Below are 72,089 nucleotides of genomic sequence, written 5' to 3'. Positions count from 1 at the left end.
CTTTCAATAAACATTTATTGAGCCCCTTTTACATGTATTGCCCAATATAAAAATGCTACTTAAATAATATGTATATATTCTGGAACTATTCAAAGCAATAAAAAAAAGAAACCAAGCAATTAATTATTACAACTTATATTTGCATATATTATCAGTCATCAAAGTTTATCAAAACATTCATTAATTATGGATTGTTCTTAGAAAGCAATTCAATTAAATAAATATAAATTAAACACTTACTAAATGCAAAGTAGTATATCTTAAGATACAAAGACACTGAGATACAAAGACAAAATATTAGAAAGTTTCTACTCTCAAGGAGTTTACATTCTATTAATGCATTAATGCTCTGAAATTGTTAGACTTTTTTAAATCTCAGGAAAATGAGGGGCAGAAGAGTAAGCCCCAGATAAACCAAACCATTCAAGACACAACTGTTACATGCATCAAGGTAAAAAAAAAAAATAGGGTCTAAAAGTATAGTATAAAAACAAACAAACAGATTAAAATTAATAATCTTTAAAGACAATTCAAAATACTTTATCCATAGTGGCTCTCTTCAACAATGAGATGAACCAAATCAGTTCCAATTGTTAAGTAATGAAGAGAACCAGCTACAGCCAGCGAAAGAACTATAGGAAATGAGTGTGGACCACAACATAGCATTTCCACTCTATCTATTATTGTTTACTTGCATTTTTATTTTCCTTCCCAGATTATTTTTACATTCTTTCTAAATATGATTTTTCTTGTGCAGCAAGATAACTGAATAAATATGTATAAATATATTGTATTTAACATATACTTTAACATATTTAACATGTATCGGACTGCCTGCCATTTAAGGGAGAGGGTAGGGAGAAGAAGGGGAAAAGTTGGAACAGAAGGTTTTGCAAGGGTTAATGATGAAAAATTACCCATGTATATGTTTTGTAAATAAAAAGCTATAATAAAAAAAAAAAACTTTATCCACATAAAACTCTATATTATGAGCTAAGTAGGATGTGGGCAATAATAGTTTATTTTTTCTTTCTTTTTTTTTTTTTAAGATGGTGAAAAAAAGTTAAAATGCACAGGAAATAATAGACTCCAAAATCACATCAAAAGAGAGTAGTGTTAGAACTGAAAAGAACAAATAAAAATAGAGCTCAAAATACTTATTTGGCTATCCATTCTTATATCCATTCAAGGCTGTTTTCTAAGTTTAATTTTTCTTAAATTTTATCTGGACTAATTTTATGAAAGGAACAGTGGTTTACATGATTAAAGAGTTAGGATGGCAGTCAGGAAAACTTGAGTTCAACTAGCCTTAGATACTTACCCCCTATGTGACCTTTTTAGTTCAGTTTCATAAACTGCAAAATGGGAATAATACTATCACAATATTTTTTCTTTTTTATTATTAAAGCTTTTCATTTTCAAAACATATGCATAGATAATTTTCAACATTTATCCTTGCAAAACCTTGTGTTTCAAAATTTTTTCCTTTCCTTCCCTCCACCCCCTTCCTTAGACAACAAGTAATCCAATATGTTAAATATGTGCAATTCTTCTATACATATTACCACAATTATCTTGCTGGACAAGAAAAATCAAATCAAAAATGGAAAAATGAGAGCGAAAACAAAATGCAAGCAAACAACAACAAAAAGATTGAAAATATTATGTTGTGATCCACACTGGATCCCCACAGCCCTCTCTGGATACAGATAGCTCTCTCCATCACAAGACCAGTTGAATTACTTTGCAGTTGAAAAGAGCCACATCCATCATAATTGATCATTAATCAATTAATTGAACATTAATCTTGTTGTTGCTGTGTACAATGATCTCCTGTTCTACTCCACTTAGCATCAGTTCATGTAAGTTTCTCCAGGCTTCTGTGAAATCATCCTGCAGGATCGATGAAATAATATTTCTAAATTACATAATATAGTACTTATTTATATAGTACATAGTAGGTACTTAATAAGTGCAGGTTTTGTTTGTACTTTACTTCCTTCTCTTTCTCTCTCTCCCTCCCTCCTTATAAGGGAAGGCCTTTTCTCCTTTCCTCTTTCTTGCCATTTTCTTTTTCTTACTAAGATAAATTCATGGCATTAAGTTTCCTTTTAGATTATATTTTCACATGTGTATCATTGATCTGAGAGTACTTTTTTAGTCTCTTTATATCCATATTCAGAATAGAAATTGAACCTATGATTTCATTTGGTACGGTAAGTTTCTGGGGGAGGAAACTCACCTCTACCAATGTAGGTCTAAACTTTTTCTGCAACTTTTGCCTAGAGCAGAGGTGTCAAACTCAAACAGAAACAAGCCCATTATATCAGACATAAGGATCCCTTCAGGATGCATATTGATTTAGTTTTACATTTTAATATAATCTGTGTTCTAGTGTATTTTTACTTATTAAAAAAACAAAAAACAAAACTATCTCCCCAATACAAGTGTATATGTAATCTGGCTTGGGCAGCACTTGAGTCTGGACTTCAATGAATTCCTAGGTTGGGTAATTGATATCTCTGATCTAGAGTAATACAGTCACTTGACCAGAACATGTCAGAGATGAGTCCTTAAACATAGGTATTCCTGGTTTCAAGGCTAGCACTCAGTCCACTACATCTTTCACGTTCAAATTCTTCTTTATTTCTTAAAAAAAAAATCAATCTCAGTTATTACAATCATCTCTTCTTTCTTAACCTTCTGACGCTTTCATCTGAGCACTGAGATGTGTCTAATTATCCTCATGAATCAGTTTAACAATTTCAATGAACACACATTAGAAACATTTTTCAACTTCTTACTAAATGCCCAAATACCAAAAATTGCTGGTTTCAGCTACCTCTGCTTCTTCTCCGAGTCACTTGGTGATGTGACTATGGGAAGATATTAGAGAACGTATCTGAAGTAAATTCGCTCAATGTCAGGAAAAACAAGCTAATGATTCTGTGGCAATGGTTTCTCAAATGATATGAACACCATCGACCTAAAGAAATAGACTGTGGTATTCAGAGTTGAGTGTTCATTGAAATTCTTATATGCCCTCTGTTTCATGCCTTAGACTCTGATACCTAGGCTGATTTGCATTGACCTAAAGAGAGAGAATTTAGAAAGATGCATATATGTTTTTCTATGAAAAGAGCTTCTTTTACAAAGAAGGAAACTGAGGAGAAGAGTGTTTCAATTCACATAGCTATTCAATAGACTCAAACCCCTAGCTGGAGGAGATCTCAAAGGTCATATAGCCCAATTTCCTCATTTTATGTTTGAGGAAACAGCATTTAGTAACATTATTTTCTGAAGGTCACACAAAGAGGCAGAGATAGGGTTGAAACCTGCATCTTCTAATTTCTCAGCCAGTATTCTTACCACTGTACTGCTATCTTCCTCTTTCCTTGTAAGCAATTGGCTTATCAAAAAATAAAAAACAAAAAAAAGTACAGAAAAGGGAACACAGAACATTCTTTTAAAATTAAATTAAAAAATTAAAGTTAAATTTTATTTTTTAATTAATAAAAATCTGCTTCCTCTTCTTCTCCTCCACCCTCACTGAAAACAACAACAAAAACCTGTTCCTCTATAGAAAAGTAAAACAAATTCTCACATTGTTCAAGTCCAAAAAAATAACTCTGCACTCCAAGTCCATCACCTTTCTTTCAGGAGGTGGGTAGTGTGTGTCAACATGAGACTTCAAAGTTATTTCTCTTTACAATGTTGTTATTATTGCATATCTTGTTTTATCCTCACAAAAGACGCTAGGAGATAGGTGCTATTATCATGCTCATTTTATAGAAGAGAAAAATAAAACAGATTAAGGGACTTGCTCAAGGTCACACAGTAAATATCCAGGGCTGATTTTGAATTCAGGTCTTCCAGCATTCTATCTACTGTGCTACCTAGCTAGCTGCCTATGACATACTACTTCACACAAATCTTCCCAAGATACATTGAAACCATATTCACCATTTCTTATAATAAAAATATCCATCATATTCATATGCCACAATTTGTCTAGCCATTTCCCAATTGACGGACATTTCTCTCAATTTCAAAATCTTTGCCACTGAATATAAATATTTTTTGGACCTTTTCTTCTTTCTTCCATTTCTTTGGGGAATAGACCTTGTATCCCTAGATTATGCACCATTTAGTAACTTTTGGGGTATAGTTCCAAGTTGTTTTTCAGAATGTCTAAATCATTTCACAGCTTCATCAACATTCTCTTAGTGCAAAACTATTGAACTCACAGCTGCAAAACTCCCCAATGCACTAGAACCAGATTAAAATGTACTTGGGAAATATTTAAGAAAACACTCCCTGTGTAAAATAAAATGGAACAAATATTCTCTAAGCTCTCTTTCAGTTAAAAATCCCATCAAACGTGGACCTGGCTCTTCAATAGCAAGGTGATTCAGGCCAGTTCCAATGGTTTTGTGTGAAGAGAGCCATCTACACCCAGAGAGAAGATTGTAGGGGACCAAATGCAGATTACAACATGAGTATTTTCATTCTTTTTGTTGTTGTTGGCTTGCATTTTGTTTTCTTTCTGATTTTTTTCTCTTTTTGATCTGATTTTTCTTGTGCAGCATGGAAATATGTATAGAATTGTATATGTTTAACATATAGTGGATAACTTGTTAGGGGAGGGAGTGAGAGGAAGGGAGGGAAAAAATTTGGAACATAAGGTTTTGCAAGGGTGAATGTTGAAAATTATGCATGTGTTTTGTGCCTTGAAAATAAAAATGAAAATTAACAGGTATCAAATTCTAAGAGAAGAAGCAGAAGGCATATAATAAATAAAAATATAATAAAACATAATGTTAATTTGTGGTTTTCTAACTCAATATGGAGCCTATAAACATTCACTTCGCTTTGTACTTTAACAATTTGATGTATATGGGGTAGAATTTCAGAATTATTTTAATGTGCATTTTTCTAGTTTTTAGCGATTTAGAGTATTTTTTCCAGATAGCCATTGGATTTCTTTTTCTGAAAACTTTCTGTTCATATCCTTTGACATTTTGTCAATTGGGGAATGACTCTTATTCTTTCAAATCTGAATCATTTTCTTTTATGTCTTAGAAACAAGACCTTTATCAGAGAAACTAGATATAATAATAATTATTATTTAACTTTTACTTACTTCTCTTCTAATCTTAGCTACATTTTTTATACATTTACAATTGTGATAATTGTGTATTTGCTCCTATCTTATTCTCTTATAATTTTTCCTTCTTTTTGTTTTCTGCTCTTTATAAAGAAGGAGAGATTTCTGAGAGAGGACTTTGTTCAGCACTAGTACTTTGGTGAAATCTATTTCTGCTCCCCTATTCTCCCTTTTCTTTCCTCATTCAGAGCCAAATCACAGGTTCCTATTTTTTTTCTTCCTTTTCTTTGAGATCCACCCTCCATGCTTTATGAGCATGTTTTACTTGGGACTAATTTTTTCCTTAATCTACCTTCCCTCTTATTACTTCATTGAGTGTCTCTCTTTTTCCTCTGTTTTCCTTTTGAATGAAATGTATTCTGTGTTCAATTCTATATATGTATTCTTTTCTCTAACTAGTTCAGATAAGAATGAGGTTCAAATGTCCCACAGTTCCTTTATACCTTCCTCTTTGTTTGATCTTCTACTTATGTATTCCTCATTATATGAGATAATTAACCCCATTATGCTTCTTCCTTTCCCCCACTAGTGCATTTTTCTTTTTCTTACTTTCTATTCTTCTTTTAATATTATTAAAATGTTACAAAATTATTCTCAGGCTCTCTTTTTTATTATGCTCCTTATGTGACTTCTGATGATGATAGGATTTTGAGGAGATACAAGTGTCATCTTGTTAGTTGACTAACTATTAGAATTATATTAAAATATATTACAATTAGAATATAATTTTAGAATTATTAAAATATAAACAGTGTATAATTGTTTAGCTCTTTATGATTACTTACTCATGTTTATCTTTTTATGTTTCTCTTGATCCCTTTGTTTTTTTTTTCAAAGTTTCTGTGTAGCTGGGTTGTGGGGTTTTTTTCCTCCCAATCAGGAATGCTTGGAAGTTCTCTGTTTCATAAAAAGTTTTTTTCCCTCTATAAATTTTATATTCAATTTTGTTTTTTAGTTATTTTTGGTTGTAAGCCTATATATTTGGCCTCTTGTCCAAAGCTATTCCAAGTCCTTTGCTTCTTTACAATGGTGGTAGCTAAATCTTTGTGATCCTGACTTTAACTCTTTGGTATTTTAATTCCTCCTTTTCTAACTGATTGCAATATCTTTTGTTTGAATTGCACGTTCTGGGTTTTGGCTATAATATTATGAGGGATTTTTCATTTTGGAGTTTCTTTTAGTAGATGACTGGTGAATTCTTTCTTGTCTTGCTTTGCCCTCTGGTTCTAAGATATCTAATTAGTCTTATGATTTATTGACATATAACACTATGGTTCTTTTTTTTTTTGGTGTGATTTTCAGATAATTCAGTGATTTTTAAAATATCCCTTTTAGACAAAAGTTAAGAATAAAGAACGAGTACTACTTCCTTAGAGCTTGGATCTGTTTTCCAGATCAGTTTTGCCTAAGATACCTTTCATTTTCTTTCAATTTTTTTCAGTCTCTGACTTGTTGCAGTATTTCTTGTTTCATGGAATCATTATATTCTATTTTGTTCATTTTACTTTTTAGGGAAGCTATCTCTTTGTCAAGACTTTGTATTCTCTGTGCCAAGCTATTAATTCTTTCTAATTCTTTCATTCAGAGATTTTATTTCTTTTCTAAGTTTTTCTTCTAGCACTCTCATTTCATTTATAAAAGCATTTTAGCTCTTTAAAATAAAATTTTTCTTCATCATTTCTAGGAATTTTAATTGAATTTATGTTCAAAATTTGCTGTACTTTGAGGCTTTGCTTGTAAATGTTTTGAGTTCATCTCTCTCTCTTTTTTTGTAATTGTGTTTGAGTACTCATTCTTCTAGCCTATTTCTTGATTTCAGAATTTATGTTCAAGTTGACCTCTGTACAATTCTGCAGGGAATGTCTGGGCTGAGCTTTTGTTCTCTTGGGTCCTGTGGCTACTTTCTTGGGGTAATGAGGTTGTATTATAGCATGATCTCAGAGATAATTCAGGCTGAGGTTTGGCAATCTTTCAATGCTCTCAAAGTGATCCAGGGTAAATTACTCCCCTCCTTGTCTGGGTCCTTCAAGTTCTGTACCTGGGTTTGGGTCTGAGCAACACATCAGTGGGTTTTCCCCATGTTGGAATTCCAGTAGACTGCTACTGGACTCAATAACTATCATCTAACTATCAAGCTCCATAGATAACTTTGTAATCTGGTATTTTTACCCTGCATTTCAGTCAGGTTGCAGTTGGAAGTGATTCTACAGAGTCAGAGCTACAAGTATTGCTTGCTCTTAGTTTAGTACGCAGTCTACATATCTTCTCACCCTGGATTGCTAGGTCCCATCCTCATTGTGTCTTGGATCTGTGACCAGAACTGGATAGTGATCGATAGAGCTGTCAGTTGATACCTTTTTTTTTGTTTCTTGCACAAAACTGGACATATAAGTGTGGATCTGGGATTTTTTTTTCCTCCTCTGATTTTTCAGTTTCTAAGCAGGAATATTCTGTGAGACCATACATCTATTAAGGGAGGGGATTAAAAAGTAAGAGATTGGAAAGGTAGGAAGGGCCCAGTTGTGAAGGGGCTTAAAAGCCAAATAGAGGATTTTTATATTTGATCCTTAATTAGCCTGATCCTCTGTGGTCCAGATTTGAAGCCTTTCCAGCATGGTAGAAATTATGAAAGTTTTGCCAAAAATTTTGAGAGCTCCAGGTCAGCATCACATCAAGATAAGGCATCAGAGTCTGTATAGATGAAGGAACTTAACTATTATTGTAAGTAAAAGTCCTTAAGTGGATAAGTGCATATCGTTTACCCACTTGAAATTATCTCTGATAATAGTGTACAGGAATAACCTTGATAGGTGAAATCTACTGTGAATAGAAAACTTCATTTTATCAGGATTGTTATGACAGCTTCTTCCTCTTTTCCCATTAAAATTTTATAAGATCTATTAACCAGTAAGTTTTGAATGATTTGAGTTTCACAACTCTTCATTCCTTTACCACCCCCTTTGTGGAGGTGCTAATGAATCGTAAATTGGTCAAAATGTGGACAGCACAGCCCCAAGCAATCAAGATTTACCTGTGTTACATAAAAGGGAATATACACTAACAGTGAGTTGATTAACTGATGAAAAAAAGAAAAAAAAAAAAGAAGCTGAAGAAGGATCAGGTCCTTGGTTCATCCCCTTCTGATAACTCTTGTATCTCTTTCCCTCTGATGTGGAAAATTGTCACCTTCTGCATTTACCTAGCTACCCTTGTAAAGACTCTACTCTTCCAAGACCACTTCACCACAGTCCAGGATAAAGCTGCACTCTCTTCCCCAAATAAGTTTTGTTTGATTTTTAAAACCCTGTATAATCTGGGCTTTTTTTCTGGGATCCGTGATACTAGCCATTTTGCTGTTCCTTAGGGGGAAAAACTCAATCCAAAAAAACCCAAAAACCTTTATCTTCCAGTTCCATGCATTTTTCACTAGCTGTTGCTCAGACCTGGAATCCTTTCCTTACTTTCTGGCTTTCCTGGCTTTCTTCAAATCTCAGGTAAAATTCTACAGTCTGCAAGAAGATCTTTAATGATCTGAGAGCACCACCTTCAAATTGTACATATGGCTTGCATGTTCTCTCCCCCTTTAGATTGGGAGTTCCTGTCCGGCACATCTCTTTTTGCCCTTTTTGGTACTTTGGAGCTTAGCACTGTACCTGACACAAGTAGGTGCTTAGTAAGTATTTGTTGATTTGACTGAGTATTGAGAAGTTTATCACTAATAAGCAGGTCCCAAGATGATGTGTTCTTTGGCCATGGCAACCCATGAAACAAAGACACATATAAAATGGACCTCAATCCTGTAATCTACCTTCTATTTCTTCCATATTGGTGACAGAGTGATGGAAATGGGGGCAGAGGATGCTACGAATCACACAGTTTTTAGATCATCTATAAATATCAACTTAGCTCTTGATATTGTGACTTGAGATCTTTGTCATGTTGTTGGTCAGTTGTTTACAGTCATGTCTGACTCCTCATGACCCCATCTGGGGTTTTCTTGGCCAAGATACTTGAGTGGTTTGCCATTTCCTGCTTCAGCTCATCTCATAGATGAGGAGATTGAGGGAAAAGAGCTTATTGACTGGTCTAAGGTTACATGGCTAGTATCTGAGGCAAGAGCCTGGTATTCTACTATTCCACTGACCTCCCCACAAATTTGTCATAACTCCTTCAAAACGAATCCTTGAATAACCACATTCATTAGGTAGTAGAGATGTATCAATCTATCTTTGCTCAAAGCAGATTGAAGAATATTTTTCATTAATTTAAATTTTACAAAGTCTCTTTCACATGAAGAAACAGAGATAGAAATAGTTAGGAAACGCTTTAAACATAAGGGTAAATTTGGCAGAGATTCATAAAAATCCCAATTTACAAGTGAATTTTAATAAAACTGAAACATATGCAAAGGTTATCATTTAGGAAGCTCTTGGTACACTTCATCACATGTTATAATGTTTTATTTTCATGATTTATTCTTTAGTTTTAAAACAAACAATTAACAACTTGAAAAAACAAATTTCCATTTTGAAGCTATCACTCAAATTTAGTAAAATATTTCACATATAAACTAAAATTTGCATTTATTAGACAAAAATATTATGCCTTACAGTTGGCCATCAGTTTTACTGTTTTAAATTTTAAACAGAAATAAAAATTCCAAGAGGTCACAGTGAAGGACAGAATTGCAGTAACTCATGTTCTGTTTCTTCATCCTTATAATTACTGTGCTGTCCTTGTTTATTTCAACTTTGCTTTTTAAAATGCAAGAATATGTGGGGCCACAGGGGATAGAGAAACATATTGAGGCTGGAATGAGCCTGAACATTCAGAACCCAAACCAAGTTACTCTCTATCTAAATGAACACAGGGAGCTTAGTCCCAGATAACTACTATCTCACAGCAGTTGTTGAAAACTTAGATCAACAAAACCTGTTAAGTTCAAATCCAGCCGCAGACACTAACTGGCTGTGTGATCTTGATGGGCAAGACTGCCTCAATTTCTTCATCTGTAAAATGGGGATAATAATAGCACCTACCTTTTAGGATTGGTGTGAGAATCAAATAAGATAATATTTGTAAAGCACTTGGTTCTGTGTCTTGCATATTGCATTCAGTAAATGTTTACTCCCTTTTTCCCCTTATTTTATTTTATTTTATTTTTCCTGAGGCAATTGGAGTTAAGTTACTTGTCCAGAGTCACATTTGAAATCAGGTCCTCCTGACTTCAGATTTGGTGCTCTATCCACTGCACCACCTAGCTACTCCCCTCTTTCCCCTTCTTTTACAGAGGCTCAGAGAGATTAAATAACTTGTCTAAAATCTTATAGGTGATAAGTGTCAGTGGTAAGATTTAAAACCAGATTTTTCCTGTCCAGCATCCCAGGCCTGGGAGAAAGCCAATACAAGGGCACACAGAAGGGGAGCCACAAGGGTTCTGAGTGTGGAACAGCAGATAGGCCAGTGGGCTTGGTTCACAGAGTGCACTTCAGGCTGTGCAAAGGTGTGGAGATGGAAGATCACAGAAGCCCAGTTCTGGGAGCTGGCTGGCCTGTCTAGTGGAAAAAAGGGGAGTAATCTAGGAGTAGCCTAGAAAAGTAGAACTCTTGGGCCCAGACTATAAAATGCTAGTTTGTATATTATTGTAGATGCAATAGAAAGCCATTGAAACTTCTTGAGTCGGGGGAGAGGAAGAGAGTGACTGTAGGAAGAGTATTTTGACATCTGTTGAGGACAGACTGAACAAAAGAGAGACTGAAAGCAGGAAGACCCATTAGGAAGCTATTATAATAGTCCAGGAGAGAGAGAGGAAGAGAGAGAGGGAGAAAACGAGGGCCTGAACTAAGAGTGACTCTGTGAGTAGAGAGAAGGGGAAGGATGCAAAAGTTGTTAAGAAAGTAAAGGAGACAAAAGTATCAAGGGAAACTAAAAAATGTGCACCTCAGTGAGTACCTTTGAGGGAAACAGGGTTGCTTCCTCTTAGAAACAAGTAAGCTTGAAGGCAGAGCAGCTTTCAGGAGAAAGAGAATGAGTTTTAATTTGTTGTTCAGTGGTTTCAATCACGCTCAACTCCTTGTGACCTCCTTTGGGTCTTTTGGCAAAAATACTGGGATGATTTGCTATTTCCTTTTCCAGCTCATTTTATAGGTGAGGAAACTGAGGCAAAAGGGTTAAGTGACTTGACCAGGTCATACGGCTTGTCTGAAGCCAGATTTTAATTTAGGGAGATGAGTCTTCCTGACTCCAGATCCTGTATTCTATCTATGTGCTACCCAGCTGCCCTTGAGATTTAATGTAGACATGGTGAATTTGAGAATCCTGGGGGGCATCCTGGTAGTGATGCCCAGTTGGCAGTATTGGTGACAATGAGATGGGAGCTCACGAGAGAGATGGTGATACTGTGGCTCACATCTGAAATCCCTGATACTGGGGAAGCTAGTCGGGTGTTCTAAGCTGGAGCAGTCCAAACAAACTGTTGGGATGTCTGTGCCAAGTGATACCAAAATGGCCAGCCCCTAGGAGTGGGGCAGCACCAGGTTGTCCAAGGAAGGGTGGACCGGCCCAAGTGTAAAACAGAAAGGGTCGAAGGTCTGTGCTGCTTGAGCAAAACTGAGTGGTTCATACATTTCCTGCTGAGAACAGAAAAGATTAGAGAGACAAAGAGAGAGAGGGACACAGACAGAGAGAGAGAGACAGAATCAGAGAGAGACAGAGCGAGACAGAGACAGAAACAGAAACAGAGAGAGACAAAGAGAGACAGAGAGAGACAGAAACAGAAGACAGAGGGAGAGGGAGAACAGAGAGAAAGAGACAGAGACAGAAACAGAAAGAAAGAGACAGAGAGATATATATATATATATAGAGAGAGAGAGAAACAGAGAGATAGAGACAGAGACAGACAGAGATAGAGGGAGAGAGAGACAGAGACAAAGACAGACAGAAAGAGACAGAGAGACAGACAGAGAGAGATATTGAGATTTGGGAAGGAAGCGAAGACCAAGGAATGAGCCTTGGGAGAGACAACGGGAGGAAAATGGGTGCTGATATAGCAGAGAAAACTGAGAAGGGGGCAGTTGTATTTATTAATAAGGGAGAACAAGAAAAAAGCAGTATTCCCAAAGCAGAAGAATCAGAGTGTATCCTGGGAGGAGGGGCTGGTTGGCAAAGTCAAAAGAAGCACAAAGATCCTGGAGGCCGAGGACTGAGACAAAGTCCTGAGTTTTGACAATTGTGAGATCACTGCTGTAACCTTGAAGCAGATTTGACTTTTCTTGTTTTGCCCGGGGGAGGAGAGGAAGTAAAGGCCGGAGGATAGATAAATTTTTCTAGGAATTTGTATTAGGAAAGGAGGAGAGATAGAGGGAGATAGCTTGAGGGGAGGGCGATAGTGGGGTCAACTGAAGGTTCTAAGGTGGGAGAAATCTAGTTGGTTTTAGGGCAGAGGCCGGTATATAAGGAGAGTTTGAAGATGAGAAGGAGGAAGAAGAAATAGAAGAGACCAAATGGAGAAGAAATAGATCAGAAGTAGAGGAGTTAGCACTGGTAAGGAGAAGAGTTAATTGTTCCAAGGAGGATAGATTTCCATTTCCTTATTGATATTATCCTTTGGAAATTGAGGCAGTTAGGTGGTGCAGTGGAACCTGAATTAAAATCCTGCCTGTCACTTACTAGCTGTGTTATCCTAGATAAGTCATTTAACCTCTGACTGCCTTAATTTCCTTGCCTGTACGATGAGGATAGTAGTAACACCTACTTTCCAATATTTTTGTGAGGACAAAATAAGGTTTGTACAGTGCTTTGCAAACTTCAAAATGTCATATAAATACTAGCTATTAAAAATAAATTAATGCTAGCTATCATTATCCTTCATTTCTGTCTGAAATATCCTAATCACTTAAACCCCACCAGACTTTTTTTGTTTTGGTCACCAAGTAATTCATTTTTGGGGTCATATCTAATCTAATGAGGTCTGGAAGGGCTATGATCTATGTGAGTGGAGAAAGTAAATGAAATAAAGGGCCCTGGAAGTGATTATTTATTTTTAACAAACTCTGCCACAACCTACCAATTTGGATGCTCCTTGAGGTCTGTCCTATGGCCACATCACAATTAGTGTGAATAATGATTTCCCTAAAGTGGCTGCATGTATTTGAATTTGCACTATTTGAAGTTATAATTATATAAAATATGGTAATTGGTTCCAGTACAGTGAAAATGTGCACTGTGATTTAGAATACGGCAACCACTTCAGAGGATTCATTATTTGAAAGGATTTTACTGGTGTTAAGAAGCCCATTTATGCATGACTTTCCTGGGTGCTGTCCCAAGTTGGTAAAGCAGAGATAATGCATATTGGACCCCATTCCCTCTTCAAGCACATGTTGTCACAGGCCTAACTGAGAAGGAAAGGGAGTGAAGGGGAAATTTAAGGTCACTTGCAACTGCTCTACCATTTAATGATTTAAATGTTTCTAAAAATTTTCTTTTACTGCTCATGAGTAGATCTTGTTAGAGTAGAAGGATGAAATATATGGGTACAAGATATTCTCTAATCTCTAATACCAGAGTTGGCTACACAGCTGGTCAGAGCAAGGGAGGGCAGAGAAGTCTATTAGAGTTACATTCTTCAACTCTGCATCTTTGTTAAAAAACATTTTTCCCAATGCTATCTACATCCAGAGAAAGAACTATGGAGTCTGAATGCAGAATGAAGCGTATTATTTTCACTTTTTCCCCCTTTCCCATGGTTTTTCTTTTTTGTTCTGATTCTTCTTTCACAACATGACTAATGTAGAAATATGTTTGAAATGATTATACATGTATAATCTATATCAGATTGCTTGCTGCCTTAAGGAGGGAGAAAGTGAAGAGGAGGGAGAAAAACTAGAAATCAAAATCTTTTAAAAGTAAATGTTGAAAACTATGTTTACATGTAATTGGAAAAAAATAAAATGCTATTAAGGGAATCAAGGGAAAAACCTCATTTCCCCGCTTTGTATTTGTTTAAATAAAAAACTCAAACAAAAACCAAAAAAAACTTTAGAGAATCATAAAATGTTTGAGTTTAAAGGGCCTTCATTAGCTGTCTAGTCCAAATGATTCTTAAATTAAGTAATCCTCAATTTAGCATCCCCAACAGACTGTCATTCAACTTCTGCTTGAAGACCTCTGTTGTGAGGAAACCTCAGAATTAGGGTTAGAACAACTTCCATCTTTAGAAAATTTTCTCTGAAGTGGAGCCCAAATTTTCCTCTCTGTGGCTTCCATCCATTGTTTCTAGTTCTGCCCTCTGGGTATAAGCAGAATTAGTTTAATCTTCCTCAGTAGGATAGCCCTTCCCAAACTATTGTGCTCAGAATTGAACACAGCACTAGAGATGAGTCTGAACAAGGCAGCCTATCTATATGTTTATATTTACATACATACATATATTTATTTACTTATTAATCTGAAAAGAGAAGACCTTCAGAGTTTCTGCCCCTTCACTCAGGACCCAAACAATGACCTAGTGGTCTTGACTGGGACTCAGAGTGATTTGGCTTTAAGGCATGGTCCTTAAAAAAGAAATCTAGCTGGTAAACCCCAAAATAAAAAGTCCATTCATTGGTTCTGATGAAATCTTCTCCTTTTTGGTGGAGACAAATACCCTTCCCAGAATGAGGGAAGGGATGGAATTGGTGTAAATGCAAGAGAAATATACAGCTCTGCTTTCTCTCAATCTCATCTATTTTAAGGGAGCTTAAAACTTTTTTTATCTGTCACATCAAACTGTTGAATGATGTTGAGCTTGCATCCTAGTAAGAACCCAAATCTTTTTCAGATGAATTGATGAAATACAGGCCTTACCCACTTTTGGAGAAGTAATTCTAAAGCTGATTTTTTAAAACTTAAGTATAACTACATTTTCACCTATTGAATTGCCTAAACTACTTTAAAAGATAAACTTCTTTTATTATATTTCTTTTTATTAGATTTATCATATCACTGAATTTCTCCAAAGTATTCCTCTCTTTTCCTTTCCAAAAGAGCCATCCTTTATAACAAAGAATTTCTTAAAAAAAAAAAAAAAAAAAAAAGAGGAAGAGGGGGAAAAATTAAGAAAACCAATCAACACTTTGAAAAGTTCATGTTTCATGTTTCATTTGATGTTTCATGGTTTATGTAATGTCCTACCCATAGATTCCTAATTCTGCAAAGGAGGGGGAAAATGGGATGCATTTTCTCATGTCTCACCTTGTAGCCAAGGTTGGACTTTATAGTTTTACACTATTTGATTTCAGTTGTTTTGTGGCCTGTTCTTTTCATTTCTCTTGTTTTAGTTGTTATAGTGCTTTGGGTTCTGCTTACTTCATTTTACATAAGTTAATTTAAGTCCTTCCAAAACTCTCTGTAGTTATCATATTTGTCTTTTCCTTACATAGAGCACAGCAGTATCTCACTACAATTATATATCAGTTTGTTTAACCATACACTGGTTGATGGGTACTTCTTTCTTATCACAAAAGTGCTGTGAATATTTGAGTGTAGAAGGAACTTTTTTTTTTTTTTTGATTAGTGACTTCTTTGGAAATTGAGACATCTGGCTTTTTCCTGTCTGATAGTACCTCTTCCATCCTCTGAAATCTTTAAAATATTGAGTGATGCAGAAATTCCATCAGTGCCTAGTCCTCTTTGAGAACAAAGGACAAACAATAACCTCTGTGAGTAAAGCTGGCTAACAAATTGGTACTGGTCAGTTGGAAAACTCCCTCCTTCCTCCCTCCATTCCTCCATCCCTCCATTCTTCTTTTCCTTCCTTCCTTCTCTTTCCTCCCTCTGTTCACATAGGGTATCATACCCTTATCTACAAATGCTTTTAAAAACATTTTCCCCCTTTTTTTGTACTTCTGAATCCTCCCAAGATATCTTGAGGTTTACTGACTAGATTTCTTAAGGACCATTCCTTAAACCAAAACCAATCTGATTATCATTGACTGGCCATCAATAGGTCCCAGATCAAGCCCCATTTGGTCATTATTTGAGTCCTGATTGACACAGATTGTAAATATGAAACATCATTGCTTTGATCAGAAATCCTGAGGGTCTTCCCTTCCCAGATTGATTGATTTACTTAGTTTATTTATTTATTTTTTTTGGCCTAGATGAAAGAGAAAATTCTTTGCCTAAACTTCTAACCAGGGTTAATCATTGACTGGGTGCAGCAGCCTCAGTCACACTGAGACCCATTGAAGACCTTAGCTTAAAAAGGCCACTGTCTCCCACTGCAGCCAGGCTCATCTCCAGTCGTCCTGATCTGTATCTGGCCACTGGACCCAGTTGGCTCTGGAGGGGAAGGTGAGCCAGGTGACCCTGCCTAGCCCTCCCTCACTTAAATCCAGTTCACTTGCATTTCATGGCATTACCATTTAAGGATGGGGACAAACAAGAACAACAATCTTGCCCAGCAGTGAGTTTCTCTGCTGTAGGGAAAATAAGATCCAGAATAGAATTTTACCCTGTTGATTTTTCCATATTTTGAAGGGGTTTTGACTAGAAAAAATCTGAGGGTCTTCCCTTCAGACTAATTCTTTTATTAAAGCAAACAAGACCAATTTTTACCTCAATTCTTCCTAAGCCTTTAATTATTGAATTGGGTATTGCCTCAGACAAACTGAGACTTGGGAAAAACCTATGCTTAAAATAACCAAGACGTCTCATTGCACCAGGGCCATAATCAGTCACTTTGACTTATATCTTACTACTGGACTCTGATGACTTTGAAGAAGAGAGTAAGATTGATGATTTTGCATAGCTCTGCCTCACTTAAATCCAATTCACTCAAAAGTCAAGACATCATCCTTCTGATGTCATTGATGTTCTTCAAGAATGAAAGATGGGGGCAGCTAGGTGGTGCAGTGGATGGAGCACTAGCCCTGAAGTCAGGAGGACCTGAGTTCAAATGTGACCTTGGACACTTTAACACTTCCTAGCTGTGTGACCCTGAGCAAGTCACTTAATCCCAAATGCCTGAGCAAAAAAAAAAAAAAAAAAAAAAAAGGAATGAAGGAAGAACAGCAACATTTTTAAGATTTTTAAAAATTATCTAAGCTAATTGAAACCCTCCATCATCACTGCTGTGCCTTGCAAATCAGTTTTCTAAGTTTCATATACATTTTCTCTTACTGCCCAGGTGATCTGTTGCATCTCTATTAATCTTCACCCTGATGATTTACATTATATTTCTCCCCTGTGATTTCCATATTTCTTCACATGAATATAGTTTTTAAATAGACAATGCTTTATTTTACATCTGTTGCTTGCATAGTGGTATATAGCATGTATAGGGAGTTGTACAACATAAGTAGAAGTTGTAACACAAGGTTTCCTTAAAGAGTTTACAACTTCATAGGGAGACAAGACAAGAATAAATAAACAAAACATAAAGATTCATAAAAGCACAAGACCCAGAAGAAATATATAAACATAGTTTATATGTGAGTCGTAAAGGTTAGTACAAAGTTGTAAAGGTAAGTATGAAAAGCATAGACTAATTTGAGAGGAGTATGAGTTTGACAAGGTTTTGCATAGGAGAGAAATTTCAAATACAGTTTTGTACAGTTTTCAAATACAGAGACCTGGATAGTTTGGGGGAGTGAAAATCATGGCGGGCAAGAGAATAGCATTTATTATGGTAGAACAAGCTGAGGAATATGTGCGTGGTAGAAATGAGTATAAGTATAGATGTTGTTGGCTGGAGAAAAAGTCAAAAGCTGTGGTGGCAGATCTGGAGAGAAGGAAGACAAGAGGAGACTAAGGCAGCTGGCTGTAGGCCTTCTGACAGTGTGGCACAGTGAGAATAATTAGATGATGCTATTTGGCCAAAGCACAGATTGAGAAAATTATTATGATAATTAAAGATAAGAATAACATAGAAGCAGATGAATAAATAAATAAAAAGATAAATTACAAGATAAGTAAATATTGGACAAGGCTACTCTGCTCCTTCTTTTACCTATTAGTTTTCTTTGAATAAAGAATATTTATCTAGAGCCATATTTCTGCCATCCATTTCATCCTGCCAAGTCTCAGTGAAACCTATGAAGTCAGATTTGCTAACTCATGTTAGGACTTTACAAATATTATCTCATTTGATTTTCACAACAACTCTAGGGCTTAGATGCTATTATTATCCTGTTTAACAACTGAAGAAACTGAGGCAGACAGTGATTAAGTCACTTGCCCAGTAGCACATAGCTAGTAAGTATCTGAGGCTAGTTTTGAACTCAGAGCTTCCTGATTCAAAGCCTAACGCTATTTACTGTGACACCTTTCTATATTGTCTAGTTTTGTAGGTAGATAGATTCAGTTTCTCTCTCTCTATTTGCTTCCCTCTGCTTAATCATCTGTTTGCCTATCCATTCACTTGTCAATTATCTGTCTCCCTCTGCCAATCTATCTGCTAATCTGTCTGTCTGTCTATCTATCTATCTATCTGCCTATCTTTTTACAGTTTTCTCTCTACCCCCATTCTTTGGATTTGATAAATACTATCTTATCAAGTTTTGTCAAGTCCATCTCTGCTCAGGACCTGTCATTCCTATATTTTAAGCTGTGGTTCAGAGATTCATATCCCATTCTCAGATACCACTGTTCATTTTCCAAATCCATTTTCCTGTTCTGATCCTCTTACCATCAATGAGCAACAGTAGGAAAAGTACACCACCAGAATCAGTTATAATCATTCTTATTCTGTATAGTAAGAATTGTAGAAGAAATGTAAGGCTGTCAGTGCTACCTGCAGTAGGATTTAATTCCATGGTATTTTTCATGGTGGAATGTCATATTCAATTTGTGGACATTTAGAAGCTGCATTTAATATCGAATGACTTAAAAAGTTTATCATCAATAATGGAATATTGAGTTCAGGTTATTAAGTTGCAACTCAGCTGGGTTTGTTGTGAATGGAATACTTCAACTTCCATCCTTTAAAATAATCTGTAATATTAGGTCCACCTCTGGGTGGTTTAGAGGGGACTAGGATCTTAAAGACTATTGCTAATGGAACACAAATGCTGATGGGCCATACCAAGCTGGAAGAGGCTCTAAGCCTGGGCTTGATGATGTATTATGTATTTGTTATCTGAAAACTAACCTCTTAAGTGTGAACTAAGAAAGTTGGCTACTAGGTGATGAACTTTTTTTTTTTTTTTTTAAATCCACAGCAAACTGTTAGTAAATGTGATTTCAGGGAGTATTGCCATCTATAAAATTGTGGATCTTTTGATTTACATAACATTAGTCCAACCAGTCCCAGTCCCTCTTAGGGATTAGATTTTGAGCTAAGGAAGATACTGCCCTACTTAGAGCAAGCAGATTTAGAAGGTCACTAAGCCAAGGAAACATATTTTACAGAGTCAAAAACACCTGCTTCATGAGGCACTAAGCAATATATAAAGGCAGCCAGGTAGGGCAGGGATTAGAGTACTGGGCCTAGACCAGAAGCTTTGTATGTTGTTCACTTTGAGGTTTTCTTGGCAGAGAGACTGGAATGGTTTGCCATTCTTTTCTTCAGCTCATTTTACAGATGAGGAAACTGAGGCAAACCAAGTGAAGTGAATTACCCAGGGTCATCCAACTAGGATGAGTCTGAGGCCATTTTTAAACTCAGGAAGAGGAGTCTTCCTGGCTCTAGGCCTAGAGCTCAAGCCACTCTGCCACCAACCTGCCCCTATTGACCTTAGGTAAATATTAAAGTTTGTTTGACCAGCCATCCAACAGGATAATGAGGCTTCAATGTGTAGTGAAGAGAAGTGAAGACTGAGGGGAAAGACATTAGAATAATTAAACACAGAAAGAAACAATTTGTGATAGGGTTTGTGAAGGCATAAAAAATTACATGTCAGAACACATGTAATATGTTGAAATTAAATCTCATGGATTTATATTAGTGAGGTCTCTTGTATTTTAAAAATACTTTAATTCTTCTCTAATTCTTATTCTTCTCTAAAATATAATGTTCTCTGGAAGTAGGTTTCTTGGAGGAGGGGGTTCTGGGAGCAGCCTTCACTTCAGATTCAGTAATCACCCCAAATGCAGCCAGGAGTTAAAGTCCAAATCCTTTATTGTCTCCTTCATAGTCTTATCTCCTTCACTTGGGGCTCGCTAGTTTTCATTAGAGGCCTTCTTCTGTAGTTTTAGTTCCAAGAGCATAAGCTGCCTTCTCTGGCTTGTGAATCTCCTCGACTGAATCCTGGTTGAGGCTCTGAGAACTTCTAGTGGGCTTGTCCTTTCTGGCCCTGACAGCTCCTCCTTATATGTCCCATACTGAGTATACACCAATCATTATATCACTAGGAAACCATTATTTGTTGTAGGATTAAATCAAGGCTAAATTAGATTTAACCATTGTCTTCTCAATTCCACTTACTTAGCACCTTGTAAGAATCATAACAGGGACCCACATGTGCAAAAATGTTTGCAGCAGCCCTCTTTGTAGTGGCCAGAAACTGGACACTGAGGAGATGCCCATCAATTGGAGAATGGCTGGGTAAATTATGGTATATGAATATTATGGAATGTTGTTGTTCTATAAGAAATGACCAGCAGGAGGATTTCAGGGAGGCCTGGAGAGACTTACGTGACTAATGGCTAAGTGAAATGAGCAGAACCAGGGGATTATCGTACATGGCAACAACAAAACTATATGATGATCAGTTCTGATGGACTTGGCTCTTTTCAGTAATGAGATGATTCAGGCCAGTTCCAATGACTTTGTCATGAAGAGAGCCACCTGCACCCAGAGAGAGAGAGGACTGTGGGAACTAAGTGTGGTTCACAACAGCGCATTTTCATTCTTTCTGTTGTTGTTTGCTTGAATTTTGTTTTCTTTCTCATTTTTTCCTTTTTGATCTGATTTTTCTTGTTGGCATGATAATCGTGAAAATATGTATAGAGAAATTATATATAGTTAATATATATTGGATTACTTGTCATCTAGGGGAGGGAGAGAAAAAATTTGGAACACAAGGTTTTGCAAGAGTAAATGATGAAAATTATCTAGGCATATAGAGAAATAAAAAGCTTTAATAAAAAAATTTAAAAATACTATGCTACAGCTCATTTCATTTTATCTTCACTATATCCCTGTGAGGTAGATAGAACCAATCCACACTCCTCATGTACAGAGAAGAAAACGGAGGCTCTGGTTAAGTGACTTACTCATCCACATCAGAAAGTAACAGAATTGGGCCAAGGGACCCAGGCCTGCTAAATCACTCTTCTCTCCATTCTACCCCATGGCTTTGACAACCTGAACAGCTGCTATGTGGTGAGACAGAGAAGGACGATGGATTGGTTATAAGCAAGTTGGATAGAAAAAATGCTTGAAAAACCTACCACAACACAAACACACAGCAACGTACATTGTGGTTGGAGTCTGGGGAGCAACGGCCGCTGACAGCAATGTAGTAAGAAAGAGGGGGTTCCCTGAGAGAAAGGCCCAGGTGTAGCATAGAGAGCCTAGCTACCAAAAGTAGGTAGCTCTTTAAGGCGACCTTACAGTCATTGCCTTAGGGGAGAAGGGATAACGCCGGTCTTTTCTTTTTTTTGACCATTCTAAAGGAGTTGTTAGAAGTGGATAGAGTACAGACTGGGAGATATGAAAACTGAGTTCAAATCCAGCTTCAGATCCCTATTAGCTCTGGACAAGGAATTTAACCTCAGTCAGCCTCAGTTTTCTCAATGGAGAAATGGGAATAATAACAGCACCTCCCTTTAAGGGTCATTACAAAGATCAAATATGGTAATATTTGTCAGTTCTACTTAGCACAGTGCCTGGCACATAGTAGGTGCTATATAAATGCTGGCTAGTATTGTTGTAGCACTATCAAGGGAATCATTTAAAATTATAATTTAGAATTTCCAATTCTGCTGCAGTAGATACAATAAATGCTACCCTTTATTTGCAAACTGTAGTCACAGCATTTTTGCTTTTATAAACTTACAGAACTGGAAGATTTTTGCTTATGCTTACATTTTCTATTCATAAACTATCTCTTTTATGTGCAAAAATCAATATTTTATGGTATAATCTCTATGGAGGTTAAATACTACAGCCCTCCTCATATTGGTTAAAGAAAATCTACGTGTTGCAAAACACTGATGAGGCCAAGGAAAAAACCCCTGTAAGTGAAGTTTTTCTAAACCTCTCTGGGAAATTCAACTTTTAATCATTGGGCTTTTTATTTTATAGATCTGCAGGGGAAGAATGTGAGTAGTTGCTGGAGTTTAAATACAGTCCAGAGTCTACTCCCAAAGTAGATTACCATTGTTCACATTTGAGGAAAAGAAGGAAATAAAAGAGACTTATCATTGTCTTCACACACAGGAGCATACTGTTGCAAGGACTGGTATGTTACCGACAGTTCTCTTTACACTTAATGTGTGCAAAAAAGTGGTCTCTGATCTCTTGGTGCAGCTGTTGCTTGTAGCACCTGGCATTGCTTCGATTTTGCTTTTGAGATTCATAGGCAACCTTTAAAGTCTTTGCTCCAAATATATTGTGATTGCTGCATTCCAAGTTGATTTTTTTTTTTTTTTCATCAATCTGTACTGTGTTAAGTTGTGCTTCACTGTTTCTATCTATTGGTCTTTCACTGGTGAAAGTGCTGGTAAGTTTAGGGTCACTAATCATTTACAGAAAAGTCAGAAAGAGTCTTTTGGGAATGTTTAAGAGGAAAACTGGGTGGCTCAGTGGATAGAGTGCCTGCCTTGGGCTCCGGAGAGCCTGAGTTCAAATGTGATCTTAGATACTTACTGGCTGTGTGATCCTGGGAAGTCATATAAATCCTAGTTTCCTCATATATAAAATGAGCTGGAGAAGGAAAGGACAGACCACTCTAGCATCTCTGCCATGAAAAGCCCAAATGGGGTCATGAAGACTTGGACATGATCCAAATGACACGAGGAAAACAGAGATTTTTGAGAAGGGCAGGTGGTCTTTGTCCCTTCTATCTCCTCAAGGTCAAGCCTAAATTGCAATGGTTTTGATACTAGCTTGAAAAATCCACAAGGGTACTTTTGATTATAGTATAAGAAATTGAGGGAATTACATAACTATCTATAGTATGAGATGAAGGATAAGAAGAGAGTGAGAGAGAGAGAGAGAGAGAGAGAGAGGAAATGGGGAATGCTAGGGAGGGAGTAAATCATATTTGGAAGGAAAAACTATGTGAGCTAGGCTTTTTTGATGGGAAACTTTGGATGTCTTGGAGCATCCCATCTATCCTTATTGTACCCCAGGTTAATTGTGAATCTGAGATGGGGGTAAAGCTGGAATGGCAACTGTGGCAGCATACTGGGGTCTCCTTCCTTGCTTTTTTTCGTAAAAGGCTAGGAAATAATATTAAGACAATGATTTTGTCCAAAGTCCTTGATCTGAGCTGAATGAGAAACTTTATCAGTATTTCCTTTATCAAATATGTCAGAAACAAACTTACTAATTAAATTCTAAACATGGTTGCTTGAAGAGAAATGTCAAAAGGGCAAAAATTCTCCATGACTTTGAAAAATCTCTCTGACACAAGCCATGTTATAATTACAGTGTTCAAGAACTTACTACAGACACACTTTTACCAAATGATCAGAGTATTGTTGTTTTCCACAGAAGAAAGGAAAAGATGCTATCTAAAAGACCCACAGACAGGAAAAGTTTTTGTTTCTTCCTTCCTCTGACTTTTCAGTTAACCATGGGTGTGATTATCTCTCTGTTCTTTCCTCATTCTTTACTTCTTCAATATCTTAGAGGATCATGAATTTATTTAGTGTTGGAAGGTGCCTAGGAGGCCATAGAGTCCAACTCCCTCAATTTCTAGATAAGAAAATTGAGGCACAATGTCTTGGGGACTTGTTCAAGGTCACACAGCTAGTAGGTGTCTGAGGTGGGCTCACTACCTGACTCCAGATTCATGTCCTATCAACCATACCATTCTACCTCTCAAAGATGGGCCTGTGTCAGAAGTGTTTTCTGCTCTGGAACAGCGAAGGTGATTGTAAAGGCTGTCTTATGTTTTCCCTGGGTCAGTATGCCTTCTATTCAATGGAAATAAATCCACCACCCATGCTGCTCCGAGCACACAGAAACCAGAGACTCTGCTCTGTTTCTCTGCATTAGGCATGTTTGCATAGGGTCTGGTTTTCCTCTAAGGCTTCATGAAGCTTCTGAGTTTTATGTGACATCTCTAGGTGACAAACTTTTGTCACAATTTAGATGTTTTGTTTCCCCCCTGCAGGCCCTGCTTCAACAATACTCTGGCCTTGGGGGTTCTAATACATGTTTAAATGGTTCACGTCTCTGATTTGCTTTAGCTTGAAGAACAGGTACTTAGGGTGCTGCATCTGAATATACCACCAGGTGGAGTTGCAAGCTCTGAACTGTCATCTTGAGGAAGTGTGCAGGTATGAGCAGCTCCTGGATGCTCTAGGGCCTTTTGGGAGTGTGCAGATGGGACGGCCTTTCCTTTCCTGACACATTCTAGTTTTCTCTCCAGAATAAGATAGGAATAAATATGATTAACCCATGACTTGGCTCTTAATCCATTGAGACTCTTCTTTCTTTCTCAACTTTATGTAAAAATAAAGAATAACTATCTTCAGTAGACTTTACTAATGTATAAGTAGGATGAACAAAGTTTGGTTTAAAAGAAATGAAGTCATTCCTGAACAATGTGAAATTTTGACTGTCCTAGCTTCTTTTAAATTAATAATGTAAGCTTTTAAGCTGCCCAAGTGGTAGTGTCCCACCATATCTAGTAATACCTGAATGGCAGTTTCTCTCTCTCCCCTGCTAAAAGTCTTTTGCAATTGGTGTTTCCTAGGAAAGCATTTTCTAGTGTTTTGCCTTCATAGTTTCATTGTTCCGTAGCCCAGAGCTTTAGCAGGGTGTAGTTTTTCATTGGAGACACCACCATTTTTTGATATTCTTGTGGGAACAGATTTCTAGATGATTATGTATCATAATTTTCTAAGCTGGTATTTACTTTTGCAACTGAATCACAAGGAGAATAATAGATTTAGAGTTGAGGTTGATCTTAAGAGATTATCTAGTCAAGTTATTTTACAATTGAAGACCCAAAGTCACATAGTAGTAAGTGAAAGTAATGGGATTTAAATCATTGTAAAAATTTTTTTTAAAATGCTATATTATATTTTAGGGGAAGAGATTATCTTACATTAGTTAATAAAGTTGTTAGAAAAGAAGGAAACTCATTTGATAATTTGGGCTATCCCCAAAAGATCTCAGTTTCAATGGAGGATGATTTGACCAAGATCTCTGATAATCCTATTGAGTGGCTGGAAACTCCAAGATAAGTACTCTCTTTTCAACTGGAAATTTAAACTCTGGGCATTGACAACTTTGAAGAAATCTCATTCAATTTTGAATACAAGGGGGAGCCTCAGAAGACTAATAAAAGGCAACCCCAAATCTTTGCAGAAGTCATAAACAGGATTATGTTTTGCCAAGGAAACTCTCTTCTTGGCAAAGCTGCCTGACAGGACTCTTGCCCACTGTGAAGATATTCTCTTCTCAGTGTTAACCATTGTTATTTCCCTAACAGGACCTTTTTTACCCACTAAGAAGTCTGTCTTCCTAGGAAAGCATGCTTCTCAGTGCCAACAATAAAATTTCCTTTTGCCATAGATTTTCTTTTTCTTTTTTTTAAATTTTATTTTATAATAACTTTATATTGACAGAATCCATGCCAGGGTAATTTTTTTTTACAACATTATCCCTTGCACTCGCTTCTGTTCCGATTTTTCCCCTCCCTCCCTTCACCCTCTCCCCCAGATAGCAAGCAGTCCTATATATGTTAGATATGTTGCAGTATAACCTAGATACAATATATGTTTGCAGAACTGAACAGTTCTCTTGTTACACAGAGAGAATTGGATTCAGAAGGTAAAAATAACCCGGGAAGAAAAACAAAAATGCAAATAGTTCACATTCATTTCCCAGTGTTCTTTCTTTGAGTGTAGTTGCTTCTGTCCATCATTTATCAATTGAAACTCAGTTAGGTCTCTTTGTCAAAGAAATCCACTTCCATCAGAATACATCCTCATATAATATCATTGTCGAAGTGTATAATGATCTCTTGGTTCTGCTCATTTCACTTAGCATCAGTTCATGTAAGTCTCTCCAAACCTCTCTGTATTCATCCTGCTGGTCATTTCTTACAGAACAATAATATTCCATAACATTCATATACCACAATTTACCCAGCCATTCTCCAATTGATGGGCATCCATTCAATTTCCAGTTTCTAGCCACTACAAACAGGGCTGCCACAAACATTTTGGCACATACGGGTCCCTTTCCCTTCTTTAGTATCTCTTTGGGGTATAAGCCCAGTAGAAACACTGCTGGATCAAAGGGTATGCACAGTTTGATAACTTTTTGTTTGCCATAGATTTTCAGGTTTGTGAATTCTTTCGCATAGGACCTGTGACAACCAGAGGAGATTCCTCACCCCAATTCTCGACCCTAGCCTCATCATTTGCACCTCATCAATGGGACTTGGAAAGTTAGTCTATTCTAGGAATTGGCAGAGAGGACTATGAAAAATGAGCAAAGGCACAGAGATAGGAAAAAGCATTGTAAGAGCATGACAAAGGAAAAAGTCTCAGTTTATTAAGCACCTACTAAGTGCTTGATACAGTGCTAAGGACTTTTCAAATAGTACCTCATTTGATCCTCACAACAATCCTGGAATTGTTATCTTCATTTTACAGATGGGAAAATTGAAGCAGATAGCAAGTATCTGAGACTAGATTTGAACTCCAGATTCAGTGAAGTAGCTGCTCAGATTTACAAGATACTTAACTGTTGTGCCACAGTTCTCTTTTATTGTCCTGACTCAATTTCCCTAAATTGTTCTGCCTCAGTCTCCCTAATTGGTTCTGCTCAGCTTCCTTAATTGTTCTGCCTCAATCCCCTTAGTTGCAAACCTCCCCCCCCCTCGTCAAGTTCATTAAGACTGGTATAACTCAGAGGTTATAAATTGTCAATGTATATACTCAAAAAGGGGGAGTCCAGACTTTGTCTTTAGCCAGACACTTTCTTACCTCCCCATTAGTAAGACTTTATGGTCCTACCCTTCAACCTGTCAGAACCAGATTAATGGTTCCTGCCTGGAGATTTGGACTCCACCTCCCTCCCTTTGTTTAGCTACTGTGTATAAATGTCATTGAAAACTCACATTCTCTGCTGGATGTTGAATTCTTGGAGACAATAGTCTCATTCAGCCCTGGGACCAAATCATGGATTCATTTGGTCCCAGTAAATTTCTTCCTTTCAAAAAAAAAAAAAATTGAATACTCTCTAATCTCTATCTTGCCTCAGTTTCTCCGGCATTACATTACTTGTTAGGCCATTAACATTCTCCTAGTTCTTTCCTAGACTATATGCAAAACCTTTTTTGGGCTCCCAGGACTCTCCAAAATGACTAAAGGGAGAAGCTGTTGTCAAACTGAGCCTCAGTTTTTGCATTTATATGGACCTGCCTCCCTCATTCAGGGGATGGTATCAAGTAATTATAGTTATATAGATAAGTTTTGTGCCTTTATTTAGTACATTCTCTACCAATATGACAGAAGTTAAGTCAAATACCAGAGCTTTTAAATTAGGTTAGGGATTCTTAAATTGAGTTCTATGGGTCATTAGATTAGATTGGGTGGTCTGTAACCTTGCATGGGGGAAAATTAGTATCTTTAATTCAATTTAAGTGATTTCCTTTGTAATCCTACAGATTTTGTTTTATGATTTTAAAAACATTCTGAGAAAGGCTCCATACATTTCTCCAGATTACTACAAGGGTCTGTCACACAAAAAAGATTAAGAACTCCTATGCTATACTTTCTCTTGATGATCTCATCTACTCCTATGGATTCAACTATCTCTGTGTAAATGAATCTGAAAGCTATATATCTAACATTCCTTCATCATCTAAGGCTGAGAGCAGAGAAAATTGAGAGGAGGGCTATAAGCTAGGTACTAAAGTCTTAAAAAGTTGAAGCAATGACAGAGATGAAGGTCAATACATGAGATTAATGATGATGGGCCAAGCAGTTTTCATCATGATCCCTGGAAGAGGAAAAATCTTTGAGATGTGATATGATGAGCAATGTAACAGAACTGTGTTGCGAAGATCTTGTGTGAGATGGACTTGGGTTGGGAAAATCCTGAATCTCAACCCCTCCAGGCCTCTGGGAACGTTCCCATCTCCCTACCTGGTATCCACAAGAAACTCCAACCCCCAATTGATCTGGGAACCACTTTGGTCTGGGGAAACAATCACCACCCATTATTGACTTGGAAATTAGTCCCTCAATTCATCTGGAGATTGCTCCCTAATCCCAAACCATAGAAGACTAAATAAAATCAAAACTCTGTACCCCAAATTTAGCTATCTTCCTAATCAGGAAGCAGCCCACTGAGAGAAATATTTTCTCCGTGAGAATAACCCATTTTGCCAAACCTTGCTTGCAGAATGGGAGTGCAAATTCTTTTGCAAAACCTGTGACACTGGCCTGCGGACCCTCCAGGCTCCCATCACTATTAGGGTATCCTCACCCCTCAACAATAGTATTGGGGAAACAGTCTAGAAATGGGAGGAGACAGCTAGGCAGTTCAATGGATAGAGTTCTGGGCCTGGAATCAGGAAAAATTGAGTTCAAATCTTGCTTCAGATACATACTAGTTGTGTAATCCTGAGTAAGTAACTTAATTTCTGTTTGTCTTAATCCATTGGAGAAAGAAATGGCAATATTTTTGTCAAGAAAACCCCATGGATAGGATTGGTGTATTATGGTTCACAGGGTCACAAAGAATGGGATAGAACTAAATAACTGCTAGCGGTAGGAAGGGGAAAGAGAAAGGGAATAAACATTTAGATGGCACTTACTACTATATACAATTTATGTGCTAAGTGCTTTACAAATCTGACATAAATGATACTAGAACAATGAGTATGTCCACTCTTCTTCCTAGTTCTATGAATTGGTATGAGTGGGTTGTGGAATGAGGAGTGGTTGTTAGCATTGAAAAAGACTGCAAGTAATGTATTATCTTCAAGGGAGATCCAGTTTTCAGCTGAAGTTTTGACTTCCAGTCTTGCTTTTGCCATATACTCTGTGATTTTGTGGAAATCATTTAATTTCTTTGCTGAGAATACAAACATAAGTGAAAAAACGGTACTTGCCTTCAAGGAGCTTATGTTCTAATGTGGAAGTTGAAAGGTGGGAAAAGGGAGGAGAGAGAAGAAAAGGTATTTTTGTGACATCATCCTGGAAAAAAGACACTTAGAGTTAGGAATAGAGTCCTCAAGGAGGAAAAAAAGAATTGTGAGAAATGGCTGGGCATTTTGAATTTCCACAGTTATGAAAATCAAATTGGAGAATTGAAACTTAAATTAGAAAACTGAAACCCACAAGGACATTAAAGAACAAACAAGGATGGAAGTTTATCTCCCGCCCAAAGAATGTAAGTTCCTAAGGGGCAGGGACTGACTTTTGTAATGAAGGGTGGTTGCCGGCGATTTGAAAAGAATCTTTTGTTCTTTGTTCTAAGTCCTCCTCTCTTCTCCCTTCTAGCATGGAAGCCTTTTGGGGCAGAGACTGGCTATGTAATGAGGGGGTGGAGATTCTTGTCCTGTAACTTCAGCAACGTCCAATTAATGGGGAATCAGGGGAGGGACTTGCACTTCAGGATAGGAAATAAAATGCTGCCTTTGGAATTTCAAAGGTCTTTCTACTCACCTGGGGACCTATTCTTGCAAGGATGTAAAATAAATCTTTCCTGCATTCATCAGTGAGTCAGTGGAATTCTTGGTAAGATATTTTGTTTCTTACAGGAACGAACATGAATCACCTGAGCGACTTTCCTTTCCAGTTCTGAGAGGAACGGAAAAGGCTTCAAGGTAATCTTCCAAGGTGAAAAAATTTGGGGGCTACATATGTCATCTTGGGTAAGTCATTGAATTTATGTAACCTCAATTTCCTAATCTTTAAGATGGGGGAATTGGATTCCAAGACCTCTAAAATCCCCATAAGCTCTAAAGTTCATATTCTCTTTTTACTCACCATTTTTAGTTATCTGCAAACTCTTTAAAGTATAAAACAAGATTTATTAAAGTTATCTTGAAATGCTATTGATCAAAGCAATATTGGATTTTCTAAAGCTCACAATTGGCCATATTTTCAAGATTAGGAATGGATAAGACAATTAACAAGCATTTAATGTATACAAGGCACTGTGGTAGGTTCTAGGGATACAAAGCCAAAAATGACAAGGTCCTCACCTTCCGGATCTTACTCTATTGAGGAAAACTGCTTGTATACTTAAGCAAATACAAAGTAAATGCTAGATCTTTTTTTGGAGTGAGATGGATAAGCACTAACAATAATGGGAATCAGAAAAGGCAGGGGGGGGGGTGGGATTTAGAAGAAGCTGGGAATTCTATGGTGAAAAGCTCAGGAGGCTTCATCAAGCATCAAGAATTAAATACAAAGAAGGAATAGGAATGGGAGGTGACATTGTATGTGTAAGAAACTAGAAGGTCAGATTATTTGGATTGTAGAGTTTGTGAAGAAGAGTAACGTCTGATAAATCCGGTTGACAAAAAAAAAAAAAAAAAAACATTACTTAGTGCTAAGTGTTGTTTTTCAATCCTGTCTCACTCTTTGTGACCCCATTGGGGTTTTCTCATAGCCCAGTGTTCTGTCCACTTCACTATCTACTTTATCTGTTCTAAAATACTTGGTTTGCTTTCAGGAAATCATATTTACTGTCTCCCTCTTCCCCTAGAAACCTATAAATAGGGTAAAAAAAAAAAGGAGACTAAAGCAGTTATCTTAAGGTGTCATGAGAGAGTCCATCAAAAAAGACCTGATTAAAATGTGACAATTTACTGATGATGTGACAGGTTAAAAATCACATTTTCAATATGCACATTAAGTAAATAAAGAGGGGGGTACTTAGTGTCTGCTATGTTTTTATGTATAATGCAATCAGTTTTCACTATGGGCTATACTTCTGGGGGCAGGAATGCCTTAGGCTGGCATATTCATTTAGCATATGACTCATTCAATCTGGTAACATAACAGAAATGTCTACCAACTAATGAATTGTGAAAGAACCACAACATTTCTCCCCCTCGGGTTTCCACCTACGAAATTGTCACAAAATAATGTTAATGTCATGAAACCTAGTTAGAATGAAAAAGTGTTGCTAACTAGAATCCAGTCTGTCTGCCTTTTATAATCTAACCAGTAGCATTTGATCAAATTCTTCTGAGGCTATACTATTCGACGTTGTCAGAATGCTGGGAACTGTAACAAGAAAATAGATTTTTTTCAACTGAAATTAGCATTTATTTATTTCATTTCTTATTTTTATAATGGTCACACGAAGAGTAAAGTAACTCTGTACCATGAACATCCCAGCTGACTTTTCTCAATGAATTTTATGTTATGCTGAATTTAAATTGCATTAAAGAAAAAATGATGTAATAATGTGTGCACAAAAGAAAAATAATACGTAGAAATGAACAATCCATACAGATTAGCAACACTTGATCCAGGAAAAGAACATATTAACTTTTATCCTTTCGGCTAATCTTAATTAACCATTTTAGAAATTTGGACTGAAATTTCTGACAAGAATCCTAGACTGTTAAGTCTGGGAGAAATTAGTTACTTCATTTCTTTCATTTTACAAAGGAAGAAGCTGAACTCAGAATTAAGTGAGACGGCTTGTTTGGTCATCCAGAGCTCAAGGCAGACAGGGATGAGGGCTCAAATGTTTTTCCACTTTAACAAAACACTTCCTCAGAGAAACAAATTAAATGCACACTGCAAATGTTCCTGTCCAGGAACTGGACCACCCTCTGTTAAACACTGATACTCTATTTGAGTGAGTGTTCCAAAAAACTTTGACTCTATTTTTCAAACCTGGCACAATGGAAAGAAAGGGTGTAAGTTTTAGAATCAGATTTTGAGTTTAGAACTTGCCTTGGAGGTAGTGCAATGGATAGAGCTCTTCAAGTAAGAAGGATCTGAGTTCAAATTTGACCCTGGGCTTAACTTGGATTGCCTCCCCCCAAACCCAACTTGCCTCTCAATTGCTACGTATCCTCATATAAGTCATTAAATTTCTGTAACCTCATTTTTTCTCATCCTTGAAATGAGGTTGTTGTTAAATCATTTCAGTCACGTGCAACTCTCTGTCCCCATTTGGGGTTTTCTTGCAAAGATACTGGAATGATTCAGTATTTCCTTCAACTCATTTTACCAATGAGAAAACCTAGGCAAACAGAGTTAAATGACTTGCCCAGGGTCACACAGCTAGTGTGCCAATTTGAATTCAAGCAGATAGATGTCTTCTTGACTCCAAGAAATGGTCTTTTTTTTAGATTCCTTGGGAGTTCTAAATCTATGATTCCATGCTCCTAAGGATTCATGAACTTACATCCTTAAATCTATGATCTTATGAACCCTGAAAAGTGTTATATATTGTGTATGATATGTGAATATGGTGTATGCAAGAGTTAGCAAAATAAAACTATGTGTCCCCTTTTAGTTTGATTATAAATAGTACTGTTTCAGAAAAGGGGGAGCATGGATCTAATTTATTTTTATTTTTAAATCGTATTTTATTTTTTCCTCACTTAGATGTCAAGAAAATTTTTAGCATTCCTTTTTTTTTTTTTACAAGATTTTGAGTTTTAAATTTTTCTGCCTTCCTCCTCCTTCCCTCATCTGAAAATGGTAGGCAGTTTGCTATAGTTTATACATGTGCTATCATGTAAAACATGTTTCCATATTAGTCACAGTTTTGAAAGAAACAGATCAAAAGGGAAAAAAAAATCACAAGAAAGAATAAAGTAAGTGGGAAAAAATTGTGCCTCAATCTGCATTCAGAATCCATTAGTTCTTTTTTTTTTTTAATTTTATTGAGTTTTTTTTATATATATATATTATATATATATATATATATATATATATATATATATATATATATATATATATATATATATATATAGCTTTTTATTTACAAATTATATGCATGGGTAATTTTACAGTATTGACAATTGCCAAACCTTTTGTTCCACTTTTTCCCCTCCTTCCCCCCATTCCCTTCCCCCAATAGCAGGTTGACCAATACATGTTAAATATGATAAAGCATAAATTAAATACAATATAAGTATACATGTCTTAACAGTTATTTTGCTGTATGGAAAGAATCAGACTTTGAAATAGTGTACTATTAGCCTGTAAAGGAAATCAAAAATGCAGGCGGACAAAAATAGAAGGATTGGGGATTCTATGTAATGGTTCATAGTCATCTCCCAGAGTTCTTTCGCTGGGTGTATCTGGTTCAGTTCATTATTGCTCTATTGGAACTGATTTGGTTCATCTCATTGTTGAAGAGGGCAAAGTCCATCAGAATTGATCATCATATAGTATTGTTGTTGAAGTATATAATAATCTTGTGGTCCTGCTCATTTCACTCGGCATCAGTTCATGTAAGTCTCTCTAGGTCTTTCTGAAATCATCCTGCTGGTCATTTCTTACCGAACAATAATTTTTCATAATATAGAATCCATTAGTTCTTTATCTGATTATGGATAGCATTTTCCTTAGGAAATCCTTTGTACTTGTCTTTGGTCATTGTGTTGCTGAGAAGAGCTGAGTCAATCATAGTTGGTCATCACAATGTTGCTGACACTCTGTACAATATTTTCCCTGGTTCTGCTCATTTTACTTTGCTTCAATTCATATAAATCTTTCCAGGTTTTTCTGAAATCTGCCTGTTCATCATTTCCTTTTTACAATTTTTTTTTGTCATTTCTTACTGTACAATAGTATTTCATTACATTCATATACCACAGATTTATTCAGCCAATCCACAATTAATGGATGTCCCTTCATTTTCTAATGTTTTGCCAATATGCAAAGGGCTGCTACAAATATTTTGGCACATGTAAGTCCTTTTCCCTTTTTATGATCCCTTTGGGATACACGCTTAGTAATGGTATTGCTGGGTCAAAGAGTCACTTTTTGTTTATCCTTTGAGTATAGTTCCAAATTACTCTTTAGAATGGTTGGATTCATTCACAATTCCACCAACAATGCATTTAGTGTCCCAGTTTTCTTACATCCTCTCAATATTTATCTCTTTCCTTGTTTTTGTCATCTTGGCCAATCTTATAGGTCTGAGGTGGTATCTCATAGTTGTTTTTATTTGCATTTTTCTACTCAAAAGTGATTTAGAGCACTTCTTCATATGCCTATAGATAGTTTTGATTTCTTCTGAAAACTGCTGGCTCATATCCTCTGACCATTTATCAGTTGGGAATTGGTTTGTCTTCTTATAAATTTGACTCATTGAGAAATGAGGCCTTTATCAAAGACACTTGCGATAAAGATTGTTTCCTAGAAAGCTGGGAAAGCTTCTTTCTAATTTTGTTTCCATTGGTTTTGCTTTTCATAATGCTATCTCTTTTGTTGGTAATGAATTTTTCTCCTTTCCATAGAGCTGACAGGTGTCTTATTTCTTGTTCTTCTAATTTGTTTATGATGTCTAAATCATGTACCCATTTTGCCCTTATCTTGATATATGGTGTGAGATGTTGATCTACATTTAGTGTCCATTGATCTAATTTATTTATTTGAAATTTCAATAGTATTCTATTTTTCTAATTACGTGTAAAGATACTTTTCAACATTCATTTTTGTAAAATATTGAGTTCCAAATTTTTTGTTTTCCCTTTTTTTCTCTCTCTCCCAAATAGCAAGCAATCTGATATAGGTTATTCATGTACAATAATTTAATAATTTACAATTTTTTTTTTTTTGGTCAGGCAGTTGGAGTTAAGTGCCTAGGGTCACATGACAAGTAAGTCAAGTCTGAGACTGGATTTGAATTCAGGTCCTTCTGACTTCAGGGCTGCTTCTCTAATTACTGTGCCATCCAATTGCCCCATGTAGAATCATTTTGTTTTATTTTATTTTATTTATTTCTTCTCGAATAATTTTTTTAAATTATAGCTTTTTATTGACAAAACATATGCATAGGTAATATTTCAACATTGACTTTTTTTTTTTAATATTTTATTGCCAGGGTAATTTTTTTACAACATTATCTCTTGCACTTGCTTCTGTTCCGATTTTTCCCTCCCTCCCTCCACCCCCTCCCCTAGATGGCAAGCAGTCCTATATATGTTAGATATTCAACATTGACTCTTACAAAAACTTCTGTTCCAACTTTTCCCCTCCTTCCCTCCACCTCCTCCCCTAGATGACAAATAGTCCCACACATGTTAAATATGTTAAAGTATATGTTAAATACAATATATGTATATATATTTATACAATTGTCTGGCTACACAAGAAAAATCGGATTTAGAAAGAAGGTGTAAAAATAACCTGGGAAGAAAAACAAAAATACAAGTAAACAATAATAGAAAGAGTTGTACAATCATTTTAAACATATTTCCATTTTAGTCATGTTGTAAAAGAAAAATCAGAATAAAAGGAAAAAATCCACAAGAGAAAAGAAGCAAACAACAAGAACAAAAGGTAAATAATATCCTTCTATCCTTATTAAGTTTCTATAGTTTTCTCTCTGAATATGGATGGCATTTTCTATCCCAAGTCTATTGGAATTGTTTTGGATCACTGTATTGCTGAGAAAAGCTTAAGTCTGTTATAGTTGATCATCACATAATCTTGTTACTTGTGTACAATGTTCTCTTGTCTCTTGGTTCTGCTCACTTCATTCAGCATCAGTTCATGGAAGTTTTTCCAGGCAGGGAATCTAAATTTGTCTTCCTGCTCCCTGCCACCCATCTCCTCCAAATTATGATTTACAGGACTGGCCAAAGCAATACTCTTTTTACCCATATTTGGGGAATCAGTTATTTTTGGAAGAGATCAAACCTTTTTTGTTTTCTGCAATTAAATTTACAAAAAGATTGAGAAAGCAATAATCCTAAGTCCATTGCAAGCTAACCAATCCTCTTTACCTCAGGCATTTAGAATGCTTGTGAACCTGACTGGAGACAAAGTTAAAATATATAAAAGAAAAGACTGGCTATTTTAAGTTTCCTACTGGGCTGTCAGTACCTGAGTGGGGTCTTCCAAGGGTAGAATTCCAGGGTCTAAGTCCTGTTGTCAACTTTTCAATTTCAAGAACTCAATTTCAGCAATTCGTCCAGGGGCAATGAGAGATCACAGAGCAATCACCTTGGAATTTTTTCCCAGTTCATTCACATTTATGTTAAATACATTCAGGGTCAAGCTAATATTTTTCCAACAGAGCCCTGGAGTCTCACTCCCAGAACACATCCAGATTAGTCTTGTCAGCTCCTTGATTCAGACTGTGTCTGGTCACCTTGCTGTGTGAACAAATTGTCTTTTGATTGGTAGGTAGGCCAGACTTAAGAATGAATTTAATGAATGATAACATTCAGAGAAATTTTGGGTTTTCCTTACCTGTGACTGGTACTGTGGCCACTGAATGTATTCTTTGCTTTTTAAGTTTGTACTTTCCTGATTTTAGTTGGAGACACATACCCATGAACTTCAAAAAACCAGAATGAAGAGCTAGAGTCTAGGACAGAACTTGCTACAAGCAAGGCACTAACTAGGGCAGCCCCTAAAAGTGGTAGTCATGCCTAGTGTTATTGTTTTTTAACTTTTGTTCCTAAAGAGTACCGATGACATCATAAGAGTTACATCTTGACTTTTGAATAAACTGAATTTAAGTGAGGCTGAACTGTGCAAAGTCATCAGCCAGAGTCATTGAAATTCAGTGGCTAGACAGAAGTCAAGATGACTGGCAATGGCCTGGGATGCGTGGTGGCTGAAATGTCAACTTGTCTAGCTAGCAGTGATGTTGAATTCAGAAGTGAGCTTGGTAGAGCAAATGCTTTGTAGGAGCTGCTTTAAGTCTGAACCCACTTTCCTCAGAAACAAAAGGAGCTTAGAGGAGCATGTACCCCCAAGTATTGGAGGAGAGGAAGAAGAGTTTATATTTCTGTTTGCACTATATCTTTTCAATAAATATTTTTGTAAAATTGATGATGATTGGTTAAATGACATTAGAGTACTTAATAATGACAATTTATATTGGGAAAAACACATGCGAATGGGGGCTCAGGCTGAGAGCTTTGGAAAATTAGCACTGACCCCTTAAGAGTATCCTTGGGATGTTGAGGGGCAGATGTAGTCTTGATCTGGGACATCTGACTCATAATGACTCCCAATTTTTTTTTTTTTTCCCCTGAGACAATTGGGATTAAATGATTTGCCCAGGATCACACAGCTAGTAAGTGTTAAATGTTTAAGGCTGGATTTGAATTCAGGTCCTCCTGACTCCAGGGCCAATACTGTATCCATTGCACCATTTACCTGCCCCAATACCCTTCAAAATTGAAATGAACTACAGTTATTCCTTCCATATTGTGTCTTTCCATATGGTTTGGAAATATTGTTAGTCAGCATTAGAAATGAGAATTTTTTGGAAGTTTTAAAGAAGCTGCAGATGTCATGTAAGGTCAGCAATGTGATACAAAGATTTTAGAAACTCAGAAATGCATATATGTACATATATTAGTATTATATGATAATCCAAATTTCACAATAAGGTACTGTGAATACTTCATAAATTCAGTCCTTTTCTGGTACAAAGGCAGGACCAAATAATTTTATGCAGATTTTCCAGATTAGTGGAGCACCATGCCCTAACCCCCGCAAGGGAAAGGGACAACTATTTTTTATATTTATAATCTTACTCTAATTCTTACCAATTCTTTTCCCTAGCCACTTAGGTTACTTAAGTATTGTGTGGAGCTTCATGTACAATAGAAAATGGACAAGCTTGAGTGTTTAAGGGAAATGACTAAAGGAAAATAGTCTTTCCATATCTGGCTTGAAACTGGACACTGAATGGTACTTTGGCTCAGGCTTCTACCTCCCATTTAGGAGGACTTGTATCTATTTATTTATGACAGTAAATACTTTATCTTTGTTCTGCTTGCTATATGCATTGTTTACTCAGTCAGAGAAAACTATAGCAGGAACCCTCCAGTTCTTCAAGTTTTAAGAGGAGTGAAACAGGCAGCTTAGGATAAAGATGGGTCTTTTTAAAAAAAACAAAAACAAAAACAAAATACATGACCTTAGATTCATTCCCAAATTGATAACTGTTTGCACTGGAATTTTGTGATGACACTCTCCTTGGGGCTCATATTCTGGTACCAGCTTCTGGGTAAGAACACTACGCTATCCTTTTATTGTTTTGGAAACAAAATGCTAACAGCTAGAATTCACAATGGATTTGTTTTATACTAATATGTTCTATAAGAAATAGTAACACATCAGAAGAGTGTGTTCCTTGGTGCAAAAGTGTTATTACACATAATAATAATATTGAAATATTATCAAGAGTTGAGCATATAAAGAAACTAACTGCAAAGCTGGGATTTGAAATCAGAAGACCTTAATTCTAGGTTTTTTGTCAGTTGTGTGATCTTAGGCAAGAAATTTAACATGTTTGAGGTTTATTTCTCTTGTGTGAAAAATAGGAATAACAATACCTGTCTGGATTACCTCATAGAATTTAGTGAAAATGAAATAATATAACAGAAAAATAACCTACAATTCATTACCAAAGATCCAGGGCCACAAAAACCAGGTTCAATCATGAAAGCTCCTCAGTGTTACCTCTATGACTTATTTGGCTTTCAGCTCTGGATCTTCCTAGAAACATGAGTATTATGTCTTTCAAGGTTCAATTCTTCTGCAAGCAACTAAGGTTATCAAGATATTAACTCTGTGGAGGGTTATTAAAAGGCATACAAGTTTCAGAAGTCTTCTTTCCCTTTGCTCTGGCACCCATTGCTTTTGTTAACAGTCCCGGCTTCTATTGCCATCAGTATTCATATTGTCTTGATCTTGAAACTGCCATCTTGAACCAAGAACTTCATACCACATACTTTTAATTGCTCTACTCCCTTCTTCATTAATTAACAACCACCAGCTTTGGCTGGTGCCCCTCTTTCTCTCCCAGAAAACTCTTCCTAGAGTTGTTTCCTAATGAATAAATTTGTATCCCCTGGCTCTCTTCTAGTTTGTAAAAGTAAAGGAGCAATAAAGCTGTTCAAATCCTTTTCCAGACTGCTCAATTTCTCTCAACAGGAATCCTAGGATTTTGCAAAGTGCTTTATAACCAGAAGACTCTGAACTACTATTGTTTTTATTGGCTTCCTTCTTTATTCTAAGGTATTATAGTTTACTGAGAATGAAAGATGCTTCTATCCTCCAAATGGAGACAGTGGTGGCAAGTAAAAAATGCACTTGGTCACTTGTCATACAAGCTTAAATAAAGAAAGAAAGGAATTGCAATGAATGTTTTTATTGTTGCCATGTAAACTAGTCCAACAGGTGTTGGGAAACAGATGTGTACCAAGCTCATTAGTGGTGCAGAAAAATTCACAAAGTACAGATAATATTTCCCCTCTGTGGGTGACTGGCTTCTGAAGAAAACATGTGGCTTTGTCATCATCAGAATTTCTCATTACCCAAAGCAGAGTTTGGCAAACTATGAGCCTCAGGGCAACTCTGCCCACTGCTTGTTTTTGTATGGCCTGTGTGCTAAGAATGGCCAGATCTTTGTTTTAGGCAATGAAATATTTCTGTGGTGACAGGACAGACAGAAGAGCCTTATAAAGCTCTGTAGTTTGAAGAGATTTCAGTGGCTTTCTAATAAAATAATGAAAATGTAATAAATCAATAATGTAATATCTAGTAATATAATATTTATAGAAATGCTCTAAGGTTTGCAAAGACACATGTCAACTTACTTGATTCTTACAACCACCCTGGCAAGTAGGTGCACCATCCACTGAGCCATCTAACTACCCCAGAGCTCTTGCCTCTTGAATTAAATTGCCAACATTCCAGCTTTACTGTAGTATACAACCCATTGGGCTGGCCACATTGTCTGGATGCCAAACGTATGCTTGCCAACAAAGTTATTTTATGGAGCACTCACATAGGGCAAGCATTCACAAGGTTGATCAGAAAAAGAAATACAAGAACACTATCAAGGTATCTTTTAAGAACTTTAGAATTGCTTGTATGACATGGGAAACACTGGGACAGGACCACCCAGCATGGTGTGCCCTCATCAGAGAAGGTTTTGGGCTCTATGAGCAAAGCAGAATTGAATTAGCCCAAAAGAAATGTGAGATGTGCAAAATTAGAGAAGCCATCCCAAATGTTCATTTGGATTATTTGTGTCTGACCTATGGCAGAGCATTTATTGCAAGCTCATATTGGTCTGATCATTCACAGTCAGACACACTGAAGCTCAATTCTAACATAGAGATATCATTTTGGTTCTTTTCCAGAAGGAAGAACAACAACCACCAGCTCAGAAAAATTAAATACTGGACCAAGAAAACAGTTGATAAAGGTCAGGGAGATATCTGAATACAGAACTCTGACCTGAGACAGCTCCTTCTATTGTATCCCACATTGTTTTGTTTGAGACCTCCCTTCTACTAATAAAAGCCTTACTTCTTCTTGTTTTAGGAGGTTTGGTGTTTCTCAATAATATTTATGATTATCTACCTTCCAGAGCTTTCTAGGTAGGTTTTTAGACATTTAAAATTAAATTACCACCTGAGGTTACCTAAGAGGACTGTGAAATGTCAGCATTTAAAAGGACCATTTCCTTGTTTTGCTGAATGATGGAAAAAGCGAAGTATATTTTTTAAGGGGACTCTTAATATTTCTAATCAATATTCCAACAAGACTTCTATTCTTAGAAGAGGAACTAAGGGAAAGCATTATTTTTGTGAAAAATTAAAGTACCCAGAATATAGTATAAAAAGTAATTTTTATATCTGTGACTTTCTAAAATTTGCAATTCAAAATTGAATTTCATTCAAATAAGTTATCAAAACATTTTTTCATATAAACATAATGTTCAAAGATTGCTAGACTCAAAAACTTATTCCGTAGGCAAAGGTATCATAAAATACCTCAAGTGGAAATCCCTAGTAGAAAGGGAGAATTCTTTCCAGTTTAGGAATTTGAGCCAAAGAGTAATTCTGGCTACTTGTTTTCTCAGTAGGCTGCAAAATTGTTAAGACCCGAGGAAAACAGCCTTTTAGAAGCTAACTGCCCAGATAACAAGGATTAAAAGAGTCTCTGCATTTTTCTGGGAGGGCTGCAGAGAAGGCTGCAAGGCAAAGAGGCCCTGAGGCTAAAGCAAGAGAAAAAAAAAAAGTAACTAGGAAGGAAGGCTGTATAGAAAGAAAAATTGTCCTTTGGGGCTTTCACGCGGATTAATAAGGAAAAACTCGGGACAAAGAGAATTTAAAAGATTTTACTATTTCACCAAGGTAGCTATGCACTGAGGAGCTGATCTCTAGAGATCAGCAATGACTTCAAAGTGAGGACAATAACTTTAATATAATCCAGATAGAGGTCTACCTCAGCAAAAGAGGTGAGGCTTTAGCATCTCAGTTCCTCCCTAAGGAAGCAAGAATGTGTCAATTTTCGAGGAAGAGTATATGACAAAGAACTACAAACTTGTCTCCTTCACCAGGGCCTCCCCCAACACTGATGTGGAGGGCTGGGAACAATAGATGACTGAGTCAACATAATTTTCTATAGGCAGGAAGAAAGGAAAGGAAGGAAGTTAAGAAGGAATGTAGGAAGGAAGGAAAGAAGCATTCTACCAGTTAGCCTAGGACTGTACTGTATTAGATTTCTATACTTTGGTGATCTTGCTTTTATCAGTTAGCAATATCATCCTACTCCCTAATTCTCCTAATACGCACTTATAGCTAGGTATGATCATGAAACCCCAATTGATTTTTGCCCCTCTCACCACCTGCCTTTCCCCCCAGCCTATTAAAAGAAATTTCCGACAGGGAGCAGCTACATTTACATATGAAAGAAAGACTAGAAATTTGGTTGGGGAGTCTTTGAGACAAAGAATGTAGATTGCCAAGGTGTTTTTTCTCAGGAACTCATTTATATGGGCAAATCAGATGAAGTGGTTAAAAACAGAAAATTGACTCCTACATGGCAATCTGAAAGAAAACCTGCTGGATACTAGGACTTCAGTAAAAGAGGAACTTCCTCCTTTAAAGAGCCCCTCGTTTTTGTTAGAGAGCAAAAGGTAGGGGAAGAGAGGAAAGTTTTTTCTCTAAAGGCTGGCTTAACTTGTCTCCTCCATCCAGGTGCTCCCACTGTACAATGTCACTGCTGATGATGGAGAAGCAATGATGGGGAGAGCAGTCCCCTTCTCTGTCTTGCTGTCTTCTCAACATAAGGGTGAGTGCAGAACTCCCTCCAGAGCCCTGTCCTTTCTGCTTTCTGCTAATTTCTTGACTCTCTTCTCACCTCTCTTGTAGATTGCTTTTTATGTAGGACAAAACAAGTATGACTGATCCTTGTAGGCGATCTTTAGGGGTTTCATGAAATCTCATTAATTTCTTTCTTTTGACCAAAGTTTTGTATAACTCCATCAGGTTGATTAAACATACTTCTTTGCAGCCTTTGACACTATAGGTCAATCTCTTGTCTTGATACTCTCTTCAATACAATTCATGGCAAACAGTCTTTCCACACTCTTATTATCAAGTGATTGAAAAACACTTTCAGGAAAATTCCCCAATTGAGTCAAGGATTTTTCGTCCTCTACAGATTCTTGCCACAATCCTCCCTCCTTTTCCATTCAAAGCAAAAATCATTTGTATCATATCCCAGGAAACTGGTTTTGACACAGCCTCTCTCTCCCTCCTTCTCTCTCAGTGGATGATGGGGTGCTACTTACCTTTTATCTTAGGAGGTTTTACACACACACACACACCCTCCCCCCATAGAATCATAGAATTAGAGTTTTAGAATGTACTTCGGAGGTCATCTATTCCAACCCACCTGAAATAGGAATCTCATCCACAGTTTACAGCATCTGTAGTAGTAGTAGCTCATTGTTCCCCAGAGAACTGGTAAGATTCTGGAATAACTTTAATTGTTATTTTGGGGAGGCAACCAGGGCTACGAGACTCCAAGGTCATACAACTAAACTAGTAAGTGTCTCAGGCAGAATGTGAACTAGGGTCCTCTTGACTCCAGGATTGGGGTTCTAATAATCTGCCCCAATAGCTTTATTTAAAATATATATATTTTTAATCAATAGTCTTAACTATTAGAAGAGTGGTAATGTGGCCTATGGATAAGCAAACCTTCTATCCCTCTCCCTTATCAACTCAACACCCCATTTCTCATAATGATTCTTCTGAAGTGACTCTAGACAGTGGTTCTCAAAGTATAGTCTAGAGAATCCTGGGGATCTCTGAAACCCTTTTAGAGGGTCTACAAATTCAAAAATAGTTTTTATTTCCATATGGTAAATGTCTATAAATATAATCCAGATAAACAAAAATGCTTTGGAGAGATCCTCAATAATTTTTAATATGATAAAAATACTGAAAACAAAAATTTGAGAACCACTGTTCTAGACCTTTTCATCTCTCTTTAAGCCCCCCCCCCCAACTTTCTTCCCCATATTCTCTGCTAAGAACCTTGCTTCATGTTTTATAGGAGAAACTGAATCCTTCCCCTTTCTTTCCCATTTCCTATCATTCAGTTACTTTCTGCCACTATCATCTTCTTCATCATATTGTTCAGTCATTTTTCAGGCATGTGTGACTCATGACCCCATTTGAGGTTTTCTTGACAAAGATACTTGAAGTGTTTGCCATTTCCTTCTCTGGCTCTATCCACTGAACTACCTCTTATTTAACTTGTTCTCTTCAAAATTACCAATGATCTAATTTCCAAATCCAGTAATGGCTTTTTTTCAGTTCTCATTCTCTTTGACTTCCCAGCAGCCTTTTGACACTGATAATTGCCATCTTGTCTTTGATACTTTCTTTCCTCTAGATACCATTCTCAGTTTTCCTCCTACCTGTAAGACTGTTCCTTCTCTGTCTCCTTTGCATGCTTCTTTCACAGATCACACTGTTTTACTATTCTTGCCCCTCAGGATTCTATCCTGGGTCTTCTTTTCTCCTTATATATTATTTCACTTGATGATCTTTCAGCTTCCATGGATTTAACGTTTTTCCCCCCCAACATAGATTATGTTTATTTGTGGTTTTTAAGTCAGTACTGGCTCACAGAGATCCATTTCTATTTAAGTCCAACACCACTAATCTAGTCTATGCCTTATCTGAACAAAAATACTCTCTACCTAAATTGACTTTTCCAAAGTTGTACAGGCCCACTAGACCATCTAAAATAAAGGCCTCCTAATTCTAGTTGAGTGCTTTTCTCCAAATATTACGTAATAGTGATTTTCCATGGATTTAATTTTCATCTCTGTGCTGTTGATTCTCAATCTGTTTACCCAGCCCTAACATCTCTACTGACCTCGAATCTCTTATCTACAATTGTTTTTCAGCTATCTTGAACTGGATGTCCAGTAAATATCTTCAACTCAACATGCCCCAAACTAAACTTATTATCTTTCCTCCTAAACCATCTCCCTTCCAAACTTTCCTATTATTATTAAAGACAATACTATTCTCCCAGTCTTTCCAGCTCTCGATTGGGAAGTCTTCCTGAATTCCTCACCATTTCTCAACCCCCCAATACCCAAAATACCGAAGCCTGTAGATTTTATCTTTGCAACAGCTCTTAAATACATCCCCTTCTTTCCTGATGCTGCCACTGCTCTAGTACATACCCTCATGACTTCATAGCTGGATTATTGTAATGACTACTGGCCCGTTTGCCTCAAGTCTCTCAATTCAACTCCAGTCTATCCTCTTTTTATTTACCAAACTGATTATCCTAAAACACACTTCTGACTCTGTCACCTCCTTCTCTCCTCCCCTACTCCCTTTAATCAATAAATACCTTTAGGATCAATTACTTTTGGTATTTAAAGCCTTTTATAACCTAGCCCCCTCATATTTCCAAGTTTATACCTCCCTTATTGCTTGCTGCCTAGACACTGCCCTTGTTAGAATAATATGGTTTTTCAGTTTTAGGGACTTTCTCTGGCTTATCCCCCCAGGCCTGAAATGCTCTTCCTCTTCATCTCTGCCATTTGGCTTCCCTGGCTTTCTTCAAATCCCAGATAAAATCGCATCTTCTCCAGGAAAGGCTTTTTTTTTTTTCCCCAGTGCTTTTGCTCTACAAATAATTTCCTATTTTCCTGTATTTTCTGTATATAGAATGTTTGTATATACAGGTTTACTTGTTGTGTGAGCATCTCCCGAGTAGAAACTTGATTTTTGCCTATCTTTGTATCCCCACCACTGACACAGTGCTCGGAACATAGTAGGTATTTAATATATGCCTGTTGAACAACTGTCTAGTTGTTGGGTCTTACGATCATAGATTTAGAACTGGAAGGCTTAGAAATTGACTCGTACAATTCTCCTCATTTTTAAACAGTGAGAAAACCAAATCTCAAAGAGCCTAAGATATTTGCTCAATATGACATGGGTGTAAGAAACAAAATATTTTACCAAGAACACCACTGACTCACTTATTAATGCAAGAAAGATTTATTTTATATTCTTGCAAGAATGGATACTTAGCCTGTAGACACATCTTTGAAACTCCAAAGGCTGCATTTTATTTCCCATCCTGAAATACAAGTCCCTTCCCTGATTCCCCATTAATTGGATGTTACTGAAGTTATGGGACATGAACCTCCACCCCTCATTACATAACTAGCCCCTGCTCCCAAGAACTTTACATTTTAGAAGGGAGGAGGCAATCCAGGAGTGCTAAAGGCAAAGAACAAAAGATTCTTTTCAAATCTCAGGGCTCAAGCTGCTGATTACAAAAGTCAGTTCCTGCCCCCAAGGAGCTTACTTTCTTTTGGGGGAAGATACTCCACTTTTGAGTATTCCTTGATGTCCTTGTGGGTTTCAGTTTTCTAATTTGTTTCATTTCTCCAATTTAATTTTCTGTGGAAAATTTTTATGGAAATCAAATAAATGTCCATCCATTTCTCACATGGGATTCATTGCTGCAGTTTAAACTCAAGTTCTCTTTCTACAATTCTATTGCTGTTTCAGACCTCTTGAGAGGTAGAAAAAAGAATTGTAAAGGTTAGAGTGATCCATGATCTCCTCTGTCCTAAATTAGATGCATCTAGAATTCATTGTGTTTAGATCTGGTCCCTACATTTTTGAGGATGGAAGTCAGATAAAGAGGGATTAGATTTACTTTACTTGGTTCTTAAATCCTTGCCATATGACCTTTGCTGTGTTACTCAGCAGCAAGATGGAACAGTGTATAAAGCTTTGGACATAGGGTCAGGAAGACCTGTAATTTAAATTTAGCTAAAGATACTTAGCTAGCTGTATAACACTGGTCAGCTAATTTCTGTCTGCCTCACTTTCCTTATTTGTTCAAATAGGATCTTAGACATTGAGCAAGTTATTTCATCCTCTTTGCCTCAGTTTCCTCATTTATCAAATGAGAAGGAAATTACAAACTACTTCAGTATCTTTGCCAAGGAAACCTCAAATGGGATCGTGAAGAGTCAGACATATGAACAATAATAATAAAATAGCGTATATCTTCCAGGGTTGTTTTGGAATAAGAATTGCAAAGCTCTCTGTAAAGCTTAAAATGCTATATTGTTGTGCCAAGACATAGAGACGAGTTGAGAAATATTAATTTTCAATTGGAGAATTTAGTAAAATTGACTTTGACCACAGGGGATTCACATCCAAAGTGCAAGGCCAGGAACAAAAGGATGTAGGGCCTTTTATAGAGTTAGAAGAAACCAGCAAACAGGTTAGCTTATCTTACATATTTGCAACTGTTTGTTAAGGGGAATATATCAAAGACAGGGGCAGGGAAACAAGTCTTTCAAGAGATTTCCCCTCCTAATGTTACACAGGAGGGAAGGAGACTAGGGTCTTTTAAGGTATGCAAAAGGGGTTTGGGGATTTCTGGGTCATTTTAAGTTCTCAAACCCAGTTTTCCTGGGTGGTTGGGGTTATGGTTGTAACAATATAAGTGCTGACTATTACTTACTGAAGCTATTCTTCCTTGAGATTACCAGTAATCTCTAACTTGATGAATTTGATGACTTTTCCTCAGAACTCCTTCTTACGGTCAGCAACATTTGACACTGGCTACCTTTTCTTCTTGGGTGCCATCTTCTCCTTGAGTTTCAGGATGCTGTATACTGTTGATCCTCCTTCTGCTTCTTCCATTCCTGACTCAGCCACTGACCTTGGCTTTATCCTGACCTTGTGTTTTTTTTTTTTTCCTCGTAATAGTCTCTAATCTCCCCAGATTCAATTCTCATTTCTACAAAATACTCTCAGCTCAATAAACTCGACCCTAATCACTCTTCCTACCTCCAGGAGATGGTGCAATGGAATTGAGAAGACTTGAGTTCAAATTCAAATGAGTTTCCACAGGTATAGAATGAGAGAGTTGGACTCTATCCTCTAAAAGTCCTTCTAGCTCCACATTTTATGATCCAATGAGCCTATATCAAACTGATTGGCCTAAAGACTTCTCAAAATTAACTTGTCATTATTTCCTTCCCTAAATCTTTCTTCCTAACATCCTTATTTGGGTTAAAAATGTAGTTCAGGCTGGAAACTGAGTAGATGCCCATCAATTGGAGAATGGCTGAATAAATTGTGGTATGTGAATATTATGGAATATTATTGTTCGGTAAGAAACGACCAGCAGGATGATTTCAGAAAGGCCTGGAGACACTTACACGAACTGATGCTGAGTGAAATGAGCAGAACCAGGAGATCATTATGTACTTCAACAACAATACTATATGATGATCAATTCTATTGGACCTGGCCATCTTCAGCAATGAGATGAACCAAATCAGTTCCAATGGAGCAGTAATGAACTGAACCAGCTACATCCAGGGATAGAATTATGGGAGATGACTAAGAACCATTACATTGAATTGCCAATCCCTATATTTTTGCCCGCCTGCATTTTTTTGATTTCTTTCACAGGCTAATTATACAATATTTTAGAGTCCAATTCTTTTTGTACAGCAAAATAGTAGTTTGGACATGTATACTTATTGTGTATCTAATTTATACTTTAACATATTCAACATGTATTGGTCAACCTGCCATCTGGGGGAGGGGGGTGGGGGAAAGGAGGGGAAAAATTGGAACAAAAGGTTTGGCAATTGTCAATGCTGTAAAATTATCCATGCATATAACTTGTAAATAAAAAGTTATTCTCAAACTTAATCTGTCATTATTTCCTTCCCTAAATCTTTCGGAAGATTCCCTATTTGGGTTAAAAATGTGGTTCAGGTTCCTATCTTTAGTATTGTGAGGTAGAGAAGCAACTGGATAGGTGATACCCAGTGGATAGAGTGCTGGACTTATAGTCAGTGACCTCAAGTATACTTATATACTGCCTCAGTTTCCTGTAAAATTTTTTGGGGGCACACAGCTAGGTGGCACAATGAATAGTGTGAGCTGCAAATTCAGTGTTGTTTTGAGGATGAAAAGAGATAACACATGTAAAGCACTTTCCTTTGTAAACCTTAAAAACTCTATGTAAATGCTTGCTACTATTAAAATCCTCCTTGTAGGATTCTTAACTCCCACTCTCCCTGAGATAAATCTCAGGTCCACTAAGTTTAGCTACATCTCCCCCTCAGCATTCCTAGAATATCTTTGAGGAGTCTATAGTGATTCTCACAAGCCCCCACTAGTATGCTTTCCTACAAGATTATCAGCTGAGAATCAATTTAGTTGCCAGCCTTAAGTGGCTTTTAGAGTGAAGTAATTTACTAAGTGGGCATATAGTAAGAGGCAGCTAGTGTTGGGGATGGAGTCAGGAAGGCCCATCTCCTTGATGGCTTTTGTTCAAATATGGCCTCAGATACTTCTGAGCTGCATGACTTTGGGCAAGTTGCTTAACTCTATTTACCTCAGTTTTTTATCTGTAAAATGAAGAAAGAAATGGCAAACCACTCCAGTATTTTTGCCAAGAAAATTCCAAATAGGGTCATAAAAAATAGGATATGACTGAACAGCAACAGTGGATCAGTTGGTACAAAATGCCCTGTTCCCCTTCCTCTCCTACCTCCCTCTCAGCTAAAATATGACATGCTATCCCATAAATACAAATGGAGCACAGGAGAAAATGGACTCATGCTATAAGTCATAGCTTTGGAGGCTCTTTTCTCCTGTTGATAGAAGTTCTTAATTGCAATGAAATTGAGGGCATCTGTCTTTGATTCCTAATGGAGCCACTGCCATGGATAAATCTGGGTTACCAATGGGAAGACAGAAAATCCAAAATACTCTAGACCTTTCAAAGCTTGCAAGGTCTTTCTCTGGCTAAAGGGGCAGGGAGAAAGAAGACCTGGACATGGCTGGAAGTAAAGGTTTCTCTACCCTCTCACCCCTCATTCTCACCCCCAGTGATTCCACCTTAGGAATCTGCTGGAAAACTAAACTTACCCCAGTTTCTAGAAATCAGTCACTTCTCTGTGTTTGGTAACTTGTAAACAAGGTCATCATCATTACAGGTTTGAAGGCCTTGTAGCACTCAAGTCTGAGAACCTTGAAAGATTTAGATAGTCCTCTCATGGTTATTTAGGATAAAATGAGGGGTGAGATGGTTTCAAATCCTTAAATTTGCCTTTTCTTACTCTCCTAGCCAATGACTTCTTAAATCTTGTGAATCCACTTATGCAATGTCTCTAACCATTTCTTCTCTTTTATCACATCACTAACAACTTTTTTCAGGCCCTTAGATACCTAATTGGGCTTCTTGCATTCCATTTTCCTTGTAGTTAACAAATTGGTATTCTTAAAACACAAGTTGGAACTTGGCAGTCTTTGCTTAAGAAGCTCCAGGGGTACCTAATTGTTCTTTGGATAAAAGACAACCTATCTAGCTACTTAAGACCCTTTACCATTTCAGTCTAAACTACTTTTCCAAGTATACTGCATGTCTCTGTTTCATGAACCCTATATTTTAGCCAAATCTTATGTGTTTCTAATACATCACATTTATCACCCACTTCTCTTTTTCTTCTCAGTCTCTTTTCCATGCCTAAAATGTTCCCCTTCTTCACTTCTTCCTCTTTAAGGCTAAGTTCAGATACCAGTCCCTCCTGAGGCCTTTCCTCATTCCCTCAAGAGTTAATGTTCTCCCTTCCTGGCTCTCCTCTCTCAGTTTTCAAGTACTCTGAATATGGTTTATGTTTATTTACCCATAGGCATTGCTATCTCAATGAAATGTAAAGACCTTTAAGACTTTTTCAGTTTTGTGTTTCTGTATCTTCCTTCCTTTGCACCCTTAATCTCCTAAAAAGCAAGTGCTTAAATAAATTTAGAACCTCACCTGGTAGAATTTAAAGTAATGGGTAGCAATTTCAGAGAGACACATCAATTACACATCAATATAAGGAATAGAATTCATAGAAGGAAAGAGTTCCCCTCTAGTGAAAACTAAATGACTTCGTATTGGAATGTTGTAGAGAAAACTTTGGTTTATTTACGTATTGAACTATGTGTGGGAAATTGATCCCTATCCAAATTAAAATCAGAGACTCTCAAGATAAACAAAAAGGATTTTATGATGATTTCGGGAGAAAGGGCAACTCTCAACAGACAAGGTGCTGTCAGTAGAGGAATGCAAATCACAAGTTGCAAAACAGGTATGTTTAGACCCTAATTCAGAAGCCTCTCTCCTCCTTCTGATCTTTTCATTGGGTGGGGAATCCAGACTTAAATTCTAATCTACCCAGAGATAAGGAATACTAGCCAATTAACACACTTTTTAATCATATTAGGAACTTGACGCTAATTGTGGTAGAAATTACAGGGGGAACAGAGGGGAAATGTATGTTTATCTAAGATATACCAACACCGGTGGCTATAGAACAACTTGTTATTGCAAAGCTTCAGGCCACATTCTTAGGACAGGTCTTCACTCAGTTTATCCCATTCAAATAAGCTTGCTTTTCAAGTACCTTCTAACTCTGAGATTCTGTGATGTAGGATCAAACCAGCCTCACAATGCCTTCCTGATACGGAATTTAAGAACTGGGAGTAAAGGAGACCACATGTTAACATCCAGTAATCCCTTTTGCTGTTTTGAGTACTCAGCCAGGTACAAAAAAGTCAATACTGACCGACCAGTTTTCTGATGAGGCATTCATTAGGTGCTAGATATTCTGAAGTCTTTTCAGACTTCAGATCTTCCCCCACCCAGGGTGCACCTGGTGAGAAGTTCCCAGCAGCTTCCCCTCAAAGCCACCAATTTGTTTCAGGGCATACCCTGGAAATTTTTTCCTGAAAACCTCAACTCTAGAATATCTAATTTCTGAGGGTGTTTGTGTTTTTTAAACTAAAAGTCCTCTTTGTGAATTTGACTGAAAGGAGGGGAGTCTGATTCTGGCACCCTACATTGGGTGTGAAGTCAGTCAAGCATTAGATCTGCAAAACTGATCATTCTTCCTCAAAAAAGGCTTGGCATTTGCTGCATGCCAAGGCTTGTTGCTTATTGTTCTTTCCAAGTCTTTGGAAAAAACACAATGAGCAAGGACAAGCCTCATTATTGTTCTAGTCAGAGTGAGAAGGCTGCTTTCTCATCATGGGCAATGCTGATTTGCAAGACAATGGCTTATGCAAACCTTTGGGATCCTTGGGTTTCTGCATGGTGTTTGGCTGGATTATCCTGAAGTATCAAGTAATATCTGGCTGGCAGATTATCCTCAGAGCCAAAAACCTAATTAGGAATCTTTGCTCTTTAAGCAAAAAGGAAGTCAAGTACCTCACTTGGGAGGAGGAAAACAGGATCTTGAGGATGTATGCTGGAAGGGGAATTCTACTCTACTGCATCATCTAATAATATCTAATCCAATTCAATTTATTCTCATCCAACAACTATTAAATGCCTACTAGATATAAGAAATTTATCACTTATACCCTCAGCCCTCAGAACAGTGTTTGGTACAGGTGGTTGTTGAGTTGTTTTTTAGTTGTGGCCCCCCTCTTTGTGATCCCACTTAGGGTTTTCTTGGCAAACATACTGAAGTGGTTTGTCATTCTGCAGCTCACTTTACTTATGAGAAACCGAGGCAAATAGTTAAGGATCTGAGGCTGGATTTGAACTCAGGATTTCCCAACTCCAAGCCTAGCACTCTACCACCTAGCTGCGCTTTGGGAGAGATACTGCTAGATTGAAGAAGAGCAAATGTTACAATTTTTTTTAATTGGGAAAGAGAATTGTGTTTGCATACTATAGGCCAAGGAATTTGACTTTGATTCCTGGGTAAACTTTACAATGGATTGTTAAATGGATAATTAATTCCAGGAAAAACAAAAACCAGTGTCACTGGAGATGTTTTAGCAAAAATGGAATGATCATTGACCAGGGCTGGATTAAGTGATCTTTAAGGTTTCGTCCATCTCTGTGTTTCTGTGATTTTGAGTGGAGAAAATGGGCCAATGTGAGCAATATTGTAGAGACAAAATTTGTAGGACTTGGTAATTAATTGGATGGGGGTAGTGAGGAGAAAAAAAAAAGAATAAAAAGATGACCCCAAATCTTTGAGTTATGTTGTAATAACAATAGTGTCACCAACAGAAAAAGGGAGGTTATGGGAAGAGAGATAGGTTTTAGGGGAAATATGATGAGTTCAGTTTTGAACATGTCCAACAAGGACAAAGTATAACAATTTTTTTTTATTCTGAACATTTTAAATATTTCTATTGTAGCTTTTGTTCAAATGACTATTTGAGGGTTTGCACTGTTGATTCATCTTAAGCTTCAGTTTAGTTCACTAAACACCAAGGGCATTTTTGAAATTAATTGCTTAAGAATTGTTTCCTCCCTATTTTTTATTTGGCAATTGATTTCTTTCTTTATTCTTTTTTTTTTTTTAACTCAAGTGCAGGATATTACAAATTATCCTTGTTAAATTTGTTCTTATTTGCTATGGTCTAATAGAGATATTTTTGATCCTAGTTTAGGAATCTAGATATACCTTCTGATTTTGTATTCATTTAAAGTTGATAATGATGCTGTCCATGCATCTTACAAGTCATTAATATTTTGATATTTTAAAAAATTTCTTTTTTTAAAATAATAGCTTTTTATTTTCAAACTATATGCAAAGATAGTTTTCAACATTCACCCTTGAAAAACCTTGCATTTCAAATTTTTCTCTCTCCCTTTCCCAGGGCCCTCTCATATACAGCCAGCAATCCAATGTATGTTAAACATGTGCAATTCTTCTATATATATTTCCACATTTATCCTGTTGGACAAGAAAAATCAGATAAAAAAGGAAAAAAACGAGAAAGAAAAAAAAAAGCAAACAACAAAAAAAAGGGTAAAAACACTGTATTGTAATTCACATGTAGTCCCCACAATAATCTTTCAGGATGCAGATGGCTCTTTCCATCATAATTATATTGGAATTGGCCTAAATCACCTCATTTTTGAAAAGAACCAGGTCCATCAGAGTTGATCATCATATAATCTTGCTGCTGTGTGTAATGTTCTATTGATTCTACTTGCTTCACTTAGCACCAGCTCATGTTAATCTCTCCAGGCCTTTCTGAAATCATCCTACTGATTGTTTTTTATAGAACAATAATACTCCATAACATTCATATTTCATAACTTACTCACCATTCCCAAACTAATTTGCATTCACTTGATTTCCAGTTTCTTGCCACTACAAAGAGGACTGCCACAAATGTTTTGCACATGTGGGTCCCTTTCCCTTCTTTAATATCTCTTTGAGATATAAGCCCAGTAGTAGTGTTGCTGGATCAAAGTATGATATGCACAGATTGATATGCCCAAAAAGGCATAGTTCCAAACTGCTCTCCAGAAAGGTGGGATCAGTTCATAACTCCACCAACAATGTATTAGTGTCCCAGTTTTCCGTCATCCCTTCCAACATTTATCATGATTTTTTCCTGTCATCTTAGCCAATCTAAGAGGTATATGGTGGTATCTCAGAGGTGTTTTAATTTAATTCCAATAGTATTTTATTTTCAAGTATACGTAAGGATAATTTTCAATATTCATTTTTGTAAGATTTTGTTTTCCAGAGTTTTCTTCCTGCCTTACCTCTTCCCTTCCCAAGACAGCAAGCAATCTGATATGCAATTCTTTTAAATATATTTTCATATTTATTATGTTGTGCAAGAAAAATCAGTCCAAAAGAAAAAAAATAGTAAAAAACAACAAAAAACCCCATGAGAATACTATGCTTCAATCTACCTTTAGTCTCCATAGTTTTTTCTCTGGATGTGGATGGTATTTTCCATCCTGAGTTTTATCTGCAAGTCATTAATTAAAAGTTTGCATGGAATTGGACAGACTTTCATGCCAGATCCTTCCATAAGTCTCAATTTTTCTAGGAATCACACTTCTTATTTTGTATTCTCTTTCAGATTCAATCACTATATTTTACCATCCTTAAAAAAAACAACAACAAAGCACACACATACATACACACACACATAAAGTTGGTAAAGTTTTGATTAAAACCTACTCTTGGCCTAGTTCTATCATTTTATTTACCAGTTCTCTTTGGATTCACTCAGATAACCAATTTTGAGCTGAAATAACTATATAATCTCTAACCAAATCTCTCCATCTTGTCCCAAAGGATGTCATGAAAACCTGTCAAATAATACTGATACTGCTGAAGTACTGTTATATTCTATTCACAGTTCTTCTCCAATTAGCAACACTACAAAGAAACAGATATTGATTTGATGAGAGAAGGAAAGCTCTCTAACAATTAGAACTATCTCAAAGCGGAGTTAACTGCCTCAGAATGTAATGATCTCCATCTTTTCAAACAGGGAATATTCTATAAAGGGGAGTCTTCCTCCTTCTCTCCCTTCCTCCCCATCCCAGGTATAGATTATACTAGTGATCTCTCAGGTCCTTTTTCAACTCTTGAGACTCTGATTCTGAGATCTCAGAAAGAAAAATGTATATGGCCTGATATATGTTTGACCTGATAAATAACATCAAGTTTAGACCATACTCGGATTTTCTTATACAAAGAGTATTTGGAAGAAAGCTCACCCTACATTTGGACAATACAGTAATTTTTGCACATCAAGGACAGCATTAGTTTTTGAAATCTTGAGAGAGTAGGAGTGAGAATTCTGAGACACTGAGCTATTTTCATCCTTTTGTTTGAACGAGTACACTAATAAAGCAAGTAATAAGTGAGTCAACTTCTCATTCTTCAACCATTTTACTTGTGAATTTCCAGATGTTAGTGAACATTTTCAGCACTGCACATCTGCTTTAAATCATGATTGGCCTCTTGTGTAACTCCCACTCCTAGGGAACTTTCTCACTTTGAGTTCTATGTTTTATTTGTGATAGCTTAATGTTCAGAAAGCAATTTCAGTAAGTGCTTTACTTAATCAGTTTGCATCCACATATAGACATCTGGGAGTCTACTTCCACAGCCCTTCATACCATGTACTCCTATAAATCTCAGTTTTTCTAGAAAGCACACTTCTGATTTTGTACACAGCTTTCAGGTTTCAATCACTATATCAAATGATCTATTTCCTCCAGTATTAGGGGACACAGGAAAAAATGAACAACTGTTACTGTTTTTGCATATTAAAAGAGATTTACTTTATATCCTCAAAAAGGTTATTAGAAAAGACTAGGCTGGCTTTTTGCAAGTGATATTTCTGAGACGACATTTTTACCACCACAGAGTTGGTAAAGCTGAAACAAATGGAGAACACAAGATTTCCCCGTGCTTTTTATTCAGTATAAAAAGTCATCCATTTCAATAGTGCAAAATGCTGCCTATAGGACCCACTACCAAAGTGTTTCCCATGTATATGTCAAAACTATATGCAATATTTCTTTTATGTAGGAAAAGAAAGATGTAACAACCAAGAAAACCTGGCTTTATGGTCTCTCTCCCCTTCCAATCAATATCAGGCAAAGCATAAAATAGGCAGATTTATGTTTGCCAAAGGCATTTACCATTAACAAGAAGGAGGTCCTAGCTGAATAGAGTGAGTACAAGTTAAAGAGGGATTTCTTACAGATGACAAGGTTCTCCAGTTCAACTTGTCTGTGAATTGCATTGGGCTAATGGTGTTCATCCTAAAAGCATTTCAGAACCTCTTCATCTTTTTTATTTTCTAGCAGATTTATTTATTCTTAGTACACATTGCTTTATGAATCATGTTGGAAGAGAAAAATCAGAGCAAAAGGGAAAAATTATGGGAGAATTAAAAAAACAGGAAAAAAATGAACATAGCATGTATTGATTTACATTCAGTCTCCTTAATTCTTTTTCTGGATGCAGATGGCATTTTTCTATCCAAAGTCTATTGGGATTGCTTTGGATCACTGAACTGCTGAGAAGAATCAAGTCTTTCATAGTTGATCACACATTCTTGCTGTTACTGTGTACAATGTGTTTCTGGTTCTGCTTGTTTCACTTAGCATTAGTCATGTAAATCTTTCCAGGTCTTTCTAAAATTACCTTAGAAAATCTTTATCTAAAATGATATGTCACTTTCCATGAGACAAAATTTGCTCTTTCCTTTCATGGCCATACTTCCTGGGAAAAAATCCATCTTCATCCTATGCTTTTCACTAACATATAGCAAGTCCCAAAAGCTTTCCTTTTAGAGTCATTATGTTGATTGATGATGGTGTTCCATTGATCCATCTATCTCCTTATACTTCTATTTACACATCTAGTCTCAGGGATAATTGTTTATTTGTTTAATAATATCTAGCATTTTAAGATGTGCAAAATGGTTTTCTTGTGTTATCTCATTTTTATTCTCACAACAACAATGTAAGTACAATTATTCTTTCCATTCCACAGATGAGGAAACATGCTGAGAAAAGGTTGAATTTAAAACCAAATTTAATCAAGAATTTCTTGCATTAAAGAAATCTACATGTTTGTCACAAGACTATTTGGATTTCACACACTTGGCATTTCACATAAAGAGTATAGCAAATATGTGATTAGCAGACCTTAAATCAATACACCAGGATCTTGCCAAAGTACTATTTATTATATTATTCAATTTCACTTTAGGTGGGTGAAAGAAAGATCAAGATTTATGATCTCCCATGGAACTTGCAGTCTAGTAGAGAGATATGACATTACAAAAAGAAATGTAATAAAATCATGTAATAAGTATAGATCAGAAATTTAAATGATACATTTGTGAAGATGGGAGAATTGTGAAAAAGTATTAGGGTCATTGATGGACTGAGCAGAAGAGAAATTCTCTAAGGAAAAAAATGAGATTTGAATTGGGATTTAAAGGATTATTAGTAATTCAATAGAATGGGAGAAGAAAAGGAATTCTAGGTATAAGTATAACATAGAAACTCCCTTTGTTAATAACTTTCATTATTGCAAGTTTCAGGTTCAGTCACTATATTTTTACCACCCTTTGGCAGAGTCAAATGGTTCCATGTTAGAAATGGACATGTTTTTTGAAAGAATTACATTTCTTTCAATCTAGACAAATTGATTACTTTCCATCTGGACCACTAGACCTTAATCTTCCTTTCCAGTATAAATGGACCTTTTCATCTACCCTGCATGAACCATACTGGGTTTGTTATTTCTCTCTTAAAATTTGAGCTTCTTAAAAAAATAAATAAAGAACAAAACAAAAAAAAAGAATGTGAACTTCTTGAGAGCAAGGGATAGACCACCTTTCTATTTATATCTCAAGTGCTTAGCACAGTACTTTACATATTATTATTATTGACTTCTTTTTCAGTCATATCTGACTCTTTGTAACTCCTTTTGGGGTTTTCTTGGCAAAGATACTAGAGTGGTTTGCCATTTCCTATTCCAGTTCATTTTATAGATAAGGAACTGAGATAAGGTTAAATGATGTCACAGAGCTAGCAAGCTTGAACTTGGGAAGATGAGTCTTCCAGACTCAGGGCCCTGCATTTTATTCACTCTGCTATCTAGCTGCTCCTAGGTCCTTATATTTATATGTATATATAAGCAAATATATGTATATACACACATGCTTTGCATATAGGAAGTATTTAATAAATGCTCTTTTCATTTATTGATTCATTTGGAACATGAACAAAGGCATGGAGTTAAGCAATTTCAGGGCATGAATAGGGTATAATAAGTAATACAGTTTGGAAGGAGTAGTAGGAAGTTGTATGAGACAAGACTAGAAAGAAAGACTGGTTGAAAAAGTGTGGGGGATCCTTGATCCCAAATAAAGACATACGAATTCCATTTGGTAGATTAGTATGGTGCCTTTGAGGGAATGATTGGATCCTATTTATGAATAAGAAGGATACTTCTGACAGAGAAGTTTGGAGGTGAGAAGATCACCTAGTAAGCTACTTGCCTCTTGTTTTTTTTTTTTTTTTTTTTTTTTTTTAAGGTCCAGATCAAATGCTTCTTATTTTCAGATGGTGCAGTTAAGAGTTATTTCCCTCTTATCAAATTTTTTTTTTAGAGCACATTTTCTGAATTTTATTTGTTTACAAAAGATGGTAGATATAAAACTTTGTAAACAAAGGGCAGCTAGGTAGTACAGTGAGTAGAACACTGTAATAGTCTGGACAGGTGTCAATTAGGGATTTTTTAAGAGTGGTGGTTATTGAAATAGGAGGGAATGGAGCCAGTAGACATTTTTAATGGAATAATAGATACTATTATCAAATGATTAGATGTGAGATATTGGAAAAGATAAAGCCAAACCAAACCAAACCCAAACTCAGAAAATAATGTCCAAAAAAAGAAGGTAATTTAGGGGGAAAGATTATAAGTGTAGTTTTGCATATGATGACTTGGAATGCCAATGGATTGTCCAGAAAGCTATTCCTGTGGGCAGAGGAAAATGCAGATTTTGAGTTTGTAGGGCAGAGAATATTGGTTGGGGAGTTTTTCACTTCAAATCAGCATATCTTTATTTAGCATCTTCTATATACAGCATGCTAAATATTAAGGATAGACAAAAATGAAACAATTCCTGCCCTCATGCAACTTAATTTATATTTGAAGTTTATTGGCACTTTAGGATTTGCAAAGAACTTTGACATATATTACTTTCTTTGAGACTTAAATCTGCCTAGAAATAATAGTTTAAGTTGTAAGAATAAATGAGATTACCAAGATAGTAGGTGGAGAGAAGACAAAAGATGGAGTTTTTAGAGAGTGAAGAGATAGAAGACTCAATGTAGGAGATACAGTAGACACTGACTTTCTAAATGAGCTCTTAATATAAAAATTTAAACCCAACCTCATAGAAATTTCTGAAAATTACGATGGAATTCGTAACTTGAAAAAGGCTATGGAGAAGTACACTTCAAGATTAGATAAAAGGGGTTAGTGAAATAGCATTTTACATTAAGAAATTATACTTATGTGAGACAATCCAGCAACCATGGTGGAGAGCATTTAGACGACTGTAGCATAAGTAGAGGGGAAATACCTTTGATTTTTAGCATTAGAATATCTGGGTTTTAATTTTGGACTGACAAGATGTGTGACTTTTGTCAAATCATTTCACGCCTCTAGGTCTCAGGACAGTTAAGTGGTGCAATGGACAGAGTATTGGGTCTAGAGTCAGTAATTCCTGAATTCAATTCTGGCCTCAGACACTTACTAGCTAAATGACCTCTTTGCCTTAGTTTCCTCATCTGTAAAATGAGCTGGAGAAGGAAATGGCAAACCCCACCCAGTATCTTTGTTAAGAGAACCCCAAATGGAATGACAAAGAATGAAATATGACTGAGATGACTGAACAATAATAACAAGGTTTCAGTGTCTTTTCAGTTTTCAACAAAAGAATTGGACTTTCCAACTTTAAGTTCTGTGAGTTAGTGATTAGTGAAAAGCATAGGATGAACATGAGTTTTTTTTCCAAGAAGTGTGGCCATGAAAGGAAAGAGCAAGATATAGTGCAGTAGTTGAATGGGATAGAAAGATCAAGGGAAGACTTTTTTTTCTTAGAATTAGGAAGACCTGAATATATTTTAAATAAAATGGGGGGAAAGAGACAAGATGCATGAGAGGATGGAACGCATTGCTGGAGTGAGAACCATGAAAAGGTAGGAGGGAATTGGATGAAGGGCTCAGAGAAATCCATAGAGGATAAGACTAGCAAAGAATAGAGATATATTTTTCCTTGCCTACAAGAAGAAATGATCATGGAGGGGCTGATAATGCCTTAAGTTTTGAGTCACGAAAGAAGAAAACTGAAGGAACTTATCTGAGATGAGTCAGTTACTGAGGAGAAAGAATAAGTTATCTTGCTATGTTGTGGTCAAGTTGTTTTTCAGTCATGTCCAATTCTTCATCAGCTTTATATGGAGTTTTCTTGGCGAAGGTAATGGAATAATTTGTCCATTTTTTCTTCTGATTATTTTATGGATGAGGAAATTGGTAAGTGACTTGTCTAGGATCACACAGATACTAAGTATCTGAGGCCAGATTTAAAAATAAGTTTTCCTCACTCCAGATGCAGTACTCCATCTACTTCATATTGACAAGAATGGTATAAAGTCTAGACTTGCTGTTTCAAACTGAAATAGAAATGGAGATGATGGAACTGTAAATAAGTATCCCCCTGGGCTATATATTGACTTTGAAAACTACATATTATAATTATTTATGTCTTAGTTATTTTGCTAAATATTTTCTAATGATATTTTAATCTGATTTGGGGTGCATGTGGAAGTTTTATGGAACTTATGTGGGCCCACTGACCACCTCTGATCTAATAGGTGAAGAATTCTGGGGTGGTGGCTAGTGGATCCATAAAATGGCAAATGATGGAATGAAGACTAAGCAAGTTGTCAAATGAGTCTGGGGGGAGGGGGAACACAGACTGGGAGAGTAAGAAGGGCTCAGGGAACCATAATCACAATGATGAAGAGCAGGATTAATATGAGAGAATGAGAAAAATGGAAAAATAGTCAAGGCTCTTATGTCTGTACCCCATTCATCCCTCTCATTTATTTCTTGGTGGGTATAGTTCATTTAGGATCTTCCTACAAAAATACATCATTTATAGTGATAGAAATAAATCATAGTAGGTTAATATCAAGAACCCATCATGAACATTCACAGCCCAGCTCTTCCAGTCCCTATATAAAGCCCCCAAACTGCAGGGGCGGCAGAACTTGGAAGTTTTTCCTGCCACTTCTGGTTGGTAGTGGGCAAGGACTTCCACGCAGGGTTTTTTACTTATAGACTTCCAGGGTAGATTAGCTTCACATTTGTAGACATCAGATGCTGCTGGGGAAATGGTGAGGCTAAGTTATTAACTATCCCATGAACCAATGATCCTGTTAAGCATTTATCCATGCTTAACTTTATTTATCCAACTTGCTCCCCATATGGTGGTGATAGTGTGAAACCTGTCTTGCTTTTCAAGGCTCAGTACAGCAAGTAGTTAAAGTCAACAAAAAATGAAAGTTTTATTAAAAATGCCTGTTTGTTCTGTGTAGTTTAAGGAACTTGATTACTTGCTCACACTTCAGTCTAAAGGTAACCGGGTTCCAAAACCTGTGCCAGGTTTTTAATAGTCCAAAAACTGATCTCACTGTGACTGAATAACTCCAAACACCCAGCACTCAGTTAGACAAGACATTTCTCATCTTTGGAAGGGAGAATCTGACCTCTCTCTTTAAATACTTAAGCACTAAGTAAAGTACAATAGCTCTGGGATGGTGGCCAACAATTTTATTATAAATTAGAAGCACTAGGAACTAAAGCAACATTTAAGGGAAGAGATGGGCTGAAGATAGAAAGGAATTGACCAGCATGGAATGGGGGAGAAACAAGGGAAGACAATCCACAATCGTCCTTCCTGCTCACTCTTGGATGTCAGTGCATAAAATCACCAGAAAATAGTCTCTGAGTATGATTTGTTCTGGCCTTTCCTCTAGTCCCATGGGGTATCTCCTGGGTTGCCATGGATTATCCATACCTTAAATCTTTTCCTTTCTGCTTGCTTAGCTCTTGCATCCTTGACTTTCACATTCAATCTACAAATCATTTTTGCAAAGGTTTCTTTTTTTTTGTTTGTTCTGATCATGGGAAAAGATGCAAGGAAAAAAATGTAGACTGAAAATTAAGCTTAATGATATAAAGCCTTTCTTGGGTCTAACAGTCATAGATAAACTGTTGTTGTTGTTTCTGGAAGCAATTAAAGCTACAACAGATGAAAACTGTCAGAACTTTAACAGAAAGCAAAGCTAACTAGCAATTTCAATTTAGGTGAGTTAAATCTCCTCAAGCCTAGAGAAAATCAGGGCATATTAAATATTAAACAAAGACAGTTAAAAGTTAATGAGAAAGGTACCTAAAAGAAAAGTATTTATATTTCTTTAAATCTTTATAAATTGTGTTTTCTATATAAATACAATACTCTCCATCCATGGCGGATGGAGTAATAAGACCAATGAATTAGTCATTCAATATTTATTAAGCACCTACCATGTGCCAGGCACAATGCTGAGTATTAAAAATACAAAAAGAGGCCACAGATAATCCCTGATCTCAAGGAATTTACAATCTCATCATACAAACACCACATAGATACCAAGCAAGCTATATACATGATAAATAGGAGATATTTATCAGAAGGAAGACATTGGGATTAAGACGGCTCAGTAAAGCTTCCTGTGAAGATGAGAATTTAGTTGGAACTTAAATGAAGCCAGAGAGGTCAATAGTCTTGAGTACTGGGAGAGCATTCCACGTATGGGGAATAGGCAGAGAAAACACCCTGATGACCTGTGTTGGAAGTTTTGCTTCAGACGTATATTGTTTGAACATAGACAAGTTATTTAACTTCTCAATGCCATAGCAACCCTCTAAATAAATCTCTTTAGAAGAATTGCAGTTTCCATCAATGGGTGGAGTTTTCACACCATGAAGTTCCTACCTTAATTATATCATAGATCTTTAAAAAAACAAAGAAAAAAATTCTGATATTAATTAAAATTTCTGCACAGTTTTTTTTTTAAATAAAGAGTTTCTCTTTTAATGGAAAAGTATAATTAAATGGGAAGTGAGAGTGCTTTTAATCATACCTAAGGGAAACCTACCACTCACTTTTGGCTATGAGGCACTATGTAACACCTTGCTATTCATCTGCTGGTAGCTATCTGACTTATAGGCATAGTACCTTATGGGAAAGAAACACCTTGGAAGGAATGACTTTTCAAAAACATCTCCATTTTGTGAAGGCACAGATCTCACTATCTACCTGCATACCCATCCTTCCAGTTTCTCCTAACTTCCTCTGATTTCTGCTGTGTGTATTTCTTCCTCTCTATCCTGTGTTCTCCCATTTCTTCTCTGACTTCCCCACCTTCTCCCATGACTATACGTTTTGGACAACATTATAGCATCCTGGGAACAGAGAAGAAATCCAGGCATCTCATGTTTTGGCTAATGAATATTAAAGTAAGATTAAGTTTATACTCAAAAGTTATATATGGGAGGAATTTCTTTTTCTTAGGAAGGTCAAAGGAAAATCCACAGACAATTTTTATAGAAATGTCAGATCATAAAGTTTTCCTTTTCCTTTATGTACAGTTTAGTATCATTCTGAAACTACATTTTATCTTATGAAACAGTCTAGAATTGTTAATTTTTTAAAATGTATCCTTAGCATCTACAATAGGTATTTAATAAATACTTGATGATTTTCATAAATAAATTTAAATGTAGAATTGGCTACAGAGGGTGAAAATAACTTAAAATTTTATGATTAAGCAAACTGTCTGATTGACACAATATTGGTTAAAGGCAATATGGAATAATGGATAAGGAACTGTCCTCAAAACCAACAAGGCTTAGGTTTCAGTTCTGACTTGGACATATTCTAGTTATGTGATCCTTGGCAAGTAATTTTTTTTTTGGTAACAAATTAAAAAAATTTGATAGCTTTTTATTTTTTCAAATACATGCAAAGATAGTTTTCAGCATTCATCTTTGCAAAATTTTGGATTCCAAATTTTTCTCCCTGCTTCTTCCCACCCCCTTCCACAGACAGCAATATTAGTTAAACAAGCAATTCTTCTAAATATATTTCCATATTTGTCTAGCTGTGCAAGAAAAATCAAATCAAAATGTGAAAGAAAAAAATGAGGAAAAAAATCAAGCAAACAACAACAAAAAAGTGAAAATACTTTGATTTGATCCATATTTAGTTCCCATAGTTCTCTCTCTAGATGCAGATGACTCTTTCCATCACAAGTCTATAGTAATTGCCTTGAATCAACTTATTGTTGAAAAGAATCAAGTCCTTCACAGTTGATCATCACATAATCACAATGTTCTTTTATTCTACTCACTTCACTTAGCATCAGCTAATGTAAGTCTTCCCAATCTCTTCTGAAATGTCTGCTCATCATTTTTTTAGAACACTATTCCATTACATCCATACACCATAACTTATTCAGCCATTCCCCAACTGATGGACATCCATTCACTTTCCAGTTTCTTGTCACTCCAAAAAGGGCTGCCACAAACATTTTTGCATATGTGGGTCCTTTTTTCCCTCTTTAATGATCTCTTTGAGGTACAGAACCAATAGAGTCACTGCTGGATCAAAGGATATGCATAATTTGATAGCCCTTTGAGCATAATTCCAAATTTTGGCAAGTCACTTAAACAGAATCTGATAACTTGAACGACTAGAGAGATTTTTCTCATCTAGGAATTCTTTCCTCCCTAATATTTATTGGAGTTTCCAAAGAAATCATAAGTGTAATTCCTATCTTATTCCTAAAATACAAAACTAAGATTTTAAGCTTTAGAATCACAGTAAGATTAAAAAAAAAACCAACAAATTTAAATGACACTTTTAGTTTAAGCTCTTTCCCGACTTATTGATTCAGTGAGAGAGATTACTACATCACAAAGATCCTACATGGGGATGATATAAACCATTTACTTTTCTCTTTTCATTCTCTCAATACTTTTCTTTTAAGGGCCTTACCAGAGAGTATAAATAGGGAAAGCAAAAATAAACAAGTCACCAAATTGCTGTCTTTGTAGTAGTCCTGGTAAAATGTTGCTAAGAAGGGTTTGAAATTATTGACTAAAATGAAGATTTGGTCACTCTATTCTCCAAAAGAGATAATGTACAAGATGATGGTTTGTGAGGACTAATATATATATAAACCATAAATAAGGTAAAGGTAAGCTATTATCCTTTATTACTACAGATAATCAAAAATTGACTATCCATAGTTACCTCTGCAGAACATGAGTATCAACAGACATGGTAAGAAAATTGGGATGAAAATTGAATTAAGATTATACCTCCTGGATTTCTGCAAAAATTAAGCTGTCTCCTGACAATTATAAAGATCACTCACATTCCTGACCAAAAATCTGAGATTTTGGTCTTACATTAACTTAGATTTCTATCAATGAAGCTTCATTTGGATGTTTGTTAACTATCAAGTCTTAAAGCTAGCTAATTCACTTTCAATTTTCAGAATGCTTATGCTACCAAGGCACAAGACCAAGGTACAAGTTCTTTTTTTGCCAGATTGGTCTAGTCCCCACTTTAAACTTCCATTACATTTAACTTCTCTCACAACAAAGTCTACCAAAAAAAATCAGTAATTATTAGAGTATGACTAAGAATCCTGTGAGGTTTGAATTACTCTTCCAAATGAAGATTTCTTTGCAAGTCAGGCTCAACCTTTGCTCATTATTCTGTGGCAGAGGCTCCTCCAAATGGTTACTCAAATGTATTACTGTCAAGAAATTCCATGACTTGTGTAAGTTGAGTTGAAAAAGGTTTGCATTTTGTGCATGTAAAGATGAGGACAGTAATTTTTAAAATGCATTTTTAGGAGAATATTATCACTTTAAATTAAAAAAAAATCCATTATAGTCATAATGGAAATAATAACTTCTCAAAAAAGATGTTCTAGGAACTCTATAGAGCTCTCACATAATCATATCTACCTAATGTTGTCCAAACTGAAATAAATCTGTCTACTCTGGCAACATAAAAATACTTAGCAAATTTTGCTTTAAAAATATTAAAATTCCTATTGTTCATATAACACCTTTAAGAAATTTAAGATATATATCCTTCCTCTCTAGACTGGGTATACATTCTATTACTTTTATCACACAATCTGAAAGTTAGAAGGTACTTTGATGATCACTTAATACAATTCAGACTTAAAAAAGAATCTCCTCACTAATATACCTGACAATTGGTATCCAGGTTCTGTCTGAAGATTTTCACTGGGGAAAACCCTTTGCCTTCAGATGGAGACCGTTCTCCTTTTGGATCGTGCTTATTATTAGTGAGTTCTCCTTTATGATCAAGCTAAATTTCAATCTTTGTGATTTCCATTCATTATTACCAGTTCTCCTTTCTGAAGTCAAGCAGACCAAAATGAATCTCTTTCCTGTGATAGACCTCCACATGCCTCAAAGAGAGTTTTTATGTATCTCTTTGTAGGCTAAAAGTCATTCCCTGTTTGTTCAATTGAACTTAAAAGGCATGAATTTGAAGACTTTTACCATCCAAGTAGCCTCTCTCTGGAAACTCAATAGGTTATCAATATCATTTCTTTTTTTTTTAACTTTTTATTGACAGAACCCATGCCTGGGTAATTTTTTTTTACTTTATCCCTTGCACTCACTTCTGTTCCGATTTTTCCCCTCCCTCCCTCTACCCCCTCCCCCAGATGGCAAGCAGTCCTTTACATGTTGAATAGGTTACAATATATCCTAGATACAATCTATGTGTGCAGAACCAAACAGTTCTCTTGTTGCACAGGGAAAATTGGATTCAGAAGCTATAAATAACCCGGGAAGAAAAACAGAAATGCAAGCAGTTTACATTCATTTCCCAGTGTTCTTTCTTTGGGTGTAGCTGCTTCTGTCCATCATTTATCAATTGAAACTGAATTAGCTCTCTTTATCGAAGAGATCCACTTCCATCAGAATACATCCTCATACAGTATCGTTGTTGAGGTATATAATGATCTCCTGGTTCTGCTCATCATTGATCAATTGGAACTGAATTGGATTTTCTTATTGCTGAAGAGAACTACTTCCATCAGAATTGATCCTCATACAGTATAGTTATTGAAGTATATAATGATCTGGTTCTGCTCATTTCACTTAGCATCAGTTCATGTAAATCTCGCCAGTCCTCTCTGTATTTATCCTGCTGGTCATTCCTTACAGAACAATAATATTCCATAACGTTCATATACCACAATTTACTCAACCATTCTCCAATTGATGGGCATCCATTCAATTTCCAGTTTCTAGCCACTACAAACAGGGCTGCCACAAACATTTTGGCACATACAGGTCCCTTTCCTTTTTTTAATATCTCTTTGGGGTATAAGCCCAGTAGTAACACTGCTGGGTCAAAGAGTATGCAAAATTTGATAACTTTTTGAGCATAGTTCCAGATTGCTCTCCAGAATGGTTGGATGTGTTCACAATTCCACCAATAATGTATCACTGTCCCTTTTTTCCCACATCCCCTCCAACATTCCACATTATCTCTCCCTGTCATTCTAGCCAATCTGACAGGTGTGTAGTGGTATCTCCGAGTTGTCTTAATTTGCATTTCTTTGATTAATAATGATTTGGAGCATATTTTCATATGTCTATAAATAGTTTCAATTTCTTCATCTGAGAATTGTCTGTTCATACCCTTTGACCATTTATCAATTGGAGAATGGCTTGATTTCTTATAAATTAGAGTCAGTTTTCTATATATTTTGGAAATGAAGCCTTTATCAGAACCTTTGACTGTAAAACTGTTTTCCCAGTTTATTGTTTCCCTTCTAATCTCGTCTGCATTTGTTTTGTTTGTACAAAAACTTTTCAATTTGATATAATCAAAATTTTCTATTTTGTGGTCAATAATGAGCTCTAGCTCTTCTTTGGTCATAAATTCTTCCCTCTTCCACAGGTCTGAGAGGTAAACTATCCTATGCTCTTCCAATTTATTTATAATCTCATTCTTTATGCCTAGGTCATGAACCCATTTTGACCTTATCTTGATGTATGGTGTTAAGTGTGGGTCAATGCCTAGTTTCTGCCATACTGATTTCCAATTTTCCCAGCAATTTTTGTCAAATACTGCGTTCTTATCCCAAAAACTCAATATCATTTCTAATCCCAGAACTCAGCACAATACTCAGCTGATCACAATACACACTATATATGATATGGTCTGACTGAACTTTACACAACACAATACATATTATATATGCTATGACCTGACTAGGACAGAGTACAGAAGGACAGTCATCTTCCTAGTCCTATATTTTCTCTTTTAAACTTGTGTTTTATTTTTTTCTAATTATAGGTAAAGACAATTTTAAACATTCATTTAAAAAAATTTTGAAATCCAAATTTTTCTCCATCCTGACTGGATTCCTTCTCCCTCCCTATAACAATAAGTAATTTGATATAGGTTATATTGCAATCATGTAAACAATTAGTTATCTAAAAAAGGAGCAGACCATGAAAAAACTTAAAACTGAAAATAGTATATACTCCAATCTACATTTAGATTCCATCAATTCTTTCTCTGGTTGTGGACAGCATTTACCATCAGGAATCCTTTGGAATTGTCTAGGATCACTGTATTGTTGAGAAGTCAAGTCTATCATAGTTGATTATCGCACAGTGTTATTGTATACAATATTTTCCTAGTTCTGCTCACTTTACTCAGCATCAATCCATGTAAATCTTTACAGATTTTTCTGAAATAAGCCTGCTCATCATTACTTATAGCACAATAGTATTCCATCCCAATCATAGACCACAACTTGCTCAGCCATTCCCCAACTGATGGGCATTTTCTCAATTTCCAATTCTTTGCTACCACAAAGAGCTGCTACAAATGTTTTGTATATGTAGGTCCTTTCCTCTTTTTCATAATCCCTTTAGGATGCAGATCTGGTAGTGATATTTCTGGATGAAAGGGTACACATTTTATAGTCTTTTTGGGCATAGATCAGAAGTACTCTCCAGAATAGTTAGATCACTTAACAACTCCACAAGGTCCAAATATTCCCAAATCCTCTCCAGAATTTGTCATTTTTCTTTTCTGTCTGTTAAGTGTGATATGGTACCTCAGAATTGTTTTAATTTCCATTTCTCTAATCAATGATGATATAAAGCATTTTCCCATATGACTAAAGATAGCTTTGATTTTTTTTTTCATCTGAAAGCTGTCTGTTCCTATCTTTTGACCATTTGTCAAGTGGGAAACATTATCCTCTTCTTAAAGCAGACTAAAATTACATTAGCTTTCCTGGCAGCCATATCATACTCATAGTCCACTAAAAGTTCAAAATGTCTCTCAGACTAGTTGTATTCTAGCTACATACCCCCACTTATACATGTGAAATTAATTGGTTTTTACCCCATAAGAACTTATGTTAATAGTCCTTAAACTTCATCTTACTAGATTTGCCTTCAGTGTGCTCACCTGGGAGTTGGTAAACTACTAGCCACTTATCATTGCAGTACCAGAGCTAAGAATGGTTTTTACATTGTAAAATATACTTTATTTGGAAAAGTTTAAAAAAAAACATTCTTAGCTTGAAGCTGTGCAAAAACTGGAATTTGGATCAGATTATTGTTTGCTGATACCTGTAACCTTATAGCCACTTTTTAAAATTTTATGTCATCCAGTGTGTTAGCTTTTTTTCTGAGTCATCTATGCCTTTATTTAAATAATTTCTGAATACAAATACCTTTGGAATAATTCTGTGATGTGAGAATGGGTACTCTACTCACTAATGCAGATAGCAAACACTATAATTCTGTAGATCGTGGGTTTTTAACCTATGATCTTATTTTTTTTTTCAGCATTTTGTTAACTTTGATATTTGGTTTCTTTTGTTATTCTTTGTGCTTTATTTTATAAATTTGAAAGCATTGTTCTGAGGAGGCAACAGGCTTTATTAGATTCATGACTCACAAAGAAATGTTAAGAATATTAGTTGTCCAAAACTGAGGGGTGGAGCCAAGATGGAGGATTAGAGGCAACATAGAATATTGAACTTTAAATATTCCTCTCCAAAAAACTTTAAATAATGTCTCAAATCAAATCAAGCTGGGGCTGCTGCTGCTCCAGGAGTTCTTCATCAAGAGATGGTAAGGGGAGAGAGAGGTAAAATAATTCTCAGAAAGAGATTATCGAAGATCCTTTGCTAGCACTGGTTATAGCTGGCACTGACTAGCAACTCGATTGCCCACACGCACCTCTGGGTCACAGTTTTTGGGAATCAATCACAAGGGAGCAGGGAGCTTGTTTGCAATTCCAAGGCAAAGAGAGTGCTAGCACTTGTGACTGCAGTGGACCAGGGCTATTTCCTGGGTAAAGACCAGTGTACTGACTGGGAGAACAGTGATCACATCTTTCTTAGGATCATACCACCTGGAAGCACTGAAAACTTGCAGACCCCCAGAACTAGGTTTAAAAACAGTAGAACAAAAAAGTTTAAAGCTCAGAACGGTGTTTCCCCATTCCAGGTTAGTAGAGCCCAACTTTAACATAAAGGTCCAAGTCAAGAAACAGGCTGAAAAAATGAGCAAACAACAGAAAATAAATTTGATCATAAAAAGTTACTACGATGAAAGGGAAGAGGAAGACATAAACTCAGAAGACAACAATATGAAAACAGCTACAAATAAAGTCTTTAAAAATGCTAATTGGACCCAAGCCCAATAAGAATCTTTGGAAAAGTTAAAAAAAGAGTTGTAACAATGGTAGAAGGGAAAAAATGAGAATAATGAATGAAAATTATGCAAAGATAATGAACAGTTTAATAAAAGAGGCACAAAAATATACTTAAGAAAGTTACATCTTAAAAAACAATTTTGTCTTAATAGTAAAAGAGCACAACAATTCAATGAAGAAAAGAATTCCTTAAAAACCAATATAGATCAAATGGAAAAGAAGGTATAACACCAAAAAAAAAAAAAAAAAAAGAGCATAAACATCATCTTTCAAGAAATTATCAAGATAAACTTTCCTCATATTCTAGACCCAGTGGGTAAAATAGAAAATGAAATCAATAACCTCCTGAAAGAGATCCCTAAATGAAAACTCCCAGAAATACTATAGCCAAATTCCAGAGCTTCTAGGTTAAGGAGAAAATAAAGCAAACCTTTCCCTGCTTCCTCCCCCCACCAAATGCAAATGTCACTGGAGCCACAATCAGAATCACACAAGATTTTGCAGCTTCCAAATTAAAGGAGAGAAGAATTTGTAATGTGATATTCTGAAAGGCTGAAGAGCTAGGATTACAACCAAGAATAATTCACCAGCAAAATGAGCATAATCCTTTAGGGGAAAAAATGGATAATTAATAAAATAGAGGACTTTCAACCATTCCTGATGAAAAGACCAAAGATGAATAGAAAATTTGACATTCAAAAAGAAGATTCAAAAGAATGTAAAAAAGTAAATATGAAAGAGTAACCAGAAGGATTTCAATAAAGATAAATTATTTACATGCTTATATGGAAAGATAATGCATATAACTCCTAAGAACTTTATCTTTGGACAGTTAGAAGCAGTCTGATAGAGGTCTTGGATATGTGCTGATTATGTTGGAATAATCTATAAAAAAAGGAATGAGGAAAGGGAATGCACTGGGAAAGGAAGGAAAGGAGAAGCAATGTGGGGAAAGTTTTTTTTTTTTTTTGACACAAAAGAGGTGCACAAGGAAGAATTTTTATAGTCTAGGGGAAAATGGGAAGATGTTGGGTAATGCCTGAACTTCTCATCAGAATTGGTTCAAAGAGGAAAGAAGA

The 72,089-nt window shown here is 36.2% G+C and overlaps 1 long non-coding RNA gene across 2 annotated transcripts; it reads left to right on the top strand.

Annotated features, from left to right (window-relative positions):
• The first annotated feature begins 35,612 nt into the window (after positions 1–35,612).
• LOC127554700 (uncharacterized) lies at positions 35,613–42,610 on the top strand. Of its 2 annotated transcripts, XR_007952042.1 has the most exons (4): positions 35,613–35,779; positions 40,615–40,679; positions 40,799–40,854; positions 42,460–42,610. It is a non-coding gene; the product is annotated as an uncharacterized LOC127554700 (long non-coding RNA). The 2 variants fall into 2 exon arrangements; XR_007952043.1 differs by lacking the exon at positions 40,799–40,854.
• The last annotated feature ends 29,479 nt before the right edge of the window (positions 42,611–72,089 follow it).

This window comes from Antechinus flavipes, chromosome 3 (genome assembly GCF_016432865.1).
Source record: "Antechinus flavipes isolate AdamAnt ecotype Samford, QLD, Australia chromosome 3, AdamAnt_v2, whole genome shotgun sequence".
NCBI classification, from domain to species: domain Eukaryota; kingdom Metazoa; phylum Chordata; class Mammalia; order Dasyuromorphia; family Dasyuridae; genus Antechinus; species Antechinus flavipes.
The sequence above is the reverse complement of the archived record's forward strand: the minus strand, read 5'-3'. Positions and strand labels throughout refer to the sequence as shown.